This window comes from Marmota marmota, unplaced genomic scaffold (genome assembly GCF_001458135.2).
Source record: "Marmota marmota marmota unplaced genomic scaffold, marMar, whole genome shotgun sequence".
NCBI classification, from domain to species: domain Eukaryota; kingdom Metazoa; phylum Chordata; class Mammalia; order Rodentia; family Sciuridae; genus Marmota; species Marmota marmota.
Window position 1 is genome coordinate 2,322,892 of NW_025999960.1, and position 72,089 is coordinate 2,394,980.

The 72,089-nt window shown below is 37.8% G+C and overlaps 1 long non-coding RNA gene across 3 annotated transcripts; it reads left to right on the plus strand.

Annotated features, from left to right (window-relative positions):
* Positions 1–2,275: 2,275 nt before the first annotated feature.
* Positions 2,276–32,028, plus strand: LOC107148527. 3 transcript variants are annotated; one of them, XR_007347359.1, is made up of 5 exons: positions 2,276–3,071; positions 3,371–3,492; positions 19,437–19,506; positions 23,149–23,251; positions 28,812–32,028. It is a non-coding gene; the product is annotated as an uncharacterized LOC107148527 (long non-coding RNA). The 3 variants fall into 3 exon arrangements; XR_001504288.2 differs by lacking the exons at positions 2,276–3,071; positions 28,812–32,028 and adding an exon at positions 24,554–25,105 and having other exon boundaries at positions 3,109–3,492; XR_007347358.1 differs by lacking the exon at positions 2,276–3,071 and having other exon boundaries at positions 3,114–3,492.
* The last annotated feature ends 40,061 nt before the right edge of the window (positions 32,029–72,089 follow it).

Here is a 72,089-nt window from a genome sequence, read left to right on the forward strand (position 1 = left end):
CTGACTATGTGGTTCAGAAGCCTTTGGAAATGGTTTGTGAAGGAATGTTGAAAATTTTAGAGACACAAGATGGGAATGCTTCAGATGTTATAACTGGAGTTTAAGGGTCATTCTGGTGGGAGCTCAGAAAATCAGAATGCTGATAGTACTGTGGACAGTAAATATTGGGCTCATAAGGCTTCAGAGGGAAAGAAAGACTTTTTTTGAAACTGGACTGGAGGCCAGAGACTTTCTGTGAGGTTGAATTTAAAGGTTATGGACTAATTAATCTGGCAGAGGAAATTTCAAGGCAGCACAGCATTTAGATGGTGGCATGGATATCGCTGGAGGCTTTTAGCCAAGTTTATGTGACAATCAGGAGCAGGAAGCAGAGTAGAAAGATTTGAAAACTTGAATTTTTGCCAGAAAAGTGCAAATAAAACTGGAGGAAATGAAGGTATAGTTGTTAAAGAGATCACATCAACTAAAGAGATTCTAAGTACTTTACTCAGAAACAATAGGAAATATGGCTTTAGGGCATCTCAGAAATTAATAAGACCATGCTCATCTCAGACTCAAGGATATAAAATTCAGAATTCCTTTAAAGAAGAGGCCATGGGAGCACCCTGCTTGCACAGGGGGGCCTAGGAAGTTGTTTCACCATGCTCAGTGACCCAAGGACTCAGAGGCTCCTGAAGCCATGGTCCCAGGAGGCTGGTGCTGGTTCTACAGGAATTTAGGATATTGGAGTTAGGGGATTATGGAGGCTTCCACTGAGATTTCAGAGGAAAGGCATTTGAGGTCAGGCAAAGTGTAGCAGGGTTAGAATCCTGGTAGGCATCCTCTGAGAGGGTGATGTGAGAAGGAAACTGAAACTGCAGCGCAGACCTCTGTTATTAAAAGATGTCAGTAATATGGAACGTCTTCCAAAGAAAGCTGCAAAAACTGAACAGAAACAAGCCAAGAGAGAGGTCATATGAACACCAACCAGCAAGGCCACAGAGGTGGAGCTACATAAGCCCTTTGGAGAGAATATCATGATGCCATGTGCTCCTGATGCTGGACATGGAGCTACAGACCATGTTTGCCAAGATGGATTTCATTTCTGTTTGGGTTCCATCCCTTCTTTCTATGCTACTATTTCTCCTTTTAGAATGGAAATGTTCACTGTTTGCCATTATATATTGGATATATGTAACTTGCTTTTGATTTTGACAGGAGCCCACAGCTAATAATTTCCTTGAGTCTCAGAAGATATTTTAAACTTGGACTTTGGGGCAATGCTCGAACTATTTAAAATTATGAGAACTCTTTGAAATAGATTTAAATTTATTTTCCATTGTGAGATGGGCACAAGATTTCACGGGCCAAAGGTAGAATGTTATGGTTTGGATATGTGGTGTCCCACAAAAGCTCATGTGTGAAACAATGCAAGAGTGTTCAGAGGTACAAAGATTAGATTTTGAGAACTGTAACTTAATTTGTGAATTAATCCACTTAAATTGATTAACTGGGTGGTAACTAAGTGGCCAGAAGAAGTAGATCACTGGGGGCATGGCTTTGGTGCTAATATTTTTTCCCTGGTGAGCGAAGTTGAGCAAGTGCACTCGCTGGCTCTCCTGAGTGTCCTCTCCCCACCCCCTCACTCTCTCCTTCCTGGAAGTCATGTCCGGAGTTGTTTTCCTTCACCATTCCCTTCCACCATGATGTCCTGCTTCACCTTAGGCTCCAAGTAATGGATTCAGTCAACCATGGACTGAAACCTCTGAAAATGTGAGACAAAATCAACTTTTCCTTCTCTAAGTTGTTCTCATTAGTGGTGCAAAACTAACTGAAACAGGTTGGTTAGTAAGGTATGTTATGCAGGTAAGAGTCATGTAAGATGCCAAGAGTTCTATCTGAAGTGGTTCCCTTCCTGGGTCAGGAGGAGATATCTTTATAAATGGAAACGTATGCCTTAATTTTAGAAGATGAAGAGCTAATCACTTTCAGATCAAAATAATCCTGATGCCAAAGTGGCATATTTTCAGGTGGCGCAGCCTGGTTCCCTTCACATCTTTAGAGTCCAGTTTTTCCAGAGGGTAGAAATAATACAATGGCCTAAAATCCCCATCATAAATGTTATTGTTAGAATGTCCATTGGTCCAAATGCCCAGCAAACGACCTAAGAATTTTTCACTACACATGTAATGACCCCCCACTCCAATATTTATCACTGGCCAACCTTATTTCATCTGATAGTGTGTTGGAGGGAGGNGGGGGAGAGAGAGAGAGAGAGAGCGAGAGAGAGAGAGAGAGAGAGCATGCTTCACTCACCAGGGACAAAGTATAAACCCCAAAGGCACACCCCAGTGATCTGCTTCCTTCAGCTATACCTCACCTGCCTATTAGATTAAAACATCCAATGGATTGACTCAGTGATTAGGTCACAGATCCCGTACTTAAATCATTTCATCTCTGAACATTCTTTCAGGGCCTCACAGATGAACTTTTGAGGGACACCACATATCCAAAGTATAACACAACCCTTAATTATCATATATTTCCTTCCCTCATTCTCATAACTTAAACTCCTGCCCCCAAAGCAACTAATTCCTTTTCTTTTTTTCCAGTTTAAGAGGGTATATAAGTCCCAAATTTAACTTTGTCCTTGAGTCTCAATTCTTCCAGAGCTACCATGCATTTATATGTAATTAAGTCTTGTTTTTTCTCCTGTAAATCTGTCTTTCTTCAGTTTAATACACTGGGTGCCCAGCCTCTGAACCTAAGAGACCAAAGGAAAAGTTTTTTTCTCCTACAGGTATCAGCCTGACCCCTTGAGTGTTCTGAAGACCAAAGGTCATCTATGTAGGCAGTATATAATGGGCCCCCATAACATCTCTGAGTACCAAAGCCTTGAATGAGTTACCCCAGTTGGCATGGTCCCTGCATATTGTCACATATGAAGAGTGACATGGTATTGGAGACTAATATACCCCAACTCCATGGGAGAGGACAATAGGAAATCTGCCTAGTGCTTTTGGACTCTGCCCCATGCATCACTTCCCTTGGCTGATTTTCATCTGTGTCCATTCCCTGTAAATCCATAAACTGTGAGTATAAAAGATTTCAAATGAATTCTGTGAGCCCTTTTTGCAAATAATCAAAATTGAGGGTGGTTTCAGGAACCCCCCAAACTTGCAACTGTTGTCAGAAATGAAGGAAGTTTTGTGGGGACTCTGATGAAACCTCTTTTTAATGCTATTTTTCTACTTTAAAAATTTTCTAGACTACAAAGTTTGTTTGTTGTTTTAGTGGATAGCTGTTCTTCCCCCATCCCCCAAGAAGAATAGAAGCAACAATAGCTACTCCCAGAGTTGTAATGTTAAACCCTTTTCTTTTCTCCATTTAGAGTCTCCAGAAAAGGTTACCAAAACAAATGAACAAAACCAAAGACAAATAAATGAATAAGAAAACCAAAAAAATCTAGAATCACTGCATGAGAGCTGCTGGGGAGTTAACATGGGAACTCAGGTATGACTGTGAGTTTGTAGATGAAACTAAATACTTAAGGCTGTTTTAGGAAAGAGTGAACAAATTATGAGGAAAATCTAAAAGTCTGATCTGTCTACGTAAAATATTCATGACACTCATCAATTTTAAGTGTTTTATGTTCTCTGCTGTACAGAAACAATGTGTTTTAATGTGTTTAATTTAATATCGCACTATTTTACATTCTGTTGAATTATAAAAATGATCTTGTTAAGGAATTCACCATCTCACAAATGATCCTGAGGTCCACTCTGTCCCCTCCGTGCACCTTTCAGTTTGGCTGTATCATTTGTGAGGCCCAATGTTAAAATCAAATGAAGGAACTCTTGGTCCAAAGTTATTAAGAATTTCAAGACTGTGATGGAAGATCTTCAAACCAAGAGTGTGCTCACTCAAAAGCAGGGTCCTTCCAAATGTTGGGTCTATGTTAAGTACAGTCCCATCTGTGACTACACAAGTTGCACACCAACGAAGTCTGTCCGGCTTCTGAGGGATGACTCTGTTCATATAACTCTAGCTAGTTTTGACAACCAAGAATCTTGAACTAGATGTCTTAAACTTCTTGGCTTGGGACAGCCAAAATTAATGTGCACAGGGCACAAAGGCACTAATAAAATACCTGCCACCATGTCCATAATATGACTCTCCTCCAGTGTTATTACAAAAGTTGGAGAACCTATCATATTAGATTTTCTTTGCCAAGAAATAAAGATTATAACTGGAAATAAACAGTTTTCCTTGAGAAATAACAATCACCCATCTTTTCTCACTTTGTTACAAAGCCTTATTTCTTGGACTCTTTTTCCATATGCTACTTAATCTAAAGGGATACAAGTGAATCTTTTTAGACCCCACTGTAGCTTACAAAAAGATGAAAAATATCTTTTATTTTTCATTTTTAGGGCCAAGTTATTGTAAATAAGGCAGCCAGGTTTTTGTGGTAGTGATGTTGTTTTTAAATCATTGTAAGTCTTTTCACATCTTGGATAAGGGCAGAATAATGTACCCTTTCCAGTTGGTAGAAACAGTTTTGCTTCAAAGTCAGTTTCACATACTCTGTTCTTTCATTTCCTATTTGCTCAGTGATTTTTGCCTTTCCCTGTGATGTACTTTGACAACCTTTTTTCAAAGAATGAGTGTTATACTTATCTTCTAACAAACATCCATTGTAATGCTGCTATTGCTGACTCACTTGTATTTACGGAAATACCCAAATGTTATTTTTTTTCCACTTACACTTTGCCCAAAATTCGGATGTACACAGAAGTGTATTTATTAGAGGTGTGTAGAAGTAGTGCCAGAAATAACAGTGTTGACAAACCCCTGGAGTGTGCCATAAACCCTCTGGATTTCTGTGCCCATAAAAAACTGGACTAGCCAATTATGATAGTCTTTCTCCTTAACTCCAGAGGTAACCTTAGAATCCCTCTCTACCCGGCCATCTGGTCTGCCCTCTGTGGTCAGAGGTTGGCCTGTGAGTTGAAATCCCTTTACCAGATCTGGTAGAATATGGCTGAAAGGAGGCGTGGAACTAAAACATAATAATGCACCTACCATGTAAGTGAAAGTGAATACATCACAAAGTGTCTGCATATGATCAAAGCCCTGGTTCGATCTCTGACACCAAAAAAGAAAAAAAAGTGTTTTCATATCAATCTATATGCCTTTCCACTATGAACTATTTATCTTTCATTTTCTTAAGCTTTAGATGTATCACTTTCATTTGAATAAATGCACTTCTGATAATTTTTTAAGCAGAAATAAAAAGATTCTACCTTTTGTACTATGGAGTATTTTTAAAGGAAGTTTCGGTAAGAATTTTTACTGTTCTGCAAATATACTATCAGATAAGTGAAATTTGCCATACAATGATTAAATTATCATGTTAGAGTATTTCTATGAATAAAATGCCTAGGAAATGTGAAAAATCCATGAAGAAATACTATGAAGAGCCATTTTAAAAGAAGTTTAGGTACAAAGAAATGCCTATATAGCTAACAGTTTTAGCTACAATTTATTATCACTAAATCTATTCCTGGATTTTTGTGCCCCCAAATTAAAAATTATTTATTTATAGATAAAGGAGGATTCCATTCTGTTTCATTAGTAGTAGCCAATTTCAACTCTCCACCTTCCACCACCTGTTCCTGAACTCATAATTGCTTTCTTTTGCTTCAAATGGTTTCTAAGCAAGATGTACACAGAGAAACAGGCTTTTCACTACCAGATCAGCATCAGACTGTGTTCCAGTTTTCTAAAGTGTTAAAAACTCAGAGGGCAACGGTGAAGATTAAATAAGCAAAGGCAAGCGCTTTGAAGAATGCCTAACAGCTAACAGGGTTTGCTCAGTAAAAGCCAAGCTTTGATGAAAGATTGTGATGATGCTGCTGATGTTTTTCTGTCTTTTCTCTCAGTAATTTTCCTACTACTTCTCTTTCTCTCCATTGTAGAAGAATGGAAACCCTGCAAGTATTAGGTATCTGCTTTCTAATTCCTGATCATTTTATTTTATGCCATTATTTTATTTTATTTTTGATACTGGGAAGAAATCCAGAGCCTTACTCATGCTAGACAAGCACTCTACCACTGAGCTACATGCCCAGCCCTATATCCATTTATTTTGAATGAGAACATTTCATCTGTATTTACTCTGGACAACCATAATCCATTGTCCTCACATTGCCTCATCATAGTTGTGGAGCAGAGATTATAAACCTTCTCTATTACTGGTGCCAAAGAATGCCTCCCTTACCAATGAACTACCCAGCTTCTCTGTTTTTTCTAGTTTGAATTCTGGCATAAAATCATTTCTTGACAAAACATTCTTTCCAAAATGTTAACCTTTATCATCACGTAGCTTACATTTCAAATGATTACTTCAGAGACAGGTTTTCATGGTTCACCATGGTTACAAAGGAATCATATACTATACTGTACTTAACAAGCAAAGGTATTTGGCTATTTTATCCCTTATGTTTATTCCCTTTCCTCAATCTGCTTAATTTAAAAACAAATTTCTTTGTGAAGCTGGAGTGTTTGGTGAATATGAACTAGCAAAAAAAAATAGTAAGATGTAAGATGTAAAATGACATTTTTCCAAAGATATTCTTTTGTTGGGATTTTCAAGTAAATCTTGGGACTCTTTTTTGCTTTAAAATTGCAAGCCTTGGGCTGAATCTCCTTTGTTTTATCTGTAATATCTAAAAGGTTAGAGATAGTGAACTGGTTCCCTTGTAGAAACAGAAATGTCATGGGCTTAAGAAAAAGTGAGGAAGACTTTTGCTCCCTGTAACATAGGGCTAGATAATTCCAGTAAACTCCCCATCTTAAGATTTAAAAAAAAAAAGCCAGATTAAAAAACAATAATGACAACAACATTTGCCTCATAAAAGCAGATTACTAACAATAGAGAAATAAATATGTCTGGCCAGGAGACAATAAAGCCTAAGCCCAACATTTGGGGACTTTTGCCCCAAAGACAAGTGAGAGGCTGAGTAGAGCACTAACAGTTTCTAAGGACCGGAAGAGTAGGAGCCCAGGTCTACCAAAGATGCTGCCCTGGTAACTGACCATGTGCATAGCAGTATGTATTAGGTATCCATTTCTATATATTTTTTTAAAAAAAGATACCTGAGTGAGATAATCAATTATAAAGATCAACTTCTAAAGAGAAAAGGCTTGTTTTGGCTCACAGTTTTAGAGGTTTCAGTTCATGATTAGTTGGCCTATTACTTTAGATCTGTGGTGGCTCATCATTTGGGAATGCATGGTAGAGCCAAATTGCTTACTGTGACTGAGAAGCCAAGGAGAGAAAGAGGAAGAGGCCAGGCTCTCTCAACCTCCTTTGAGGGCATACCTCCAGTGACCTCTCACCAGGCCCCACCTCTTAAAATTTTCCTCAGCTCCCAATAATACCAAGCTAGGGATGGATCAAGTCTTTAACACATGGGCCTTTGGAGACATACCAGATCCAAACTATAGTAGAGCAGCACCCTAAAAATTAGCCCCCTGGACATGAAGAAAAATTAGAAGCTGGCCACCACTTTTACTGGTCCAGCCCAGTTTCCAGGAATTTAGACAATGTTGGTAAACAAAAAATAAAATGCACTAACAAAAGCAGAAAGAGTTTCTCACCGGAAAACCAATACTAAGTGGACTTCCAACAGAATGATTCCGGAAGAAACCATAGAGACAGAGGAAGTAGTAGAATGCACGTTAAGTGGTAGATATGATGATTTATGATGGAATGTAGTTAATTACCTTCTTACAAATCAGTAGAAACAGAAAGCAGATTGCCAGGGTCTGGGAAGAGGGAAAGGAAGTGACTGCTAATAAGCACAGGATTTCTTTCTACTGTGACAAAAATGTTCTAACATTAAATTATGGAAATGGTTGCCCAATTCTGTGAGTATACAAAAGTCCATTGAAATGTACACTTTGAAAATATGAATTTTATAGTATGAAAAATAACTCTTATAGCTTTTTGAGAAAGAGATAAACTTATAAAAATAGTAAAATAAGAGAGCATACATGGAGTTAAAGTTATTAAATAATAAAAATTATAGGAGGCCATATTTCTTAGCTAAGCTCTTACACAAGGCCCCAGTAGACAGACTAAAATTCAAAATGTAGTCACTCATACTCCAGTCACCAAACCCAAACTGTATTTAATTGAAAAAGAGAGGTAATAAACAAATTTCCCAAATACAACTGTTTTCAATTGGTATGATAATGATGTTCCCATCTTTTAAATCCTTACCAAAAAGATAACCTGAAGCAATCTGATGTTAACAAAGCAGTTAGTTTTCAACAGTTCTGTCTCCCATCCCTGCCTTCCAAGGAGAGTAACTTTCAAATAACCAATCTGCTTTCATCCTTTTGTTTCTTCTATTATCAGCCTTTCCCTGTCCATAAAATCAATCTCTTCTGCTCAGATCATTGGAAAATGTATTCTATTTTATGTAATGAAGTGTTGCTTTATTCTAGAATTATAAAATAAAGTCAGGATCTTTGAACTAAATGTGTTGTAATTTTGTTTTTTGACAAAGTGTTCTGGGGTCATTGAATTATTTGGGAAGAGAACAAATTAAGAATTAGTTGTTAGGCTATACAGTTATATCTTATGCACATTGTATAGGTATGTCATCTCTCACACATGCACACATTTTTGAAGAAGAATGAGAGGTAACCAAGTCAAAAGAGTTAATACCAAAAACACTCCCATTTTCCTAGCCAGTTCCTTCTTAAAGGCTCCTAACAAAATAGTGATGCAGTTTTCAAGTCGACAGAGAATGGAAAGATAAAACTCTTGTATCTTTTTCTTCAGGTGATATACATAAGGCAGTAATAAAATAAATCTGTATAAACTTAGTAAACACAATAAATAAAAATCACCTCAACTGATGAAAATATAAAGTTTTAAATAATACTACTAACATAGAGTAGTAACACTATGACTTTACAAATACTTTTCTGCTTTATAAATGCTAATTGTTGCAAACATTTTCTGTAGGCTTGAACTTCTAGGGCTATTGGGTATGCCCCACAGCAGATCAGATTTCTAGCACACTGTAATAAACAATATAACTGTTAACCATGGAGTGAATATATGTGTGAATGTATTCACAAGTGGATAGAAGACAGGATTTCTGAAGCTGAATGTTTAGGATCTCCTGGAGGCTGGATGGAAAATCTGCTTTTTTCCCCCTATTACAATGTATATTATAATTATCTTCCAAGCTTAAAACATATATTTATAGAATCTTATAACTTTTTGAGTGAAATTGAATAAGTTTATACCCAGGAAGCATGACCAGTTATCACTAGGCATAGGATTCCCTCACATGATTCATAGTTTTTCTATTGAGTGGTATGGACCCTGACTTCTGACAGAACCATTTCCACCTTCTTTCATTTTGGCAGCAATCTTGAAGGGTCAGTACTCTTATTCCGAATAGCCTTGTTTAAAAGTGCTAAGAAAATCTTCTAAAAGCTCCAAAGTGAGAGGTTTCTTTAAAGTTTCTCTTCCCTAAATTTTTCTTTTAACATTAATCTATGACTGTTATGGTTTAGATATGAAGTGTTCCCCAAAAGGCTCATGTGTGAGACAATGCAAGAAAGTTGAGAAGAGAAATGATTGGGTTATGAGAGCTATAAACCCACCAGTGAATTAATCTCCTGATGGGATTAACTGGGTGGGAACTGTAGGCGGGTAGGCTGGGGCTGGGGGGATGTGGGTCCCTGGGGGCCTGCCTTTGGTGTATATATTTTGTACCTGGTGATCGGGATCTCTCTCTGCTTCTTCATCATCACATAAAGCACTTTCTGCTTCCCTCCACCACACTTTTCTGCCATAATGTTCAGCCTTACCTCTAGGTAAGAGGAATGGAGGAATGGAGTCAGCTGCCTGTAGACTGAGACCTCTGAAACTGTGAGCCCCCAAATAAATTGTTCCTCCTCTATAGTTGTGGTTGGGTCTTTTAGTCGAGTAGCAAAAAACTGACTAACACAATAACCATAGTTTAAAATCAATTCTCTTTACTCATCAAGTGAATGGAGAACTAACAAATCATCCCCCTTCCCACCCTGCATTTCAACAGTAATCTTTTCCATATACTAGCATCACTTTAATTTGAAATGAACTTGGCCCTTTTAAAATTCAACCTACCCAGCTTTCATTTGAGGGGTTTAACTGAACTGGGTGGAGGTTTCACGGTATTTAAGTTGCATCTCAGAAGAAACTAGCATGGAAAATGTTGGTTCAGCCCCACAAGGTTTGGCAAAAACGGAGTACAGTTCTGACTGGGTCAGTGATGGGATCTCCCACTGTCTAAGGAGGGTCTGCAGCAGAGAGAGGAATAAGGAATTAAGACAGAGTTCACAGGAGAAAAATGCCAGTGGTCCTTCAAATACCAGAGCCACAAAATCAGAGTCTCGGAATAAAAGGGTCTTAAAACAGAAGGAGAATAGAATATGTGTACATCCAGATGGAAGCAGAAGGGGTTCCAAGATCACCACCAGGACAAAGCTCTCTTCCTGAACCCAGGGTGAAGTTGGCAGCTCTGCACAGGGAGCCTATGGTCCCAGCACATTTTGTTACCCAGCAGCTTCTGATAAGCAGTGAGACATAAATCAGAGATAGATGGGGAAATTGTTCTAAACAGGCAAGTCTGCACCAGAAATAGGAGTCCTAAGAGGGAGATTTCATCCCACTGAGGAATCAGAATCAGATGGTTTGGGCTTAAAAAAATTTTAAACAAAAATGCCAGATTTCATCACTCTTGAGAAGGGAATAGGAAAGCAACATCAGCATGATATCATCAATGTAAAATCAGCTTCAGTTAGTGATGAGAAAAGGGTTTAGAAAACCATAACAAGTGTTCATTAGAAGAGAATAATGTCCTATGTTTATTTTAGAAAAGCATTTTCTGTATTTTGATATAATTTTATTTATTATAATATGAAATGTGAATTAATGTTATTTTAAAATACTATTTTATAAACAAAACTGATACTGTATACACCTATAGCCAAGATCTAAATGGGTGAATTCTTTGGGTGATATTGAAAATTCTATATCCAGCAACTTGTATGGCATAGACATTGGCCAAATTAGACCAATCAGGAAAAACTTGGCCTTGTTTTTCCAGCTAGCTTCTGGAACCTCCCAGCTGTGTTGGGCATTAACCCTTTATTGCTAGGGAGTTGGGGAGGGCGGTGCAGGCTGAGGCACCAGAGAGGCACTTTCTGTCAGTACTTTACAGAAGTATTTCATTATGTTAACAACCTGTTTTACAGCTCACACTGATGAGTATCGGCTCTGGTTTCAACTTGTGCTAACTCTGACCAGAGGTCTGAAAGCACAGTGGTGAAAAGCATGGTTCTGCAGCCAGAATACTGGGAACTAAATCCTAGAATTGAGATTTACTAGCTATATGACCTTGGGAAAGTTTTTGTTATATGTAAACGCTTTGATGTGAGGATTACATGAGTTTGCTTCTGAGAAGTGCTTAGAAGAGAGTCCAAAACAGTGAACACTCAATTTTTAGCTGTTATTATCTATTGATAGTAATTCTTTGGAACACTGTGGCTAGGGAACTTGTAGTTGTAGTAACAAATGCTCTAGATTTACCAATTCTAGTCCAACCCTAGAACTTATTAGCAGCATCATGACATCAATGATAAACAAAAGGAAGAACTCTAACAAGCCCCTTTTGTTACTTTAGTCCTAAAATCAGAAATCTGAATGCCAGTCACTATTTTTTAATCCAAGTTCTGATGACAGACAAGTTTAAAATCTTAGGCCACTGTGTCTCAGAAAATAAACTTTGCCTTGGATGACCATCTGGAAGCATTTCAAGTTCTATTTTTTTCCCCTCTGCAGTCTTTGTGTTCCAGAGAGTTGGTACCAGATGCAAATCTCCCAGAAACCTCATCTACTGGAGGCTGACAATTGTTGTGTCTGTTGTTATTAATGATGATTGAATTCTGGTTGAGGTCTTAGGACAAGAGGTGAAAAACAACACATGTAACTGTGGTCCTATGCCATAGTAATGCCTCCCAGGTCAGACAGCTTCCTCTGATATGTATTCTTACTATAATCTAAATCCTTATGTTTACTGTTACAAAATGGCACAATTTCATTGAATATGGAATGTAAGTGACAACTTTGCTGAACTTTCAATATGATTGACATGGTTTATCTTAGAGATAACTTGGAGTGAAGAGGCAAGACAATTTCTAATATTAAATAGTTTGCTCTTAGAAAGAAGAAACTTCTAACCAAAATTCTGACATCAAAATAGTTTCATTTAAGTATTCTTTTTCCAAAGCTAGTGAAAAATGTGGAAAAACTTCAGGTCTTTTGATTCCACTAAGAACTTATTATTTCCTCTAACCCATCTTAATTCTTCTCTTTTAAATACATCCCACCCCATTAGCTGCCAATTTCTTCTGTTTCTTGTTCTCTCCAAAATCCTCTTTTCTTTCCCTCAAATCCCTCATTCTGACACATTCTCCTGCTTTGATTCCATCCTCAAAGTGGAAGTTTATTCTACAAAAGAGTCCACCAAGACAGAATGAGTTAGATCTTAACCAGCAAAAAATTCCCCCAAACCCTGAGAGAAAAGACAAACATTTGCCAGGAATTTGGAATACCACCAAGAATCTAGAATCACAGATTCTAAATCAACTTGACCATGTTAGTAGATTCTTCAGATGTTAAGATATGACTCTAAAATGTTGAGTAGAAGGATCAGAAAATAATCTAGCTATTTCTGGTTCCTTTGAACAGAATACACAACAAAACAAGATGTGGGACAGGCTAGTGTACTGGGGTCATATTTGTTGCATTTACATTAAAGACTGACTTGCTAACCAGTTGTTAAGCAGAGAAAGGGGAAACCCATAGGAGATTTTGAAAACCATCTTTTCAATTCATTCTGACAACATCCTGGGTAACCCCATAGGCAGTAATTTTTGCCGTATTATCCTCTTATTTGTATATAACTTTAAGAAAAAATAGGAGATTTGGTTTATAAGACAAGGCTAGAAATGGAGATAGCTTCCCTGGTACACTTACCCAATCTGGCAAATATTTTGAGATATTTTTAGAACAGAAGAAAAAAGGTAATAGTTTTATAAATTAAGTAAGGTAGCATTTAACTATTGTATTTTTTCACTTGTAAGAATTATCAGTGAATATTAAGAGAAAACTTACAGTTTTCTTATAGATATGAGTGCTACACTGTTAATAATAAACCTTACTATAATATTCATTCATTTACACAAAAGTAAATCAAAGATTCAAATAGTAGGCATCTATAACTGCCCTTAGAAACTTCTGTCTCCCATATCATTAAGTTTATCCTCCATTCATGTAAATTCTGAACAGTAAAATACTTTTGCAAAAATAAAAATGTATTATCTCTGAGGTCTGGGGATACCACATAAGTAGGAAGAAATATTGGAATTATACTTTCTATACTCATTCTCCTCCAAGAGTTTTTCAACTTTAGTAAGAACTCTGCCCACCTCAAGGGACAGACAACTGGGAAGCTTCTGTTAAGGATCTTCTAGCTGTGTCTATACCCTTTAGAGTTCTATCTGCAATGTGGACACCAGGTCTTTACATGTCAATTACACACAAATACGATTTATTACTATGGGATAATATTGGAAATTTTCATATATTCCAGATTCCTACATTTCCTTTGAACTATACCTCACTGAAGTATGTGTCTAGGAAGTATAAAATGAAGAATGAATTAGGCTCTGAAGATGTACCTTGTTTTTATGGACACCATTCTATAGTGGGAATGCTATATTTGAAAAGCCATCAGAAATAGATAACTTGACCAGAGTTATAAAAGATATTTCCACAGCAAAACAAGTGACATTAAACAATCAAATAGCTTTAGACTTCCCATTAGCCAACCAAGGCAGTGCTGGTGCCATTGCTAACCATTTGGGATACACTGGTCACATACAAAATTCCATCTCAAAACCAAAGGAGGTGGCATCTCCAGCTCCAAAGTGAGGCCCAAATGGACTTGGAGAGGTGTATTTTGAGAACCGTTTCACTGATTTGGGATTTTGTCTTGGAAGCATTCTACACAGGCTGCTCCTATACCTGATATTATTCTTGGTGTGTACTTATTCTTGTCAAGTACAGAACCCCCACGGTTTTAAGCGCTGCTATGCAGTCACTGTCATTTGACAAAAAGAGCAATGGGGTCAGATTTTGGTCTATGTTCAAACACTTATTTTGAGATGAAAAAGTCATCTAGACAGCATGACAGTGATCTGGAGCAAGATTGCTTTTGTAGCCAACTTCTACACTAGTCAAAGAATGGCCAGCAAGAGGGCTCTCAACTGCAGTATTATCCCCATCCTCCATTCAGTTGCAACCTTAGGATGACCTGCAACTCACATAGCCCTTCCTCTTCACTTAGAGCCTCATTTTGCCTGCTTTGAGATGCCACTCAAACTGATTCAACTTAATCTATTGAGTTTGAAGACTCGAACTCTTTCTGTCATCTTTTTGTTGTTGTCATTGTTTTTTTTTTGTTGTTTGTTTTTGTGTGTGTGTGTGTGTGTGTGCTAAGCAAGTGCTCTACCACTGGGGCATATCCCAGCCCTTTTTATTTTATTTTGAGACAGTGTTTCTCAAGTTGTCCCAGCTGGCCTTGAACTTCTGATTCTCCTGCCTCAACCACCCTAGTTACTGAGACTGCCCCTCAGTGCCCAGCTGTTTCTTCAACTTTCCTTAAGAATTTTCGGGGGGCTGGGGTTGTAGCTCAGTGGCAGAGTGCTTTCCTAGCATGTATGAGGCACTGGGTTCAATCCTTAGCACCACATAAAAAAATAAACAAATAAAATAAAGGCATTCTGTCCATGGACAACTATAAAAAAATTTTTTTTTTTAATTTTTTTGGCCAGTCTCAATGCAAATTAAGTCCTAGGTTGGTAGATAGAAGTGAAGAGCAGAAATCAATTAAGTAGATTGAAATAAATTTAATAGATTAACTTGAATCTATAATTTAAAACATTCCTACAAAGAAAACTCCAGGCTCAAAGGATTACATTAGTAAATTCAATAAAATATTTATGAAAGACATAATAGCAATACTAAAATAAATTTTAGAAAGCAGAAGAGGAAGGTATACTTCTTACCACTTCTCTCAGCCTAGAATTATATTATTACCAAAATCAAAGATCTTGCATATGAAAAAAGTTAAAACAGAAACAAAAAGCTAGAGACCCAAATCTCACACACAGATGCAAACGTTCCAAATGAAATACTTTAAAATCAATTGCATGTCTGTATGTAAATATATACATATATATACATGAAAGTAAAATATGATCATTTAATATTTATTCAAGAATTCAACATGAGTTTAGCATTAGAAATCAATCATTCAGTTAACATAGTTCACTCTATTACCATAAAAGAAGAAAAAACATTATCATCTCAAAGATGCAGAAAAAGTATTTGAAAAATTTAACAACCATTCAAGATATTAAAAATTCTCAATAAGTTAGGACTAGAGGGAAACTTCATTGAACCTGATAAAAAGTGCCTATGTAAAAATCACTATTAGCATACTATTAGCATAGTATTCAGTGGTTAATGATTATTTCCTAAGTTTGGGTACTTAGTAATTATTTGTGAATAATTACTATCTTACCATTATTGAATCTGCCAAGTCATGAACATAATATATATCTCCATTTTAAAGTTTATTATATATAGAAATAACATGTACATTTATCGGAAATGATGAAGTGAAAGTGTCTTTATTAGCATATTACCAGGTCTTATGTATAGAAAATCCTTAAACATGTTCAAAAAGCTACTAGAAAAGTACATGAATTAGCAAGGTAACATCCTACAGATGAATTTTAAAAAAACATTATTTCTAAATACTAGTAGCAAAAAAATTGGAAAAGTAAGAGAAAAGATAACAGTTCCAATGACATCAAATGATATGAAATAGTGATAAATTTAACATAATGCATTCTAGATCTATACCAAAACAAACAAACAAAAAACACCCAGAAAACATTGTGGAACAAACTAAAGACATAAATTGAGAAATGGAGATATATATTATGTTCATGAGTTGGCAGATTCAATAATGGTAAGATAGTAATTATTCACAAATTGACCACTAGTTCCCTCGACCCCCACATCCCCAATGCTGGGGCTCAAACTCAGGGCCTCACACATGCTAGGCAAGTACTTTACCATTGAACCACACACCCAGCCCTGACCAGTAGGTTTAACATGACTCTAATGAAACTACTAGAAGACCTTCCTTTTGAGATGAAAGGTAGAATTTGAAAAACTGATTTTAAAATTTACGCAGACATAAAAAAACAAGAAAAATCAAACAATTTTGAAAATAATGAACATAATAGCAGAAATTCTACTACTTGAATTCAGGACTTATCATAAAGCAATAGTTATTAACATACAATGTAGTATTGTCTTAAAGATAAACCTGTCGATCAATGAAGCAAAATAAAAGAGTCCAGAAATCCACACATATGGGCAATTGATCTTTGAAAACTGTGCCTAAATAATTTAATAGTAAAAGGTAGTCTTTTCAACAAATAGTGCTGGAATAACTTGATACACATATAGAAAAAAAATGATACTGTAAAAAAAAATAATTTCAAATTGATCATAGACTTAACCATAAAACTGAAACTATGAAAGTCTAGAAGAAAACAAGAGAGAACAGTTTTGTGACTTTGGCTGTGCAAAAATTCCTTATAACATGAAAAAAAATAAATTGTAAAATAAAAAGTTTAGTATATGGACTTTATCAAAATGAAGAACTGCTCTTTGGAAGGCATCATTTAAAAATGCAAATAACATTTATGGACTTGAATATATATGTTGATCCAGTGCTCCTTTATAAAATATATAATACTAATATTACTATTAATAATAATAATACAACTAATGCAATTAAAATTTGGAAATATATTTGAACATGTACTTCACCAAAGGTTTGAATGGCCTGTAAGATCATGGAAAAGTACTAAAATTATTGATTCATCAGAAAATGCAAGTTAGAACCATAATGACATACTACAATGCACACTCACTAGAAAAGCTAAAATTAAAGAGTGTTTTATCAAGTGTGGCAAGGGTAAAACATGTGAGAATCACATACATTGCTGATTGAAATGTGAAATGGTACAAAAAACTTGTAAAATAGTTTGTCAGTTAAATATGATCTAGCAATTCCACTCCTAGGTATTTACTCAAATGAAATCATATATTCACACAAAGATTTGTGCACAAATATTCATCTTTGAAACACACCCCAAGTGGAATCAATTCAAATATCTAATAGTTAGTGGGTAAACAAACTGTTATATATTCATACCACTCAGCAATAGAGAGAAAGGAAACACTGTTGAATGCAATAATGTGGATGAATACCAAGACATACTTGTCAGAGTGAAACATCAAAATATACATGTTGTTACTTAATTTTTATAAAATTCTAGAGATGACAAAGCTAGTGTATAGTGGTTAAAAAGTTAGTCAGTGGATGGTTTCTTAGGACAAGGGAATAGGAAGCAGAGATTGACTGGAAAGGGACATAAAGACATGTTTCAGAACTTGGAATGGAATCACCATTTGACCCACTTATCCCACTCCTGAGTATATACCCAAAGGACGTAAAATCAGCATAACTATAGTGACATGGCCTCATCAATGTTTATAACATATAGACATATATAACATATTTATAATATGAACCAACCAAGGTGCCCTTCAACACATGAATAGATAAAGAAAATGTATATATACACAATGAAATATTACTCATCCCTAAGAAAAATAAAATTATGGCATTTGCCAGTAAATAGATGGAATTGGAGACTATCGTGCTAAGTGAAATAAGTCAATTCCAAAAAACCAAAGTCTGCATATTCTCTCTGTTATCTGCTAACACACAATAAGCAGGGCCCCGGGTAAGGAAGAAAGTACTTTTTATTAGACAAATGGGAATGAAGGGAAGGGAGGAGTGGATGGGAATAGAAAAAAACAGTAGAATGAATTGGACATTACTTTCCTATGTTCAAATATGAATACATGACCAGTGTAAACTAAAAAATCTTGTAATGCATAATAGGAAGTTATATTCCATGTTGTATAATATGTCAAGATACATTCTATTGTCATGTATAACTAAAAAGAACAAATAAAAAAATTTTAAAAAGGAAATGTTTGAGGAGATGCAAATGCTTTCTGTCTTGTGGTAATTTCAGGAAGTGTAGACGGTCTTTGAACTGTACTCTTGAAATGGGTGCATTTTATCGTATGTAACTTATAGCTCAATAAAGTTAGTTTAAAAAATAATTAATTATTTGGCTGAGCCAGGGAAAACTGTAGATATTCAGCCAATTTTGACATATGAAAACATACATTTTACAGATAGTTTAATATTTTATAAATGAACAAAGCTATAACTTGTAATTAATTCAAATTGAATTTTGAAAATGCTTTTACCATGAATTATATTTGATTCATAATGAGTGCACCTTAAAAAAATGAAAAAAATATATACATCCCTCCTCCTTTATAAATCACTGATAGAGGACCACTGTTGTTGATGCATATTGGAACTGAGTAGAAAGAGAACATCATTGAGGGCTACTTTTATTGTAAATTATAGGATCTCCTATATCAAGTTGATTAACTCCAATTAAGAGTGCTGTAGCACTATCTACCTCAGATTTCACTCTGTGGAGCGTACTACTCTCAGGGAAATTTTGGAAATTAATTTTTAAAAGTGATAAAATTTTTCACAAGTCAAACATACATTTTTCTTTCCTTCTTAATAGGAAGCTTGAAATACTAATTTCTTAGAATGAAAGCAATCTTTAGAAAACTTAACAAGAGTGAAAAAATTTAAAAATCAAATTCAAGATGCTCACCTTAAGTGCAGCAATGTCACTTGCCTAATTCAAGAGCATATTTTTTTTAAAGCAACAAGTTTCCAGATAAAATTAGATTAACATAATCAATTAAATCCTCATTTTCCTTCTTCTGAGAATTTTATTTTATATGTTTTAATTGACACAGTCATTGTACATATTTATGGGGTACAGTGTGACTTTTCCAACACATGTACACAATGTGTAATGCTTAGATCAAGATCCTATACACCACTTCAGACATTTTTCATTTCTTTTTGTTTGAATCATTTAAAATCCTCTCCACCAACAATTAATATGCAATTAATTTGTGCCAGTCATAGTTATGATTCTGTGCTATAGAAGATTAACATTCATACCTCCAATCCAACTGTACCCCTGTACCCATTAACCAACTCTCTTTCCCTTCCCAGGCTTTAATATCACTGGTATTTTTTTAATGTGTTTTTTTTTTTTTTCAGGTGTGTTCATGTTTCTACTTCTGAATGATTAAGAAATTGGCTGTGGTAGACTTGGAAAAAATCTATTAAGGTATGTTACTGCAAAAACAGAATAAAGAACAATGAGTGGCAAATTGTGGCACTCTGGAGAGCGATCACAGCATAGTCAACCTTTGCTCTGCCTTAGTTTTTCTTAACGTGTACTTTGCTGATATCCAGATGGTTACAACTGTCTAATAGTAGTTGTTCTTCAAAGGGCAAGCCAGGTTGTTTTATAAGTACTGATGTGCCACATACATTGGAAACATTTTGGGTGAAATAGTTCTTTTGTGTGTTTGGGATGGGGTCTCCCTATGTTGCCCAGGCTGGCCCCAAACTCCAAGGCTCAAGCTGTCCTCTTACATCATCCTGCTGAGTGGTTGGATTACAGGGCACCCAGAGTGAAACGGGTCTTGTGGTAAGATTGCTAGATACAGTAAGGTATGGCTAGTTAAATTCAAATTTCTGATGATTTTTTTCACTTAAGTATGTTCCAGGTAATATTTGGTTTTTGTCTTAAAATCAAAATTAACTGGGCATCTGGAATTTTTATTTGCTAAATCTGTCAACCCTTTCTTGATCATGTAATGATTAATATAATTCAATGAAATAATAGCCCACAATTCATTATGTTTTATAAAATATGCTTGGAATATTCCAAAATTAAAAAGGGATTGGACTAACTGGAGGAGTCCTTTCTTATCTTTCATTTAAACCGCCGGTGCTGTTTTTGATAATGCTACACAAACGTATGGATAAAATAAATAATTAAGCAATCGATCCATATCTATATAAAGAAGTAGTCAATACTCTATTACTTCTGTAATACTTCTGGATTGTGTATTGTACAACTTCCAGAGAGAAAAGAATGGTCTCTCTGAGAAAGGTTGACAGGAACTACATTTTCATTTCCTCTGAAAAATTCCTCATGCACTTGGCTCTGATACCATCTTGTGTGTGTGTTTACTTGTACACACACACACATGTTCTGTTGATTTCTGTTGCAATCAAGTTCCATGCTATTTTTATCTGAAAGAAGAAATTGGAAGGTAATATCCAGGCATGAATATTTGGTGTTTATTTGGACCGTGTCATTAATGTTTCCAGTTTGCTGAATGGTTTCCATGTTTCCCAGAGGTTTTCACCCTGTAAAAGCTGATGGATGGGCTGACAGAGCTTCCAGGCCTGGGCTGGGGTAATGTGAGCTCAGTGCCTGGAAACAATAAAACAGCAATTTTCTGAGAGATTTACCTGCAGAAGAGCCAGGAACATAAAAGCCTTTTTCAGTTTCCCACCCCTAGCCTGTTCTTTTCTCCTATTCCCGGGAGGGGTTTGGGAGGACTGTATCCTGTCAGGTTAATTGAGGGTGACATTAAATGTAATCTCAGCAGCAGCCACTGTAATGGCTCCAAGGGAAAGACCAGTGGAGCAGGTGGAGGCTTCATGTCAGGAACAGCAGAGGTGAAGGCCACGGGGGTTAGGAGATGTCAGATCTTTTCACTTGAATGCTGGAGGCATCCAGTTGACATTTGACAAGCCATGGTTGAGGCTCCAGCAGTGGCTGTGGACCAAGGGAAGGCTTCTCCTCAGTGGAGTCCATCAGGGCTGGGCCAGGATGGTCTAAAATTCACATTGGGTGCAGCCCACCCCACTGCATCCTTAGCTGCACTTTGAAACTGGGTCTTCATGTCACACATGAGGATGGGATATATGTCCTAGAACAGGTATCGGCAAGAGAGCTTTGGAGTAAGGAGGCCTGGACTGAAGGACGTGAGAGGCTGCCAATGGGATCCTGGCTCTCCAATTCTGCTGTGGATCAGTGATCAACTGGCCTGGGCCTGAAGTGCTCATCTCAGCCCACAGTCTGCAGGACACATTGTTATTTACAATACACAGAACTGTATTGATTCTACCTACCATTGCCATTTCTTCTTTGGTAACCTAAGAATCATGTAACAACAATTCACTCTGAGGTTCACCCAGTAATCCATAACTCTCCTAAATGTTAAATCCCCATAAACTTAAAATAAGTTCTCTAGATGACTTAAGAAAATAATATTTGAAAGTTTCATTTATTGGACTTTTGGGTTCTCACAAGAAAACAATCTTTTTTTTAGCCCCTGAGTTTAGAAACCTAATGTGGCACTACCTTGTATGATGTGATGTGATAGAGAAATTAGCTGTGTCTTATTTACTTACACAGGATAGGAGCATCACTAAAGACGGAAAGAAGATTTTTAGTCCTGGAGGCCCCGAGCTCCCTTTCTCTTAGAGGAAGCTTAGGAGGCTTGGTTAAACTTACTGTCAAGATGGTAGCAGAGATCAGGGGTGAGAGGGAGGAGTTCAGTCAGACCTTGAGAGGCGAGTTAGGTTTTCCTGAGACTGGAGGAAACAGATGTTTGAAAGCAGGCCTTTCTAAGACACAAGTTTTCACTGGTGGACACTTTACATTCTTCAGTCCCACCCAGGTGCTTCAAAAGGACATGGACATTGAAAGGGTGGCACATGGATGCCAGGGAAAGGAACCCAAAATGCTGCTGCCTTGATAGCCTCAGCAAGCCCAGAGGCCAAGCCATGTGGTGAGAGGAGCAGCTGATGTCATGGCCAGCACAATGGTGAATAGAGCACATGCCTGTACTAGAATGGAGGTGTAGGCCATTGGGTCAGCTTCTGACCCAAGCCAGACCACTATCCAATCCTCAATAAGGATGTTGGAGCCACACTTCTGTCCTTGGCCTAGTTATTGGCCTCAAAGGAGCAGAGTGTTAAACACCATCAACTTTGCTTTGTTGAAACGCTAATGGGGGAGGCCATCTGGAGCCTTCTTCCCCAGCCAGAGCTAGAAGTGAGAGGACAGGCTGGCCACTAGGCAGAAGCAGAATGTATTTTAGGGACTCTGGCTGGGTGTCAGGAGCTGGGGGTTGCACATGAACACTGGCCAAATGTCCAGAGATCTTTCCAGAGAGAAGCTTCAATTGTTCTGGCTCAGCATCCCATCTCTGTCTGATCTTCTCTCCGGCACCACCTCCAGGTCTCTGCTGGCACTGGTACTTTCTGGACTGATTGGTCCCATTAAATTACTTTCAGATGGTGATTTCCTGTTTCAAGGATGAGTGAGCATTTCCACAAGTTGCATCTCATTTTACTAATATCACTAATTTCTTTGCTTTCTTGCATCTAATCAATCATTCCACTTCATCTGTGGATTTCATTAATGGGTCATTGATGCCCTCTTCCAGATCGTTAGTGAAGATGTCAAATTCTGACCAGACATTATACCAATTCCCATGGCTTGCTGCTGGCTGCCCTGACATCACCTGGAGGAGGCATTCATCATTCTCACACATATGCCTTCATTATTCCAAACCAATTTTAACCTATTTTTCCAGAAACACTTCCTAGGAAGCTAAAAAAAAATCAATGCTTTCCCCAGGAACTCCTAATTTTCACAGGACCAGAACAGATGGCCCCATGACACAGCACACTATAAGCGGCAGTGAAACCTCAGCCTCTGCTAACCAGACAGTTCAGGCTCATTCATTCCTTTTGTCAGTGGAAGAACCAAAAAAAGGATTATATCCTTCTGCTATAATCCTCACTGTTTATGCCTTTTCAGAATCTCACTTTTATGTTGATTCGCCTCTTTTATTTGACAGAAGATTTAATTTCAGTCCATTTTCTGGCTACTCTTCAGGTGCTCATGCAAATCAGCAGGTTACTGGATGGCTGGGAAGCTCACACAGGTGGCTAAAGTTTAAGTTCAGAGAAGATGATATTCTCAATGGACTGGAGAGCAGGTATTGTTTCCCTGACCCTCCTTTACCCATTTTCAGTACAAACCAGGTTCTAATTATATGAAGTTAATCAAAGAAAATCATCTAGTTGATCAAGACAGTTTGTTTTTATTTTTAACCTTAGGTGCCTGGTTACACAGAATATTCACATTTCAGGCATACCTGAATGCCAACTATTTTCCCTTTGCCCTGGAGTTTCTCTCTGAAATTCAAGAAAGGAAAGCCATTTTGTTCTTCTATGTATTAAAATGCCTTTTTTTAATGAGGAGAAAATGTAAAATTGTATCTCTACCATAATTACAAGTGCAAATAAAATACTGAGGCATACTGAAAAGAAAACTAAAAAACGAAGCCTTTGGATGGTTGGAATGGCAAAATTGAAGATAAATTTATCTGCATTTTATTATAATTTTGTTTTATATTTTTAACAATGTAATCTGTATTGTACTCTTACAAGAATTCTTATGAGTGTTGATTCAAAGCTGTGAAGAGGAGAAATGTTACAAACCTTGAGGAAAGCAGTTTCTCTCTGCTTGGAGTCCAAGATGAAAGTGGATCTCCCATTAACCAAGTGATGTGGCATTTGCTGAGCAATGGTTTTTATATATTTCCCAGGCAAAGGGATCTTTGGTATTACTATTACATGACTTCACGCCAAATGTCATGTGAGTTATAACATATAACTCAAAAAGTATTCTAAAAGTTACAATGCCAATGAGTCTTTGCATGCTCTTCCAAGTTTAGTCAGGATTTTCTGATTTTGTATGGTAATATGGCATAGCACAGCACTGTAGACAAACATATAGCACAGTAGTGAGAACACTGTGGAAACTGCACAGGTTCAAATCCTGACCCTGTCACATATTAACTGTATGATTGTGGTTTAATCTCTCTGAACTCTGGTTTCACCAGATTAAAAAATGTAATAATAACAACTATCAATTGTGAGGATTAAGTGTGAATGTTATTCAGGGTTCTCCAGAGAATTGTAGTTCTAGCCCAAAGTCAGCTTGCTGTCAGAATTCCTTCTTTCTTAAGAGATCAGTCTTTATTCTGTCAAAGACTCTCACCTTACAGAGAGTGATCTACTTTATTCAAAATCTACCCATTTAAACATTAGTCTCACCCAAAGATACCACCATAGAAATATCTAGAACACAGTTTGACCAATTATCTGGGGATGCTCTGGCCCAGTCATGTTGACATACAAAATTAACCAGCACAATGAGGTGAAGTGTGTAAAGAGGAAAAAGCTAAGAGCCGGAAGCATTCAATAAACACTTCTCATTCCATTATACATTCTAGAGGCATTGGAGATGAGGATGAAGTTGTTGGTTTCAAGTTGGTCTTTGTTGAAAGTTTCTGATGAGGATTAACTGAAATACAGCTAAGGAGTGGTGGATAATTATCAATTCTAGTTCAAGACAAGTGACCCTGCAAATTGGCTACTCTACCTCCCAAAAAAGAAGACCCTGGAAAAATGAAGCTATAAAGTCACATCACTGATATGAACCAGAAGATATTTTCAGGGTGATTAATAAATGATAAATAGCTGTACTCTCCTTGCTCTTGGGTAATGCAAGACCAACACTGTAGTGAGAAATAAGCACAAAGCCTTCATTTTTTTAGTTTTCTTTTCCAAAGCAAACCACTTGAAGAAATAGATGTTCTAAAAGATATGCCACCTATTTAGTTTGTTCAGGCTGTTACAACAAAATACCACACACTGATGTTTTAGTCAGCTTTTCACCACTATTTTAGAGGAAGAACAATTTTAGAGGAAGAAAATTTATTTGGCGCTCATGGTTTAGAGGCCTCAGTCCATAGATGGGTGGCTCCATTGCTCTGAGCCTAAGATGAGGCAGAATATCATGGCATAAAAGCACAGCAGAGGAAAGCAGCTTGGGACATGGGACCAGGAAGGAGGGAGAAAGAGAGAGTGTGTGTGTTCTGCTCACCAGGGACAAAATATAAACCCCAAAGCCATGCACCCAGTGACTCACTTCCTCTAGCCATACCATACGGTGCCTACAGTTACCACTCAGGTAATCCATATCAGTGAGTGAATGCACTGATTAGGTTAAGGTTTTTATAAAACAATCATTTCACTTCTAAACTTCCTTGTATTGTCTCACATGTGAGCTTTTGGGGAGACACCTCCTATCCAAACCATAACAGCTGGGTAATTCATAAAAACTTGAGAGTTGTTGACAGTTCTAGAGGCTGGAAAGTCCAAGATTAAGGTGCCAGCAGATCTGATATCTGAGGAGAGCTTGCTCTCTGCTTCGAAGACTGTGGCTTGTAGATGTGTTCTCTCATGAGGAAGGGTAAAATGGCTTCTTCAAGTCTCTTTTACAAGGACACTGGTCTGATTGATTCATGGGGCTGGAGTCCTCATGTCTAAGGCCCAGTGCAACGAATGAATTTTGGAGGGACACAAATATACAGACCATCGTACTCCACAAATAATTAGAGAAAGAATTAGAAGAAAACATAAATGTACCATTAATTACTGTGGGAAACAATTTTTTAAAGACATTAAAGTTTCCTACATGTATACTCAACACAAATTTTATTCTGACTTGATTAGTAATCATGACCTTGCCCGGATCTGATGTTTCAGACTTATAAGTTCTCAGCAAAGACAGCTCATCCTTACACTGTCCTCCTGGAAAATAAAACCATCTATAAAAATACAAATAGTGCTTCATAGTACACATGAAAGTGAAAGAGACTTCAGGTATTATTTGTGAAGAATCATAGGTTTTTTAAAATGAGCCTAAATGGAAAGTATACTGAAATGGTGACAGAATCATCCACTGGTCCATGTTCCCTTTGGAAATGTTTTCCTCCTTCTATTACAAAATGTTCTAAGCCAACTTCCTCTCTTGTAACACAGAAAAAGTAATATAATCTGTCTGCTTTTTAGAGGAGTTGCTTTTAGCACATACAGCCCAGATATGTGAAAACGCTTTGAAAAATGAAGTGATGTAAGTGGAGTCATTATTGTTAGTATTAAAAATAAGGGAAGAGTGACAGTGTGGGAAAACAGGAAGGGTAAGAGCTTTAGAATCAGCTAATGTGAAGGCCAAATAGCAATTCTGCCTCTCCTTTCTTTGTGTGATGGCAAGAAGTCCCCTTACCTTCCTTGAATAACAACAACAACAAAAATGTCAGGCTTTCTATACTGAAGTTTCCAGTGTCTGTACAATTGTGTGTGTGTGTGTGTGTGAATATGTGAATGTGTGTGCATCAATATGTAAGAGGAAGGCAGATGTGAAATTGCTGGACTTCATGGTACATTGAATAGAATCGTACTATTTGTTATGGTTTATATGTGAGGCGTTCCCCAAAGCTCATGTGTGAGACATTGTAGGAAAGTTTAGAGGTGGTAACTGTAGCAGGTAGGGTGTGGCTGAAGGAGGTAGGTCACTGGGGCTGTGCCTTTGGGGTTTTTATTTTATTCCTGGTAAGTAGAGAGCTCTCTCTCTCTGCTTCCGGGTACTATATCCTGACCTGGTTTCCTCTGAGGCCACACCCTTCCACCAAGATGTTCTGCCTTACCTTGGGCCTAGAACAATAGATTTTGTCATCTATGGATTGAGGCCTCTGAAATTGAGATCGCCAAATAAAGTTTTCCTCCCTAAATTGCTCTTGTCAGGTCTTTTGGTCACAATGATGACTAAAACACCATTTAACACAGAAGATGCTATAAAGAAAGTTTTCATTTCTTAGGGCCAAGAATAAAATACTTTTGTGGAAGAAAGTTACAATGAATCAGGGAAGTGGGAAAAAAGGGTAAAAGAAAATCTGGTATGGGCTGAGTTTGGATAGAAGTGAAACTGGAAAGAAGCTTCCAGAAGCCAGCTTGGATACCTAGAGTTGGGCTCCCAGTACCTCAGTTGGAGGTAGATCTCAGAGCATGACACTCTTTGCCAAACAAATCTCCAAACTAAGAGAAGAAAACAGGTAAAGTTCTAATGACTTCTAGGACTCACTCCAGCATCCAAGCAAAACCATGCCTGAGACTAATAAGTCCATAAAGTGTATTCCTGGAGTGTCTGTTATTAAGCTGCTGTCTCTTGGCTTGCAGAATCCCAAACCCAGCATCATAAGGATTCTGCAAACTGCATTCCTATTTTGCCACCTGACTGTAGTAGAATCTCTTTGCCAAAGGAGGACACTAGAAAGAAACTGGAAAATTGAGGAGGAATGAAAGATGGCTCCTTTGGCTTCCCATGGACTTTCTGTGTGTTGTCTTATTCCTGTGCTTCTCACCCTAGCAATGCTTCTTCACCATGGCAGTGATACTTCTTTCTTGTAACATTAGTTAAATGAAATGTGGGTTGAGATTTCTCTAAGACTTGCAGATCCAAGTTTAGGAGACACCTGCACCAGCTAGCTAATACCCCATCCTCCTTGAGCTCAAGGGCCCAGAAACAGCCACGTGGTGTGCCCTCCTTAAAGGATGCTTCCACCACTTCTCTTCAACACCATACTACAGATCTTTGCCATTGTGATAATGCAAAAATAAAAAAGGAAATTTAAAAACATCAGGTAGGAAGAAGTACAATGTTTTCTCTTTGCAGATAACATGATTATTTACATAGAAATTTCTAAGGATTTTATAAAGAAAATGCTAGAACTAATAAATGAAATTATCAATGTCACAGGATCGAGCTTAGTACAGGTTGAGTGTCCCTAATTAAAAATCTTACATCTGAAATGCTCCAAACCCAAGCCTTTGTAAGAGCCAACATATCACAAGTGGAAAATTCCACACCTGATCTCATGTGATGGGTTTCAGTCAAAATGTAGATGTGTTGAAAATACTACATAAACAAATACTCAGGCTATGTGCATAAGGTATAAATGAAACATATGAATCTTGTGTTTAAACCCAGATCCTATCCCCAAGTTATCTCATTATTTATGTGAAAATATTCCAAAAACAAAACAAAACAAAAACACTCTGGTTCCAAGCATTTTCAATAAGGAATACAGGAAATACGGAAATAAGCTACAAATTATATTCCACAGCATACAACATGAAAAAGAAAATTTTGAACTTCCGTATATAAAAGCATAAAAAATATTAAACCCTGAGAAGATAAGGTTCTGTCGTCCAGGGTTTAGTATACCATTTCAGTCAGAGAACAATGTACGCCATTGTCTCTTCTGCAGCCAGAATACATGGGTCTGAGAAAGCACAGGTGGCACTGAGTGTAGCTCCTCTCATAATCACACCCAATAATCCACCCACAGAGGTTTTGAATCTATCTCTGATGCATTTAGTTCTAATGTTTGGAGGACTTTGTTCACAAGAGAAAAGTCCTTACAACAATTGTTACATGGGACTGGTGTTTGAGACTGCTACCAGGTCATTCTAAGTTCTTCATACCACTAACACAGAGGTAAGAAGGAGGCCTACTCTGCCGACTGAGTAGTGGATTCTGTTTCCTAGAGGAAATGAGATCAATGCCAGAAAATATAGGCGGGAAGGACTGTTTCTGGGTCCCAAGGGATTCTCTGAGACGATTCTTACTACCTCCTTTTCTAACAGTAAAAATTTACTGAAAATGGCAGAAACTCATAAAGGGAAGAACCACTGAAGATTTAGACTTTTCACATAAAGAACTCTGGCTGGCTAAAGGTTTGGCTGATGGAAGAGGACACATGGAATGTGTAATGGAAGGAGGAAGTTTTAAATACCAGCCGCTGTTCTGTGACAGGTTGCAGAAATATGTCCTGCCACAGCTCCACGTAGTTACTAGTTGGCAGCTGCTGTTATTCATCTGTGTATATATGTGTGTATGTATATAAATGATCTATTTTATTATTCTTAATCTCTTTCCCTTATTATTTAACATGTTTTATTGAAGGTTAATTCTATATTTTAGTACTTAAGAAACATAATATTCAGATGGGATTGGATTTGAAAGTGAGGTATAATTAACAGTCCAGGGATCTCTAGAAATATTTTATGGTGTGGGTTTTATCAACCTCATTTTGGGAAGGAAGAAACCATGAGATATCTATTTATGTGTTTTTTCTTATCTTTTAAATGTCTATTTTGCAAGTGCATTTTATACTGGTAAAACACACACATAATTTATGCATAGATAAATAAACATACATCAGGAGGACATGCTAAACATCATGATGGGGATACATGACCAAAAAACATTTGAAGACAAAGAGGTTAGAGCATAACCATAGAGACCAGAGATACAGTTTTGCTACCTATGTGGGCTATTTTAGTTTTGTTAAGAGGATACTGTATTCCAAAGTCACAGGCAACCTTCCCTCATGCATTCAGTACCATCTTGCATATGGCACCAGGTCAGAAGTTGTGGTGCGTAAGTAGACTACACCTTCTTTCTGCTTAAATGGTGAGTGCCCACCATGGGCATCATATCTGGAAGCCAGTTCTTACATGTTCTATTCAGCTCACCCAGTTTAGTCAGTAGACTCCTAGGGCAGTGATCTAGTAAGCATATAGCTCACTTTAATTCCCATGTTCTGTCTAGTGGAAATCTCTACAAACAATGCATCAGAGATCCCCTAGAATAACGAAAACTGATGTTCACACAAATCCTGAAGGATTATATGAGTATAGTATACTCCCCAATCAACCTAGAATACTATAATTTATGCTCAGTTTTGTGTATTCTTGGAACAATGTAGCACTCCATTAGAAAAAAAAAAACATTTTATTGAGTTCAGTATTTCCTTTAGCTAGGCCTGACAACAAATATTTACTGTATTTCTTTCATTTAATCAACCATCTGATTCCTCCATCTATGTCCTATTTCACTGCCCATGTATTTACTGAATACCTATAAAGTGAACAGACTCAGAAAAGAGATAGATGAAGAAAATGTCAAAGTCCTCACCTTTCTTATCTATAAAATGATGAAATTGAACTATAATGACCTCTAAAATCCCTTTAATAGAATTAGTCTATATTAAATAATGGACCCTAAGCATCCAGAGTTGCTTTTCTAACATTGATCCTAATCCCTCAAATATAAAAATCTAAAGCCCCCTTCCTCTCCACCCATTCCTTTATTACTGCTCAAGTCTCCTTTCAAAAAAATGTTACTGGCTCCAGATCCTGAAGAGTTCAATTGATTATTACCTATTGTGTAAGCTAGCTGTTCCTTACTTTAATAAATACCTGAGATACCCAACTTATAAACAGGAAAGCTTCATCTCAGCTCACACAGTTTTGGAGGTTTCAGTCCATGGTAATTTGGCCTGGTTGCTTTGGGACCTGAGACAAGGAGGTATATCATGGTGAGGAATGCATAGCAGAGTAGAGCCATTCACTTACATGGACACAGCATAAAAGAGAAGAAAGAGACCTGGGTACCACAATCACCTTCAAGAGCACATCTCCAATGACTGAAGACCTCCCCCTAGGCCTGCCTACTAAGATTCCATCAATTTCTGGTAAGAGCATTCTGGGGAGCAAACCTTTAACACACAGACCTTTGGGGACACTCCAGATACAAATGTTAGCACCTATGAACAGCCAAGAAACCAAAGCAATGTGACAGAGAATCTGCTTTGTGCCCAGAGCTGACCACCAGCTGTCTGGCACAGAGTGTCTGGAAATGAGAGATAGCCATTATTTTTATGGACAATGTTTTTCTCTCTTAAAAATAATTGCTAACCATTGTTGACAGACTGCAACTTGTAAAGCTCTACTTAGTGGAAAAGCAATTAGGGACAAACAGCACTTCATTTCTAGTTCATTTGGATACTAGCAACCAGAAAATTTTCAGAAAACCAAAGAGTGTTATGAGTGAATCTGAATGAGAGAGGAGCTTTCCTTGTTAATAAGAAGAGGCACGTTCACGTAACTGGCTGCCAGCACACAAACACATCCACACAGTTATATGTTCTAAAATTTATTTTACTAATTAGACAGCAGCCTCCCTTCCAAAATATCACTCAGAACTGGGCATTTCCCAAGTCTTTTAAATACATCCCATTTGTAAAACCTCTGTTTCACATTTCTGAAATAAAGTTACTTGTCATGTGCTGATTGTTTTAATTAATTTCCAGTCTTCTAGTTCACCAGTTCTTGTAGACTTTGTGATCTGTAAGTCAGACATAAAACCTCTTAACCTATTGAGGTAATATTCACACTGGAACTGGCAGTTCACTGCTTCACTATCCTCATGGGTAAGCCAGTACTTCCCTAGATCTCCACTCTCTGAAATTCTATCACCTACAAGTTTCTTATATATCAGAGCATCTGTGGAAAGGAGTTAGTTTCTTCATCTGAACCATGAACCATAAAATAAAGATTAAATCTTTATTTAATTTTTAATTATTTAAAGGGCCATGGGGTATCAATCAAAGCCATTCAACTGTTACACTTGTAATAGAATAAATTTCATAGTTACTTAAAAGAGAAGAGTTGTTTTCTTTTACATTTGAAAAGACAAGGAGAATATGGATGAAATAAGATTTCAGTGGATATTTATGGTTCATAATTAAAAGGGACTACGTCCTACTAAGACCCCTTATAACTTCTAAACCTGCAATGTGAGGACATCATTTTTTTGAATATGTTCTTTATTTATTGGTGATTAGGATTGCACATAATTGTGGGATTCACTGTAATATATTCATAGATGTGTCTAACATTATTTGATCAATTTCATTTCCCAGTGCCTCCTCCTCCCTTCCTCCCTCCCTCCCTCCCTCTGCTCCCCTTCCTCTATTCCACTGGTCTCCCTTCTACTTTCATGTGGTCCCTTTCCCCATTTTTTCCTCTCTAGCTTCCACATATGAAAGAAAACATCTGACCCTTGACTTTCTGAGTCTGGTTTATTTCACTTACCACAGTGCTCTCCAGTTCCATCCATTTTTCTGCAAATGGCATAATTTCAATCTTCTTTATAGCTGAAAAAAATCTTCATTGTGTATATATACCACATTTTTTTCCATTTATCTGTTGATTGACACATATGCCGATTCCATAACGTGACTATTCCATAATACTGACTTTAATTCTTTAGGATAAATACTGAGGAGTGGTCTACCTGGGTCATATGATGGTTCCAATGCTTGACTTTTGAGGAAACTCCATACTGCTTTCCATATTGGTTGTACTAATATGATATATCAAGAACTATGTAATGTTTTGAACAACCAACAATAAAAATTTAAAAAAAAGAAACACTTGTATGCTATTGGTGAGGACATCATTTTCAACAGGATGAAAAGTAAACAATATGGGAGAACTGCCATCTGCATTAGCTCAGGTAGCAACTTCCAAACTCCCCTTTGCCTCCTCTGAATGAGAGTTTAAATGCATTCAGATAGCTCTGAGTAAGTGCTGTGGGAGTTCCAAGGATTTCAGCAACTCATCCTCTCAGTCAGCAGGAAATTTCTGCTGAAGACCTCCAATTACTTTAGCACTTAGCAAACAGTGGTGAATGAAAAACATCAGCACTGCCCACAGGCAAGCTGCTTGCAGAAAACCTCCCCAGCCAGCACCGGGCTCCTTCCTCTGTAGAGTATGGTCTTGATGGCTCTGTAATGGGCCAAGGTTGGTTCCTGTAGGTGAGCAAGGGAAATAGAACTAGAGTAGTTTTGAATTCAGTTCATGACCCAGAGTTCAGAGGTCAGTTACAGAGATGTCACTTGAAGTAGAAAGGAGCCAAATGGCTTAAAAGAGAGACTTTGGCTACTAGAAATCTCTAAAAGCAACTGTAAAACTAAATCTGTTCCCAGAACAATGCACTGAAATCCAGAGGGGATGGCCTAAGGGGTATAAAATATAAAAAAATTAATTGTGCATATAATTTGATTAAACAATTTATCTTTTGGGAATTTGTCTTAAGAGTATAATCAAAACAGTATGCAGACACAGAAGTGTTGGTTTTAGTACTGTCACTAGAAGCAAACTGAATGTTCATATTAGATACTTTACTAAATAAATTATGGCACATAATAAAAAGAGACTATTTAGTCACTACAAATGGATGAGACACTCACATAACTATTAAGATGTTTATGATACATTTTTTGGTGATAAAGGCAGATTATACAATGAGTGTGAGTCCATTTTGGTTGGGTGAATGGATACATAATTGAATGTACTCTTCTTGGCTTCCTCACTCCTGGTACCAAATTTTGTATGGCTCAACATGAGAAGTAGGAACTGGTTAGTGACATTACACACACACACACACACACACACACACACACACACCACAGTATGTACATGAAGCTATTTGTTACAGGGGATTGGTTTATGCAGTTAAAAGGATGGGGTAAGCAAGTGTTTGTAGGCTATGTATCTGTGTCGGATGCTGGATCTTAATATTCACAGAGCAGACAGGAAGGAAAACTCATACAAACAGGTTGGAATCCCACTAGAAAGGACTGCAGCCTCTGACTGATCTTGGTGATGAGGGTATCCTGCAGAAGCTGGGTCCTTTGTCACAGAGCTGAATGCATGTGTCTTCAGAAAAACTAAAGGACAATTCAGGGGTAGCAGAGGAACTGCAAGCCTAGCTGCTGCCTCAGAATAACAAGGTGAGTCAGCAACAGTGTGTGTCAACTGCCCAAAGGTTGCCATCTCCCTCTGCCTTCCCAATCTTATAAGAATCCCCCTTGAGACCCACCCTAACCAGAAGGATACAAGAATTCTTGGAAATGAAATTCAGACTAGCAAGGTGACACATTGCAAAGCTGTCACAGAGGTCACGTTGGAATCTAGCACAGGGTGAGACCCCAGTGGTCTACCTGCTCGTGGAACTTCTGAGTTAAGCAGACTTGCTCACCCAGCTCTGGATGGAAATAATTGCTCACATGGTTTAAATAATTTTATCTTTCTTCATGGCAAGCACAGTGTTCAGAAATTAAAGCATCTATGATATGTGAGAAGATACTGCTTTTGAAAATGACAATATAAATCACAATAAAATAGTTTCTAATTGTCCCAAATGACTTACATGTACTTTTTCATTTAATTGTCACATCACATTTATAGTAAACATGAAGAAACTGTAATATGAAGGGGTTAAGTAACCAGTCCCAGAGCACACAGCCCACAGAGAGCAAAGGCCAGGATTTTAACCCAAGCATTTGGTTCTAAACTCCTGTTTTTAACCCTATGTTACTGCTTCTCCTAGATAGTTAGATAGCTGTAAATTGCTGTGCATCATAAAAACCCTAAAACACTGAAAAGTTCTTGAAATCTTATAAAGTATACTAAATTCTATTTAATAAAGGTAAAACAGCAATTAATAATGTTTAAACAGATTTTCTAGAACAAAGTTGTATTAAAGCATATTTTTCAAAATGGCAAAATTGGTAATTCCCCCACAAACACAAAATGAATGCCTGTCAAAAATTTTAATTCATTGATTAATGAGGACATCAATAAGACATTAATATTGATGCAAATGGGAAGAAAACTTATAGATGTTTACATTTACATTTTCATTTGCTATCATCATGAATGGGAATAATTTGCTTTGCTGTGGACAAGAAACAGTTGCATTATCATCAGTTTTCTACAAGAGTAAAACTCCAGGGGTTGTAGGGGAAGGGAGGGGGCATGGGGTTATTAATGATTGTGGAATGTGTTGATCATTATTGTCCAAAGTACAGGTATGAAGACACAAATAGGTGTGAATATACTGCGTATACAACCAGAGATATGAAAAATTGTGCTCTATGTGTGTAATAAGAATTGTAATACATTCCGCTGTCATATATAAACAAAAAATAAATAAATAATTAAAAAGAATAAAAATAAAAAAGAGTAAAACTCCATCACTACAGATTTATAAATGGGCTTCTCAAAGACAAACAAGAGTGTACAATCCATAGAACCAGATGATTCCCCAAGATTCTGCTAGAAAATTCCAGCATTGATTTATGAACACTTGATGATCTTTCTTGTTAATCTCCAGGACTTTGACAACTTTTTCCAACAAACAAAATAAAATTTCTTATTAAGGTAAAATAAACTATTCATAAAAAATCTTAGTTACTTAAAACTTTACAGTGTCAAACTTTCTAAGGATACTTCCTGTTCTAAATTTTTATGATTCTAAAAATAAATTAGGGTATTCTATGAGTAAGATTTTATAAGAATAAGATGATAGTAACTTTATTTTCCTATTTTAGTTGATATTACAATTTTGGGGTTCGAGGGGGAAATTTTTAACAAAACAGCTTTATTAGGAGAGGTCCAGTACAGCAGTGCACACCTATACTCCCAAATATTGGGAGTATGAGGCAGGAGAATCGCAAGTTAGAGTTCAGCTTGGGAGACTTGCAGAGACCCTATCTCAAAACAAAAATTTAAAAGGGCCAGGATAGTAGCTCAGTGGTAGAACACTTGCCTAGAATGTGCAAGGACCTGGGTTCAGCCCCCAGTACTGCAGGAAAATAAATAAGTAAACATTTTATCAGGGGAAATTGTTAAAAACAGTGAGAAAAAGAAATAAATGAAGAATTAAATTAAAACTGGAGAATATGTAAAGGAGAAAGACAGATATCAATGGTCTAAGAACAGACATTTGGGTAATACTTTAAAAACTCAAACAGTGTGCTGTGGTCTCAAGTGTTCCAAGTAGACAACATGAATATGTTTATTTCCTTACTGAGAATCTCAACACTATCAACTCCGTGTTGCAGCATCCTAAGTTACAGCCAGCTAAGTTTCACCTTTGGGGTTAGTGGGAAAGTAAATTTTTCAAGATGCCAATGGGATCACTTGAGAAGTATATTTGCTTCTTAAAATTTTTAAATTTTAGTTTTTTAAAATTTCCCAGTCTTATTAAGGTGTGATTGACAAACGAAATTGTATAAATTCAAGGAGTCCAATGTAATGGTTGGGTATATGTATAGAATGTGTAATGATTGCCACAATCATGTTAGCTAGTGCACTTCCTTTTAAAGCATCACCTCAAATGCCTTTGTTTTTGGTGAGGACATTTGAGATGTATTCCCTGAGCATAGCTCGAGTATACAGTGCAGCATTATTAGTGATAGTCACCATGCTGTACATTAGATCCCACAACTTATCTTACAACTGAAACTTTACTCTGCAACCAATATCCTTAACTCATCCCCCCAGCCCCTGGCAACCTCCATCCTACTCTGTTTCTATTTCAACTTTTTTAGATCCCACATGTTAGATCTTACAGTATTTGTCTTTCTCCAATTTATTTTACTAGGCACAGTATTCTAGAGGTCATCCGTGTTGTTGCAAAGAACAAAATTTTCTTCTTTTCAAGTTTGGGAACATCCAATTGTGTATATATACTCCACCACACATACCTCTTTTTTTAACTGTTCATCTGTTGTTGGATACTTAATTTGATTCCATATCTCTGCAATTGTGCATAATGCTGCAATGAACATGGTAATGCAGCTGCCTTCAAGATATTGATTTTGTTCCCTTCCAATATAGAAGGATGCTTCATTTTATGAGATCAGAAAAAAAGGCAATGAAGCAAAGATTATGTAAGACTGTAAAAGTTAAAAAGAGTTCCAAAAGGAAGAGTAAATAGAGCTGAAGGCATAAAAACAGTGTTCAGAACTGCAGATGAATCAGGAAAGACCCAGTCATAGAATCTGCAGTAACAGCAGTGCGGTGATGAACATTTATCATGCCCTTACTGGGACCAAGCATTGCACTCAAAACTTTAAAGCATATCTCATTTAAGCCTTAAAACAATCCTATCAAACAAATCATATCAGTAGGCTCACTTCACAGAAGAAAACTAAGGTTGGGATGCTTACGTCCTGTCCACACATTACAGAGATAGGGTAGTGGGTTCAATATCTAGTAGAGGTGTTTTCTTTTAATTTTAAATGTCTTTATTTATTCTAATTTGTTATACATGACAGAATAATAATGCATTTCAATTCATAGTACACAATTTTCCATGTCTCTGATTGTACACAAAGTAGAGTCACACCATTCGTGTCTTCATACATATACCTTGGGTAATAATATCCATCTCATTCCACCATCTTTCCTACCCCTATTCCCCCTCCCTTCCCCTCCCTCCCCTTTGCCCTTAGTAGAGGTGTTCTCTAAGCACTTGGAGGTAAATATTTTAGAAGGCAATTATTGAAAATCTGGAAAAGGTTGGAATGAAGGATGCACAACCCCCCAACCCCCTTGGACTGCAAGGCCATTTATTTCCCTCCATCTCCACTGCCATCATCCTTTTTCAGGCCATAATCTCCTGCCAGGGTTGCTTCCCTAGCCCTAAAAGAACCTGGGGGGAGAGGGGGTCTCTTTCCATACCCAACAGATACATTGATTACACTGTGGCTTTCCATGTGGTCTTTCAAAAAGCCATGCAATTTTTGCCAATTCTTTGATAAATATTTGATAAATTTAAACAGAAATGACACAATGGAATCCATTTATGTTGGAGGATTGATTGTTGGTAAAGGTAGTAGGGGAAGAAGAGAGACTGTGGGAGAGACAGGGAGAAGGGGGTTGAAGATAGGGAATGAGAACAGTGGAGGAAATAGCATTATTTATAGACCTCTGAGTCTCCGAAGAAGCTGTGCACACAGAGCATGGAGAGCAGAAGTGGGGAGCTCACCTGTAGTGGGGGGCTGATGCGAGCAGGTCAGGAACCCCAGCCAGGCAGAGGACTAATGCGGGGAAACATTCCTAGGGAAAAGATCCAGGGATTGGGAGGGGGTAAATGGAGGGAGGGGAGTAGAAAGATTAACCACAAGTTCATGAATCTTAGGAACCATCACAGATGGGAGAAGAAAGTAAAAGGGTCTTGGTGCATTATTCCTTCAACAGTGTTAACTCTTAGGAACTGCAAATGAAATCTGTCTTGGGCAGGCCTCTATTTTATCAAGCTCTTCTACATTTATGATTTTTCTAACATAAAAGTATTCAACTAAATTTTTTTCTAGGAAACAAAAGAAAATTTCTAGAGCTTATTAGTGGTAAAAAAATCTTTGAAAAATCCATTTATCACATGCTTATTACTAAAATAACCTGAGGTTATATCCATCATTTTATTTTATTTCTACATATCCTCAGGATATAAATCATTGCCTTTACTCCTCAAAATATAGTATTTAACTATGCCTATATGAACAATCACTTCACTTTACATTCCTGGATTATGTAAGAATTTTTGAAAAAGTGCTTCTAATACATAAAGCATGTTCTTTTAATTTACAATTTATTTGTCTCAGAGGGGATGTATAATGTTTTGTTCAATACAACTATTTATTTTAGGTCAAGAAACAGCTCAGAAAAACAAATATCTCTTCAATCTCACATCTGACTAGGCAAATCTATACTTTCCAATATGGATTATTTTTGGTCCACTGAGTTTTGTTTCAATTCTTTTTCTGCTGTGTCTAGTTCCACAATATGATTAATGACTGAACTTTCCTTGTCTTCCCCACAGTTGCCTTGAGAACTTAAAATATTAGATTTATTCACTTACAATCAAGGCAAACAAAGATGCAATCTCGAATGTGAATATTGCTCTTTATTTAAAATGCACAGATATTCATCATTAACTGTGTCTTAATCTTTTTTGATGATAATGCATAGAACAAATATACATGGTACATATGCTTTGTAACTATACATTTGTGGTAAAAAATACTCTTTGTGAAAAATATCATATTAATATTACAAATTGATAACAAATTAAAATTATGCTTGTATTTATAGGGAAGGGAGCTTTGGGAATTTATTTCAGAGGAGTGTAATCTAATGGGTGAATGTCTTTCTGAAGTAAGTGACCATTAGATTGTTTAATCTCTAAATTAAAGATGCCAGAATGACTGAATATGATCTTTTTACTTATATGCACTCACAGTTCTTAGGCTACTTCTGAACATGAGAACAAAATTTCACAGAAACATAAAAATACAAACTAGAACTTTAATCTTCAATTGTTTATATGACAAACATTGACAGCAAGTTGTTACAAATAATCAACCTGAGAAACCACTGGACAATTTCCCTCTGGATTCCATTATAACCCACTGGAATTTGCCTCTCTGAATCTTAGTGCATAGTTGCTGATGGAAAGTCTTAGCTCTTCAGAATTAGTAATATGCAAAAACTGATTCTTACCCTTCAAAACTTGTGGGACTACTCTGTCATCCTGTCATTTTGAAATGAGAAATTCAGTCTTTCTGGCACTTGAAACACCTAAAAACCAGTCTGGATTTTTTTTTTTTTTTTTTTTTTTTTTACAAGTTTCAACAGGCTTTGGAGAGCGGTGTCAAGAGCAGGCATTGGCATCCATCAGGCCTAAATTCTAATCCTGGCTCAGTAACTTGTTAGCTCAGCTGGCCCACTCTTTCCTCCAATACCACGATCCAAATTCAAAGAACTCTTCCCATTTTCCTGCTCCCTTCCAGGCTTGCAGGCCTGTGTCTTGCCTAGAACACTGTCCCCTTTGAGCTGAGGTAGTACTGCTTGTCCTTCCAGTTTTAAAGGTCATTTGCTTCTTTGGTGAGGCTTCCTGTACCTACTAAGATTAGACTCCTCTGATATGTATTCCCATAGTTCCCTGTCCTACAAAAACAAGCATAATATTTTGTTGTAATTAATTTCTTTAAGGTCTTTACCTATCAGGTTATAAGCTCTGTGTGGGCCTTGGACCTTTGATCTCTAAGGTGTAATACAATACCTGGAATGGAGTATCTGCTGAATGAATGAGTGAATGAATGCAAGGCTCTCTGTGTTATCTAAGTCTAGTACCTTATAACTCTGAGACTTGCTTCATGCAGGCTGTTCTATGAGTCAAGAGATGATGTACATAGAATGTTTAATTCTAAAACTTATGATCTTCATGGATGGAAGCTATCTTTATCAGAGAAATACATATACTTTGGGCCATGATATGAAAAATAATAGCAAATCTAAGAAGCTGTTGAGCCAAACAGAGGCCACTTCAAAATGCCAAGCTCACAGAAGCTTGAGTACACACTTATCCGGGATATGCCAAGCTCAATTGGCATGATGAACAAAGAAAACAAATGCTGCTGCCCCAGAGTTACTTTGGTTTTATGTTTGTTTGTTTGTTTGGTACTGGAGACTGAACCTATGTATGCATACATCTGAGCTACATCCACAGTCCTTTTTATTTTTTATTTTGAGACAGGGTCTCGCTAAGATTTTGAGAGTCTTATTAAATTGCTGTGGCTTGCCTCAGACTTGTGATTCTTCTGCCTCAGCTTCATGAGTTGCTGGTATTACAAGCATGTGCCATCACTCCCAGCTACCCCATAATTTTAAAGAACACTTTCTAATGTCATCTTTAGTGTAAGATTCCACTTTTTGGTTTGAAAAAGTTAAAGTGATGCAAGTTGTAGACTGACTGCTACTATAGTCATGCCTTTTCTTGTTACATCCCACAACTAAAAGGAAGTGGCTAAAAGGCAGGGATTACATCCTTTGTATTGACAAATCCAGACCTTCCATTTAGTGAAGACTCAACACATCTTTTTAAAATAAAAAAGAATCAACACAGTTGAGATTTTTACCTAAAATTCAGAGTGGTACTTCTAGTTGTCTACTTATCAACTCCACTTAGATATCCTACCATCTCCAAGAAAACATGCCAACATGAATTTTTTGTCTCTCACAAGCCCAAATCCATCTGGCTGCATTCCCTACCATCCAATATATTCCAGGTATATCACCATTATTATGAAAACCTCAATGTTACTTTAAAAATTTCTCTTTGCTGAAATAATTGTGTTTCTATATCTAATCTACCACAAAACCAGTAATTTCTGTCTAATCTACTTTTTCAGGACCTCATTTTGTGTCCCCATTGCCAACTTCCCAGATAAAGTTCCCACAATTTGTTCTTTCACCTCTGCAACTGATAATCTTCTTAAACTCACTTTCCTGTCCTTCCCCAGCTCAAGAACCTGTGATGTCTCTCTGTTCACCATTGCACTAAGAACAGATGCCTCTCTCTGTTTTCTAGGGTTCTCAGAGTCTGCCTCCAACAATTCCCTCTTATTCTTTATCCACAATTTCTCACTGGTCCAGTAAGGCCCATTTTCACCAGTTGCTCCCCCGCCATCTCACACAAATACACAAGTTGTGCTGTTTCTGAAATGCCTTCTCTCCTCTTCCACCCCCAATCAGATCTTTCTTAAATCATCTTTGAGACTCAATTAAAATCCTTTTTCTTCTACTACCTCTGTAAGTCTCACACTGTTCTTCCTTTTTCTGCACTTGCATGGAGTTACAGCTGTTAAAAGGAAAACTGTAGGCAAATTAAATTTAAAAGAGTTTATCTGAGGAAAGAACAATTTATGAATTGGGCAGCACTTGGAACCAGAAGAGGTTCAGAGAGGTCCATTTTGTACTGGCTTTTGTAGGCTGGACATGGAAGCAAATAAAGGAACTATAGAATGGCTATAGTTAGGTGTTTGCCTTATTTGGGTACAATCTGGTGGATTGTAGCTAGAAATTTGTTGGCAGTTCTGAGTGGTGAAGCTTATGTTTCATTTTATTGTTTACATTGAGAGTCATTTTGCTTATGAAGGAATTCAAGAAACTAAGGCCAACTCAAGACTAATGTTTCCCAGGTCACTTGTTTTTTGTTTTTTTTTTTGATGGTGCTAGGGATTGAACCCAGGGCCCTGTGCATGCGAGGCAAGCACTCTACCAACTGAGCTATATCCCCAGTGCCCCCAGTTCACTTTTAAAAAAAATAATTCCCTAATTTTGGTTATCATTTTATTTATCAGAAAATTGACCAAAATTTAGGTATACATACCAATCCTGGTCACTATTGTTCATGGTTTGTCTTTGTCTCAGCATGGGATTCATAATTTAGGAAGCTGAGCTCATTGAAGAACTACTCTCTTTGTTGTTCACCTTGTTTTTGTCACCTAATCCTAGGGAGACACTCTAGCACTCCATGCATTCAAAACCATGGAGATAAACAGAACATTCAGGAAGGTGACAATTATGACTGCTAGGAGACTAACACAGAAAACTGGAGAATGTTCCTTAGTCAAGGCCCCACAAAGCAAGCCAACTAGGATAAACAAAAGGGAAATAAAGGTCAATGGCTAGAACAAGCTAGAAGCTCCGTTTCCAAGTCCACAGGGCAATTAGTAAGATTTCTCAATTTGAGGTTGGAGCATATTTTCCTGACCTGCAGTCAGGGCTCTGGCCTGTGCATTTTGGTGAACTTACTGAGTGATCCAGAGGCATCAGTGCTGTTCTCTGAGGCTCATATCAAGTTATCCAGCTCTAGTTTTAGAGCCTCAGGACACAATAGTTTGTAGATTACAAAATCTCAATGACAACTACAATACTAGAATCTGATAATGACTGTACTATAGTTTTCTATTGAAACACGATTTTTCTCTCTAGGGATTATCTCCAAAGGTAATCACATTAAGACCTGTTTTTTTTTTTGGGGGGGGGGGGTATTAAAATATGTCTAGTCTCCCTAGACTTTTTCAGATTATTTACATAAATGTAGTGAGGATATGAATTAACTGTATATGCTCTTTTAAGTCTGCTTTGTTGGAACTTTTAGTGAGGAATCCCAGAATGGACTTTTTAAAGTTTTTCAATATAGAAAGTCAAATAAAAAAAAGAAACTTGATAACAAACTTCACCTTCAATACCTATAGATTAGGGCAAATTTCTCTCTTTTTGAGGTCATCAAATATTATTAGAGTTCCCCAGCTTTTCTTTTTCAATCTGCAAGGTCAAGAGAGCCAAATATCAGGCCAGAGTTTTTCAAGGGCCTTTATTGGCTCCATAAAGTCAACCTTGGTTTTTGAAAAATGTCTGGTCATATCTGAACATATGGCATTCTTGTCCATGCCTTGGCAGTATAACCAGTATGTCAGAATTTTTTCTGTAATCTGGTGTACAGCCCAGATTCAAGTTGGGACATCACAGTAAGAAAACTTAAGTCCTACAGTTAATTGTAACAGGGTGCATACCTCACTCAAGTTTGATCAGTCAGGGTCCTTCTTGGATGTTCAGAGTCTCACCTTAGAGAACAAGTTTCAGTTAATTTGGTAGAAACATTGTGTATGTAAGGCCCTCCATAAAGAGCCTTCAGCAGCCACATTTCTCAGTGATGAAGAATGCAGGCTGACCAAGATGGCTATTTTCATCCCCAGGATCAATTGTAGTTCCTGGCAGATCATAGACAAAATATTTGTTGACTAGAAGGCGCCTGATATTTACTTAATGTCCAGTGCATGCCGTAATGGCAGGCTTTATGAGAAAGCAACATGGGGATGAGAATTCCATATAGTAACACATTTGATAATCAGGTAATAGCTACTTTCTGTATCTTCTGATGAAGAAGCAAAGGTTCAGATGGTTCAGGAAGAGTTCACATGGGTGGTCAATGGGTGAGCATGGAGCATGGTCTCATGCTCAGGTCTTATCTGGCTCCTAAGTCCATGCTTCTTCCACCAATCCATGGCTCTGTCTTCTCAAAGGTTACAAAGTTTTTGGGAGGATGAAACCTACAGACATTAATTAACTAAAGAGTTGGGTATGCCCTCTGGATATTCACTGATCAAACGGATACCATTTGAGCTTAGGGCAAAGCTTGGATGGAAAGTCAGCATGTTCTGGGACCTACCACCAATTGTAGACTGCAACTTGATCAGATTTGGGGTTAGATGATTGGTTTTGGCAGTGCTAATTAATACAGTCTGCCAAAAAAATATAATTGTAAACAGAAACAATGTCCAACTACAATACAAAAAGAAAGTAATATAATATACCCCAGCATTTGCTCAGAGTTTGACTGTTTCTGTGATGGCCAGAAAAATGACAATGAAGAGGAGTTCATTAGAGCCGGGCTTTCTGGCAAATCTGTCACCACATTTCTTTCTGGAACATATTATGTTTTTTTTGTTTTTTGTTTTTTGTTTTTGATTCATGAGATCTAATCTTACTTTGTTACCAAGCTTTGTAGATAGCATGTGTATGTCTAATTTTGTCTCATTACAAATTCATCTCAATTTACATCCAAATAATTTTCAAATTTTCCTCTTTCTGCTGTGGCATTAGCATTGACATGTGAGAGAAGAGGGTAAAGAGGACTTAAAGCAATTCAGCATCAGAGGAGAAGCAGCTGCTTTAATCCTGACACCACAGGAAAAAAACAGAGCTGCTTAGGAGTTCCCTAGGCTTCCTTAGGAAATGAAGGATTGTTGTTGGGGGGATGGATAAGGAGCATGTCCACTTCTTGGACAGGTGTGTTTGCCATCAGATTTGTTTAGTTGCAAGCAACAGAACCAACTCTGACTATCATGCAGAAATCATGCACAAGTATATAGTTAAGACAGTGGGAAGCTCCTGAAATAAATAGAGAACTAAAGAAGGAGCCCAAAGAAGGGACAGGAGCAAAGATGACTTTGGGTCCAGCACAGCAATAATTGAACTGTAGCTGCATTTTGCTTTTCTGTCTTTAAAATAGTGAGTGTCAAGATTTTAAATCCTAGGACAAAGTCATATTGTTCTATTTGAGTCAATCTTGCACCCTTTGCTATGTGAGAAAAGGGTATTTTTATTTAAAAGACAATCATGGGCTGGGGTATGACTCACAAGTAGAGCCCTTGCTTAGCATGCATGAGGCGCTCTCCTGATGGCTCAATCTGGAGTTGCTATTCCCAGAGGCAGCTTCCAGAGCCCAGAGCCCATGAGGTTGGATCTTCAAGTAGGGGCTCCTGCTCCGACTTTTCCTGTGTATGTAAATCTGAGGTTTCCTGAGGACCCCTTTGTATCTCTTTCAATCCAATGACTGACCTGGTTCTGTGAAATAAGGAATAAAAGTTTGAATTGTTTTTTTTTCTCCTGCAAACAATGGAAACTACTCATTCTGTCAGTTGTTGGTAGCTAGCACAAATAATTATTTCTAACTTTTTAGTTCATTTTCTTGCTATAAGAGGTGTGCATGTGACCCTCTGGCTTAGGTCAATGCAGCTGTTTAACAAGGACAAATCCACTCCACAAGAAAAAGGTGGCAGCTTTGAATTGGTATTCAGATGTACAGCAGTTGTGCCCTAATGGACTGAAAATAGGGATTAAAAGATTCTCTCTGAGGTTATCAGAGACACTCCGCCAAACACAGTCTTGTTTTCTTGGGGCTCACATTCTGTGACCTCTGCAACATTTGGCATTATTGCCAGTTTTTCTATTTGAAACTGTTTTTTTCCTTCTTAGTCCTAACATACACTTCTTCCCCTACCTTTCAGATTGGGTCTTCTCTGGATTTTCCATTTATTCATGCACTTCGCATGTTCTAAATAAAAGAGAAAAATAGTGTGTGATTATGGTTTTAAATATGATTTTTTAATTTTAGAAACAGCTTTAATTTCTTTTTTTCCCCTTGATTAATTCTTACATTTATTTCATTTTTCTGCCAAGTCAGATTATCCCAAGTTACCAAAATCAAGTTTCTGATGTTAGTACATTGTATCTTCTTTCTAATAGAAAGCTCATACTTTAATGTCAGCATAATTTCATATAGGCCTACTTTTAAAGACAAACAATTGTATTGGTTTCTGTATTTTTCAGGAAATATTTTCTTTTTTTTCAGTTTTTTTTTAAACACTCAACAGCAGAATGCTTTACAATTCTTATTACACATATAGAGCACAGTTTTTCATATCTTGTATGTAGAGAATGTTCATGCCAATTCATGCCTTTATACATGTACTTTGTTTTTTTGCATTAAAATTCTTATTACACATATATACCACAATTTTTCATATCTATTTATATATAAAGTATGTTGACACCCAATTCGAGTTTTTATACATGTACTTTGGATAATGATGTCCATCACATTCCATCACCCTTGCTAATCCCCTGCCCTTCCCTTTCCCTCTCTTAAATATGATTCTTTTTTTTAAAGAGAGAGAGAGAGACAATTTTTTAATATTTACTTTTTTAGTTTTTGGCGGACACAACATCTTTGTTTGTATGTGGTGCTAAGGATCAAACCCGGGCCGCACGCATGCCAGGCGAGCGTGCTACCCCTTGAGCCACATCCCCAGCCCCTTAAATATGATTCTTAGTAGAAATAGTGAATATACCAATAGCAAGGCAGAATATCGTCATGGAGCTGTAGGGCTAGCTATTGTTCAGAGGTCTTGGCAAGCAAGCATTGGCATCTCCTGGCTTACTACTGAGGACTAGGTTTCTTTCACTGGAAAAGCAGCAGTGAAAAAGGTCTAATAGCCTAGAAAGGTCAGAGTGAGACCCAGAAGCAGGATAAGACTGGGGCTCTAGCAGGACTCCTGGAATAGGACTTACACTAAGGTAGTAAATCAAGTATCTTCTGGTGTCTGGAGCACACTGGGTTTTACAGGAGGTGGGCACCAGAATGGGCAAGAGGGACTTGCCAGACACATTCAGAACAGCTTAGGCACCTTTGGACTTAGAACCCCAGGTAAAAGACAGTGGGCCATAAGGAGAAGGTTGGAGATATGTGGATGAAGATAACTGAAAAATTTTTATAAAATCTGAAGCTAATATAAAGCTGTAAAGAACCAAGACAGATATAAAGCTCAAGTACCTGAGTTTGGCAATTTTGGTCCAAGTGCCAGTTGTCCCCTTTATATAATGTAGCTTGATGTAACAAGAGCCCTCATGATAAAGACTATTGAGATTCCACCAATGATAGGTTCACCATAAATCAATACTATATTTTGACTTTCCCAAACTGTTAATTCAACCATAGTTTATATCAATGAAAGCAGAATATCTTAAAGAGCAGAGGTGATAATTCTGCTCAAAGTCTACTCCAAGTATTGTATTCAGTTCTGATTTAGGAGAAATATGAAAAAAAAAAACAACGCTGAGATATAGAAAGGAGCTTACCAAGATTTCTTAGTGAGATTAAGAATAGTGAGATTTCTTAAAACAGCATGGCATGAGAAATAAAAAGTTTGTGATTTTTAAGAAAACAGAAGATATGAGGGAAATAACAGCTGCCTTCAAATATTTGAGGAGGGGTTATTGGTAGAATTAAATTTCTTCATGTTGCATATATTAGAGCTAATAAATATATGGAATTTTCAGGGGGGTAGAATTTATGGAATTTTCTGTTTGATATCACAAAGAATTTTCAAAGATGCATGAATATCCAAACACAAAATGACTTATCCAGGAAGATAGAAGCTTATGTCACTAGTTCTATTCCATAACTATTTGAAGATTTTGGGGGGTATATTGGGACTCTTGTGGTTGTAACAACAATAAAAAAATTCATGCTAACTCAAGCAAAAAAGGAAAATTAAAAATATATTAATTGTCACAAACATTTCTGGAGATCCTATCATGTAGTATCCTTGATACTGAGGATACAACATTTCAAAAAAAAAACAGAAAAAAAAATCTATGGCTTTATAGAGTCATTCTGGTAGAGTAATACAGGGCTACCAGATGCATGGATTACAGTCTGTGCAAAGCACAATAGCAAGTATCCAGATAAGAGGGTCAGGAGGAGCTGAAATCAGATCTGAACTCCACAGCCAAGACTCAAGTCCCATTGGGCAGCATTGATAGCCTGGAGAGAAGGAGGGCACTGATTTGTAACTTGTGGTAAGGCACCAAATATGGTTACAGGCAGCCCAAAGAGCATTGTTTTAGTCAACTTTTTCACTGCTGCAACTGAAAGACCTGACCAGAACAATTGTAGAGGAGGAAAGGTTTATTTAAGGGCTTATGGTTTCAGTAGTCTCAGTCCATAAGTGGTTGGCTCAATTCCTCAGGGCTCAGAGTGAGGCAGGAGGACATCATGGTGGAAGAGTGTGGCAAAGGGAAGCAGCTCACGTGATGATCAGGCAGCAGAGAGAGAGACTCTACTCACCAGATACGAAATATATACCCCAAAGCCACACTCCCAATGTCCTACCTCTTCTAGCCACACCCTATCCCCCTTCAGTTACAACTCAGTTAATCCCTATCAGGGGATTAGTTCACTGATTGGATTAAGGCTTTTACAACCCAATGTGTTCTCCTCTGAAGCTTCTTGCATTGTCTCACACATGAGCTTTTGGGGGACACCTCACATCCAAACAACAACAACCATAAAACAAAATACAGAGTGTGTTAGACTATGTTAGGGCTGGGAGGAAAGTCCCAGCAGGATGCAGAATGGAAAAACCAGGGAAGGTCTCCCTGAGCAGATGATGACTGAATGAAGATGTGGAGGATGTGAAGTCCAGGTGGTAAGAGGCAGGGAGGGTCAGTGACATGTGCCCCATGGAACACTACAAAGAGTTTGGTTTTATTCTGAGTAAAATGGTGAGATCAAGGAGGGGCAATGTGATCAGAGACTCATTTGGAGAGTATCATCTGTCTGCTGGGCTGAGAGTAGAGTGAAGAGAGGCAATGGCGGAAGCAGAGGCCCAGGTAATAGGCTGCTGCAGGCACCAGGGAGACCACACTGGACTCCATCAGGGAATGGTATTATAGCTCCTTAGCTCACTCCACAGCCAGGCCAGTGGCTATTGTTGGACAGTTAGATCTGCCATTGCAACCCAACAAGTACAATTGAGGTCTGGTGGTTTACACATGCATGAAACTGCTTGGCTCTCTTTTCTGTCTTCTTTTCATCTATTCCTGCCATAAATACTCATTAGCTGAGATCGACTAACCATGTCTCTCTTCTCAGCAATCTGGAAAAATCTAACACAATGGTAAAGCATAAGATGAGAGACACCTAGGTCTGCCAAAGAACAGAACAGATTATTCCCCTAAAAGTGCTTTACTACCTCCCCAGTTAACTCTTCTCAGAGCAGCCTGACTAGGACCTCAAAGAAAATTCTTAAATGACCACAATGTAGCATAGCACCAGGGCTGCTTATGACTTTGAACTTTTTAGGGTAAAAACTGCCACACAGTAAACAGAATTAGAACAGATGAGAAGCCAATGGAATATGGTATTTTTTTTATATGAAGAAAAGACGGAGAAAGGGGGGGGAGGAAGGGAGGAACATTTAGAACTAAAGTTAACTTATACTTTGTGTATGTGTGTCCTTACATCGATTTTTGTAGATTTTTTGTTGTTGTTGTTGGTGGTGGTGTTAGAATCTGAAGGTCTGTTGTCATCAGCAGAGGCCAGAGAAGTAAGATGATCAGTCTGGAGTGAGGCCAAGAGAATTTGTAACCCCATCCTCTCAAGTGGAAATAATACTGACAGGCATAAAATTGCTATTTATGAGGTTCTAAGACCTAAAAGAGTCTTTTATATATACAAAGAAAAATGCCACCCACAAAACTAATTCTTTTCCATGTCTGAATTTAGGCTGAGAAGCTCTAGGGCAAGAAAGACAATCTTGTTGGTTTTCAAAATGTATTTAACATTTGGCCAGAGTTGGATAACCACCCTTTTTATGCAGTGGTTCTTAATCTTTTTAGAGTCATAGACCCTGTAGAATATTTTATGAAAACTACTGACCTTCTCCTCTAAAAAATGAATGTATATACACAATTTTGCATAAAACTTCAAGGAGATTATCAGTTCTCTGATCTTTCATGGACCCAAATTAACAAAACAAAACAAAATGAAAACTCTAGGGTCTGAGATGCAAAAGCAGATGCCGTGGGTTATTCAACAGACCCGCTAATTCCACTGATACCATTTTCCATGACTTTTTAATTTTTTTTTTAATTTCTAAAGCTACTTCTAAGCATCTACAGATCTTTCCAAATTTGTACATTTTAGAGAGGGTTTCTGGAAGTTGAAAGAATGTTTCTTAACAGGATGAGAGAAGAAATGTTAATTAGGAATTGAATCTGTTGTACTTTCTGTTTTCCTCTTTGTCATCTCAGTGTGCAGGTTGCCTCAATCCAGTTTATCATCTTTAATTGATTTTAATAAAAAACTGGAGTAGATACTTGAGATTATTATAATACTTCTCAAAATTTTGTGCAATGGAATCACTTAAAAGACTTGTTTAAATGCAAACTGTTTAGGTCTATCCCCAGAATACCTGATTTAGTAGGTCTGGAGTAAGGCCCAAGAATTTTCATTCTAACAAGTTCATAAGGGATCCTGATGCTGCAAATCATTTTCATTTGAAAGTACTTCATTTGAAAGACACTAATTTCATCTATTTTAAAGACAAGGGACTGAGACCTGCTCAGATATCTGCTGCGTTTCCTCATTTCTATCCTGAACAAGTGCAGATTCACTTAACTTTTTGTGTCTACCACAGAAAACTATTAGTAGCATTGAATGAGATGAGGTTGGCAAATGCACCAAGCTCATTCTTATCTCAAGGACCTTGTATTCCTTGCTCCTTTACCCAAAAATACTGTTTTTAGAGTCCTACAACTTTCTCCCATACTACGTTTATATCACTGCTCAAATTCTCCCTACTTTGTCTTTCCTGTTCTCCCTGTATAAAATAGAGCCCATCACTCTCCATCTTCCCACATCACATTGATTTTACTTTCAACCTTTATCTTAACCTGAATCGTTGTGTTCATTGGTTAATTGTCTGTGGATATAGTCCATGAAGACAGGGATTACTCCTGTTTACCGTGGTGACTCCACCTCTTAGAACTGTGTGTGGAACTTGATGGATTCTCAGAAAATTAAAATAAATAAATAAAAAGAATGAATAGGATTGTTTTTTAAATAGCATAAATCTCATTAGCTTTATGTCCTTATGGACTTCCTTGAATTTTTAACTGTTTATACAAAGTCGGTGAAAGTTTTCCAGCTTTCTATTTCAGTAGTTATTATTATAATGATAAAATTCAACAAAAATGTTTAGATACAGGCAGAGAAAGTATTTATTTTAATGTAGTGCAAACTCAGTTTATTAGTCAATGTGATTTGGAGACTACTGTAGCCACCAGAGAAGGCCATAAATAAAAGGGAGTGTCTCTTTAGAGAACTAGAGGAAATTGATATCTCATCAATTGATTGCTTTCATTCATTAGTGCAATAAATATATTATGGAAGACCTGCTATATGCCAAGCACTGGTCTAGGCTGGAGATACAGAAAATAATAAAATGGGGGGAAAAAGTCAATAAGTCAATATCCTCAGAAAGATTTCACAGTGTTAGAGGGAAGGTAGAGAAAAAATAAACAATATAAATATATTATAGTACACTAGAAGGTAATAATGGTTTTGGGTTAGGATTAGCATGGAAGGAGGCATAAAGACTTTGTGTGTATGCACAATTTTAAATGGAATAGTCAAGAAAGACCTCACTGAGAGGGTGAGGTTGAGAGAAGACTTGAATGACAGCAGGGAAAGAGCCATAGAGCTGTTAGAGGAGAGTACTCCAGACAGTAGAATGTGAAAGGACCCTGAAGCAGAGCCATGCTTACCATATTGAGGGAATCTCAAGGAGGCAGAGGGGACTGGGGAAGACAGAGTGTGACCGTAGGAGGTGAGGTTGGAGGTTGGGTCTGCATCGTGCAGGGCCTGTAGGAACTGTAAGAATGTGGAGCCACTGGCTGGCTCTCAGGTGAAAACTTAATCATGATCTGCTTTATATTTTTAACAGGTTTGTACTACTGCTATGTTGGGAAGTGTACTGGACTCATATCCAGACTCTGGACTCTCCAAAAAACAAACAAACTAACAACAACAAATATATATTTTTTTCTTCCATTTTTCCCAGCACCATTTGTTGAAGAGGCACCTTGGTCTAATATAAAGTAACTGTGTTTATGTGGGTTTGTCTCTGTGTCCTCTATTCTGTACCATTGATCTACAAGTCTATTTTGGTGCCAATACCATGCTGTTTGGGGGACAAATGCATGGAGTACTGCTTTGGTGGCATACATTAACGGCGACTGAGTGGCAGGCCACTCCCCCTGTGCTAGGCCCGTGATTGGCAGGCTGCTCACAGGCTGCGCCTGAGCGTGAGGCCAACTCTTGTGGTCCCAGTATTTGCTCCATGACCAATCCTCAGTTGATTGTCTCAAGGACAATTGGCCAGAAATTGTATTGGTGGCTGCTTATAATCTGCTTAGCTACTGCCCGAGTATATATACATGGTAACGATGCAATAAAATCAGACCTGCTTCCAGCTGGAACGCCAAAGGTCTTGATTCATGACTCTGCAGCCATGCTCTCCTCTACCCTGTTACATGGACCTCCTCGCAGGACAAGAGAGAGCCCATGCATGCCATTTTTATTACTATTGCTCTGTAGTATGGTTTAAGGTCTCGTAGTGATGCTACCTGCTTCACTCTTCTTGTTAAGGATTGCTTTGGCTATTCTGGGTCTCTTATTTTTCCAGATGAATTTCATGACTGCTTTTTCTATTTCTATGAGGAATGCCATTGGGATTTTGATTGGAATTGCATTAAATCTGTATAGTGCTTTTGGTAGTAGGGTCATTGACGATATTAATTCTACCTACCCAAGAACAAGGCAGATATTTCCATCTTCTAAGGTCTTTTTAAATTTCTTTCTTTAGTGTTCTGTAGTTTTCATTGTAGAGGTCTTTCACCTCATTCATTGATTCCTAAGTACCTTATTTTTTTTTGGGGGGGGGTATTTTAATTTGTGTAGTTTTACTCGTTTCCCTTTCAAAGGATTTGTCACTGATATACAGAAATGCCTTTGATTTATGGGTGTTGATTTCATATCTTGCTACCTTGCCAAATTCTTCCACTAGTTCTAGAAGTTTTCTGGTAGAATTTTTTGGGTCTTCTATGTATAGAATCGTATCGTCGGCAAACAGTGCTAATTTGAGCTCTTCTTTTCCTGTCTGTATCCCTTTAATTTCTTTCATCAGTGTAATTGCTCTGCTAGTGTTTCAAGAACTATGTTAATTGGAAATGGTGAAAGAGAAATGTTTCTTAACCAAATTGTTTCATATCTTCCTTGAATAATTTCTGCCACAAAATATCTTTTATTTAACAATATTTATTGACTATCTACTAAACACCAGATATTGCTAGGCACAGTAGAGCATGCCTGAAATCCTGGTGACTTGGGAGACTGAGTGAAGTAGGGGGCTGCAAGTTCATGGCCAACCTCAGCTATTCAGCAAGGCCCTAAGCAACTTAGCAAGACCCTGTCTCAAAAAATAAAAAGGTCTGGGATGTAGCTCAGTGGTAAAGTGTCCTAGGCTTAATCCCCAATACAAACAAACAAAAAACAAGGAGATATTGTAGGTAACTGCCTTTTCTCTGCTACCCCTGGCACCCCCACCCCCAGTACTGGGAATTGAATCCACAGGCAACTGCTTTTCGATGTAGAAAGAGGAAGAAGTGAAAATCACTACTCACTGAGAGCCTTTGGTGTGCACACCATGCAGGGGGGGCCAGGCACTGTCCCTCTTGTCTCTCCAGAATTTTTGCCCTCCTAGAGCTCAGGATTGGCAGGGTATAAGCAGGGTGCACCCATAACAGTGAGGAAACCACAAAATGGACTTGTGACAAAACACTACTGACTTTGTGAAGCAGAACAAGTCACTTGTGACTGTGTCCTCCATCAACTCTTCATGGAATGGCCAATACAGGAGCAGAGGTGAGGCTGTGGTGAGTCCCAGAGACCAGCAGGAAGCAGGTGGGAAAAGAACAGAGGCAGATATGGACACATGGAGGAGGAGGTGGGGAAGCTAGGAAGCCAAGGGGAGATGGCTGGTTCTAGATCCCAGAAGCCTTAGGAGAGGACAAAAGGAGCCACTGAAGAAACCCAAGAAGGGGACACTATGGCACAACTATGAATTTGTGCAGAGGGGGAAGTAAGATGCTCTTAAATGGAGAAAAACAGAAGGAGAAGGAAGGAGGTGGTGTCCACGGTCCACGGAGAATCCTAGTCTGAAATGAATTTGTATTGATACAAAGCATTTCTTGCTAACTTTAAAGCAATTTTAATGTTAATGTCTAAGTTTTGTCTGCATATTCCAACTTCTGCTTAGGGAGGAATAGCCAAGTGGGAATTTTTACTTTGGCATTAAGGCTATGATTAGGGGAAAATTCCTTAGGGCAGACAATTACATCAGCATATTTTTTTAATTTATATTTTAAATAGTTCAAGTATTCCCAGAGGCCTGGTGACAGACACAACTTCTATAAATATATTAAACTCAAATAATCTGCACACAACTGCCAGCCTGCTAAAAACTCCCACCCCCTTCCAGACTTAACCAATTTTTAAAGGCAATTATGGTTGGAAATTTTAAACCTGGAGCTAATCAATCTAAAGGAAAACAGAGTTTACTTCAATAGCATTGCAAAATAGCACTCCCCAATCCTTGTTTCTTTAGAATTAGAGACTGGAGACCTGTTTACATTACAACTATGTGGAGAAAAGCAAAGTATGGTAAGGTGTAGGTAGACGGAGCAGAGTGCTAGAATAGAGGAGATAATGTGAAGACAGAGAGACCCACATACAAATCCCAGTGCTGTCCTTTCCCAGCAGTATGACTTTGGCCAAGTTATTTAGCCTCAGCTGTAAGAGGAGCAGAGTGGTACTTCAGGTCATGGCCTCTGCACCTAGACAACTATATCTTCCTTTGCTGCCTCCTTGCGTTATGACCTTGAGAAAGTTACTTAACCTCCCCGTGCTTCAGCTTCCTTCACTGTAAAGTAACCACAGAACTTAGTTCATTAGGGCTGTTAGAAGATGAAATGATTCAAACTCTGTTCAGTGTTTAAAATACTGCCTGGAAAGTCAAAAGCACCATTTAAGTGTTTGCTCTTTTATTGTCATTAAATAAAAATGATATAATAACCCACAGGACATTTATAATCATTAAGTGATTTAGTGGGAAAGCTAGTATATCATACAGTTAAGAACACAGACACTTAGAAACTTGTGGCCAGATCACATGTGTTCAGATTTCTGCTCTGCTGCTAAGCTGTATGACCACAGGCCAATTACTAGATTTTCCAAAACATAACTTTCCTATCTGTTACATAGAGATTAGGATATTTATCCAAAATATTTTTATGAGAATTTAGAATACAGGTTAAGCATTCTTAATCTGAAATCCAAAATGCCCTGAAATCCAAAACTTTTTGAGTCACAACATGATGCTACAAATGGAAAATTCCACACCTGACCTCACATGTTTTTTCTCAGTCAAAATGCAGTTATGCTAAAAATATTATATTAAATTACCTTCAGGCTATGTATATGCTTATGAAATGTAAATGCATTTTGTGTTTACACTTAGGCCCCATCCCCAAGATATCTCATTATGTATACATGAATATTCCAAAATTTGAGAAACTTCTGGTCACAAGCATTTTAAATAAGGCATACTCAATGAGTACTAAAACTATGATAATTAATGAGCACAGTACCTGCCCTAGAGTAAGTGGGCACTAAATGTTGGCTATTATATGTTCCTACATATAAGATACTCCTTCACATATGGTACCTGAGCAATAAACTTTATTTTCTCCTTTGTCAATCATATTATTCATATGGCAAAATTGTTTTCCTTTTTACAAGCTAAAAACTTTCGGATCCATAAGAGTTGTTTGCAATGCAGTTACCAGATGGTGCCATGAATCTATTTGCATGCATTTCTAAAGGAAAGGATGGTCCTTTTTTTTTTGATGTCCAGGGTGGCCATGTTGATTCATCAGCAATTGTTGATGATCACTACCACAGAAGGGCACTGTGACAGTACCAAAGACACCATGGAGCGCTGTGTCACACATCCTTAGGTAGATAACAATACAGTGGGAGATCCTGAAGATCTGTAATTAAGTAAAAATTATAAGTAATTGTGTTGAATGGGATAATAAAGCCACTGCAAAGAAGTACCACAAAGGAAAGATTAAGGCAGTTCAAGGGTTGATCTTCTATAGATGAGAAATGGCTGGGATAGGTATTTAAAGTTAGGAGTTTGCCATATGGGAAAGAAGAGGAGAGAAATACTCTAAGCAGAGGGAAAAGCATGCACAAGTGACTTGACACACTGAGGAAATGAAAAGTAGCTTGGTTAGTTAAGTAGGTAGCATTCTTCCAACCCTGGAGGAGGAACACTAGGGAACTCCCTCACTAAATATCTGAAAGTGGAAAATATAAGAAATGATTTTTCCCAAACTGTGGGGCCACAGGAAGTACAGGACGGTGTTCTTGAAGGAAGGGAAACAAGCAAGGTGAGCCTCATTGTCACTAAAGCTTCCTACATGGAGGCCATTTCTGAAACCCAGAACAGGCACATCATAGTGGTTTTGTTAAATTGAGGGGAGACAGCAGTCAGGGTTGGGAATCTGCAGCAGCTGGAATTTGAAGGGAAGAATATAGGCAAAGAAGCAGCAATGGAAAGAAAGAATTCCTAAAACCTGCATGGTAGTCCCACTGAATCTTACATTCAAACTAATCTTCGCATGTGTGAACAGAGGCTGTGTGAAGTGTCTGTATTAAAGATCCTGTGGACTCTTCCACCTTGGCTGACTAGAATGTTGTGATTGTGCAGAGATGGAAGTTGTAGGTTGAGAACTGACATTGTCTTGGACTATCTTGGTCCCTTGAAGAGCCATTTACTTTTAACATGTGTATCTGACATAACATTTCATGATGTATTGGTTAAAACTCTTAAGAATGCTTCAATATGCTGAGCATACCTCCAGCCTCCTCCAACCCTAAAGCTAAGAATGCTAGACAGTAGATCTGAAACCTACACAAGAAATGTCCCTGCTTTGCTGTAGCTTTCCTACCCAATGTCCCACTAATGTATTTGGAGAATGTTTTGATTGATGGATTCCTTTTGTTCTATGACCATACAAGTTCATGTAACATCTTCCATGGTGGAATATACCATTTAAGGTAAATTGACTCCATGTTCCTGAGCCATTGTTACTCATATTTGGCTCAGAATAAGCTAATTTTTTATTGTCTTTAAAGCAGAATTGTTATCTTACATCAACACATGAATAGGGTGAGAATCCATGAGACTGAGGGCTGAATACATGTACTGGAGGCTAAAAACTGAACAAATCCCAATGCTCCCACAAGACTGCTAAACATTCAAATGCTGTTCATCACTGAAAGCTTGGGCAATCAGTTCAACAGCCATTCACTCCATCAAATAGATAGATAGATAGATAGATAGATAGATAGATTGATTGATAAAAATAAAGGTTGTGCTAGTCCTAGAGTAGAGAGTACCCTTGACTGGTCCCAATAAAATGAAAAACACAAGCCTCAAAAAGATTGAGCTTACCCATAAGTGACTATTGGCAAACCTGAATTTGCCAAAACCAATTCAGAATGTTTTGAAGAAGAAAAATAAAATTCAACACACACAAACATATGTGAACATATAGATACACACACACACACACACAGCTTAACATACACAGTTCACAGAATACAATAAAAGATTATTAGAGAGAGAAAAGCAGCAAATTGTGACCTATAACCAATAAGAAAACCACAAGTCAATAGAAATAGATCCCCAAATAACACAGATTTTAGGATTGGTGGAGTTTGAAATAGTGTTTATAAATACCATCAAATGTTTAAAGAAAGGCATAAGCATAATTTAAAAAGAAATGAAATATATTAAAACAATGTGCAACAGAAGACAATGGAAAAACATCTGTAAAGTCCTGAAAGAAAAAAAGCTATCCTGAAGCTCTGTATACAAAGGAAACATCTTTCAAAAATGAGTGAAATAAAGTCTTTTTTCAGACAATCTGAAGCTGGGAGGATTTGTTCCCAAATGAACAACTGGTCAATGAGATATCACTTGTGAGATGTTTATGTGGCAGGAATCTAGAGCAATAAATTTAAACACAACTTGGAAAGGATTTTACGACTCACGAGTAATATGACTGTAGAAAAGATAGTGAACAAAATACTATGCTGTGTGGAAAGAGCAGTGACTTGGGGTGGGTAAAAACTCTTTCCAACTCTGCTATTTGCTCTGGCCCTGAGAACACGAGGAAGTCCTCTCTGAGGCCCCATCTTAAAAGAGGAATGAAGCTATACACCTAAGCACGGAATTTCAGCAAGGATATAATGCAATAATATATGTGAAAATGCTTGACAAATTGAAAAAGGCTATTTAAAGGTAGGGTTTTCATTAATATTATTAAAGATAATTTCATACCATTATTAACCTCATGGGGCGTGATGTAGATGCTTTTAAACACATTGGAGCTCTTGGAATAACTGATGGTTGGGAAATATTTATCACATCTCAAGAGCAATTTTCTAAATGAGAGATACTTTCTTTCTTCCCTGGTAACTGGCTATGATATGTCTACAGAAAACTCAATTCCAAATGCACAGCTGACGTGAATAGTACCTAAGAAAACGAACACATCTTAGGGAAAAAATTACTGCCACATTCAAGACCAAAATGAAATGCAGAAAAAAAAATCAGAATAGCTGTCTGATATTTCTGCCTGTGAATCTGTAGCAAACACATGCATAAGCTCATAAGGTTTATTTGCAAGTCTCTCAAGAGCCTGACAACACTTTGTGTTATACACAGGGGTTCGCAATTACTATTGTGCCTGGGATTGAGAGGTGCAATGTTGAGATACAAAGAGGTTGTTGAGCTTAGCATTGCTGAATCTGTTTTACTGATAGTTCAGGAGAGCAATTCTGTTCCTGTCAGATGCCATTAAGGTACAAAAGGGACACACTAATATTTAGAACTAGAATTTCAAATTACATATTTCAATTAGAGAAAACACAGAGATAAAGACAGCTCTTCTGCACAAGTTTCTCCCAGGGAGCTTAGAGGGAGAAGAGATAAAAGAGTAAAATGCAAGATGGATAGATGCTGTGGCCCCAGAGACAAGCAACACCAGGAGTTCAAGAACAAAATGTCACAGAGCAGAGACTACAAGGCCAGTCATTCCCCCTGGACATGACTGGACCCTTTTTACAACACTTTGTGTAATTTTTACTTTGCAGTCATGGAAAAAGTTTGGAAAGATGATTATAGGTTTGGGAATTAAAATTATGACAAATAGATTAAAAAGAGTACAGGGACTTGGTCTGAACTAGAGAGCAACGGGAGATGATGGAAAGTTAATACTCTTCACATGAATAAAGAGCTCTTGTCCTGAGAACAGTGCCTGGGGGTTTTCATGGGAAAGTCCTGAAAGGAAATTATTTTAAATTAAAAAAAATGAAAATCAATGACAGAGGTAATAAGGAAGAACGTAAATCAGACATAGTAAATAATAAACATTCATCAAGTACCCAAAATGTGACCTTGCCTCTGACTCCTTCTTTAAGATGCTCATGGTCTCTCCAGGGAGGGGAGCTAAAGAATGGGGGGGGGGAACAAACATTGTACTGTGGAAAGAAAAGACAAACACATCTAACCCAAGAAAGGGGCTTCCTTAAGTTTAAAGGAAGTATGAACCAGGGAAGAGCATTTTCAGTAGAGGGAACAGCATGAAGCTTGAGATGACAGAACTGAAAAATAACTCAAAATGCAGGCATATAGAATATGAGAACAGATAAAGTTAGAATAGCCTCATTTATTGAATTTGGATTTATATGACTTGGGCTATTTGATTTTGTATGTAATCTTTGGTTAATACTGTAATAACCTAGGTAGGATAGTTTTGTTAATCAAGATCTTTAATGTGGAGTTAATACATAGACCCTGAGTTTTTAGTTGCTTATCCCAATAAAGATATCATTTCTATCTCATAATATCTGGTAAGAGTCAGGAAGCCTATATCCAGTATCCAGGACTCCTGGAAAATGTGTCCCCCATGCACTTCTGGTCTATGGACCTGAACTTGTCACATGTTCCAACTTCATTGCAAGCAGGCATGTGTAGTGAGCAGTACCAATCTCTGTTCTGAATAGGTACTTGCACTAGTTATTTATTACTGCATAACAATATTATCACAAGCTTAGTACCTTAAAACAACACACATTTATCATCTCACTTTCTGTGGGTCAGGAGTCAGGCACAGCTGACTTGGATCCTATTTCAGAGTGTGGGAAATCTACAGTCAAGGACTCGGCTGAGGTTGTGATCTCATTTGAGTTTCCATCGAAGTAAGACCTGTTTCCAAGCTCAGCTGTTGCTGGCAGCATTTTGTTACTCGTGAGCTGTTAGACTGAGGTCCTCAATTTCTTGATGACTGTTCACCAGAGGTCACCATTAGCGTCTTCCTACATGAGCTTTTCCAAAATGGTAGCTTCCTTTCCTTTTCAAGTTAAGCTAAGGATAGTCTTCAAACAAGACCAATGTTGCAATCTTATGTAATGTAATTGTGGTGGTGATCATCTTTGCCATATTCTATTGATTAGAAGTAAATTACAGGTCTTGCCACCTTCAAGGGAAGGGCATAATGTAAGGTTGGTAGTATCAGAAGGTAAGGACAGTTGAGAGTAATCTTAGAATCTGTTCACCGCAGTACTATTATTACATTTCTATTTATCAAAAAATTGGGGAAGAAGGCGATGAATGATTTGTCTAAGACCTTACAACAAATAAGAATTATAACTGGAATTCTGGTTCGTTTTATTTTAAAACCTATATTTTAAACCATTAAACTGTACTACCAGACTACAGAGATCTTTCTGTTGCGATAAGAAGGTCAGATTTTATATCTTGTAGATGATGGGAAGTAACAGAGTTACATTTTCTTTTTTGATAGATCAACTGAACATTGGAATTGGATTTTGAAAGGTAAGAAGTAATTTAGAAGACTATTTTTTTCAGTACTAAAGATTGAACCCACTGAGCTCTGCCACTGAGCTACATTCCAGCCCTCTTTAAAAATTACAAATTTTAAACCAGGCACTGTGGTGCATGCTTGTAATGCTAGCAACTTAAAAGGCTGAGGCAGGAGGACCAGAAGTCTGAGTCCAATCTCAGCAACTTAGTGAGACCTTCAGCAGCTTAGCAAGACCCTGTCTCAAGGTAAAAACCAAAAATAAGAAAAGGACTAGGGATGTAGCTCAGCAGTAAAGTGTCCCTGGCTTCAACCCCCAGTACCAAATACATAAACAAATGAGTAAAAAATTAAAGCTTAAAGTTTTGATATTTGCTCTTGATAAGTTGCCCAGGCTGGCTTCAAAGTTGTGATTCTTATGCCTCAACCTCCCTAGTAGCTGGGATTGTAAGCATCAATATGCCCAGCTAGGGGTGTCCAGATGAGATATGAAGAGACACTGAAGTAGCACAATGAGGTAAAGGCTGGAGTGAGTGGAGGGGACATAGAGGAAATACTGGATATATGGGTAAAATTGGCGGAACTTGTTGATTCATTGCTGGTGGTAGGAAAGACAGACTAGCCAAAGGTGGATTCCCAAGACTGACAGGCTGGGTTCCTCTTGCACCCACCTCCTCCTCATCTGCTCCACTCCAATCATCTTCCCTTATATCTATGTCTGGGACACACCAAGCTTATTCCACTTCATAGCTTTCACTTGCTGCTCTCACTTCCTAGAATCCTCTTCCCAACCTCATGGCTAACTGCTGATCCTCTCTTAGGCCTTGCTGTTCTCCACCATACCACATACCATACATCACTACCTAGATTTATCTGGATATTGTGTTACTGGTTTATTTGTGTTTTTTTTTCCTTGTTAGTAATTTAAACTCTTTGAGTCCAGAGCCCTTATTTGTGTTGTCCATCTCTGTATTTCCGTAACCCAGGACCAAGGACAATGATTTGTAGTAAGAATCCAATGCATTTGGTCTAATGATTGACTAGAACAACAAGGAACAAGATAGTGAGGCATCTCAGTGGTCAAATGGCAAGTGAAGTGGAATGAGCATGTAAAATGGGAGAGTAACATGCTGTAGACGAAGGGGCACTGTAGGAATTTAGAGCTGCAGAGGAAAGGATTTGGGAAATAAAAATGTGCAAGTTGTGACTAAGGAATGGATGGCTGACATGAAGCAAAGTGTCTAGAGTGGAAGAGACCAAGGGACCATGAGGCCAGGTTGCTGGCTCCAAGCTCTGGATGAAAGGCCAAGTATGATGGCAGGAAAGGGGACAAGATAGGACTATGAACTCTAGCCCTATCAAGTCTTTGATGATTGAAGGGTAGGTAAGTGGACCTGAGAGACAGGGAAAAGAAAACAACATGATTGGGTGGAACTGCAATTTCTCCAAATGGGAGAGGATTTTTGATGATGCTGGAAATTCCAAATGCTTTTAATGACAGTCCTATGAGGTGAGCTCTGTTATTATCCCTATTTTGGGGTGGGGAAAATGCAGGATGGATGAAGAGATAAAGTAATTTGCCCCAGATCATAAAACTGGCGAGTATTGGGTCCTACATTCAGGCCAGACAACTTGAGTTTGAGGCCCTCCTTTTGACAACTTGGCCTCAGAACCTCATCATGGCTCAGAACTAATTTCCTTGACTCCTGTCTCCCAGGTTCATTTTGAAAAGTAAATAATAACAACAGTAATACATCACAATAATTATTATTTTAAAGCTTAGCAACAAAGCTGACCTACATCTATAGCTTGTTCATTTATTCATGCATCCCCAAATATTCACTGAGCTCCTACTCTGGCACCATCAGGCACTGTGTTTATCATTTTGCATTCATTATCCTTTTTAAGCTTCTCATCACCTTACTATGGCATAATTATACCCAATTAATAAGAAAAACAGTTTTTCAGTATCTCCCATAATGCTGAGGATGAAGTGAAACTTCCATGAATTCGAGTGGCATTTACTTGATTTGAGCATGTTACCAGAATGATTGGCTTGAAGGAAGATTCCAGCACAAATACCCAGCCCATGGCCTTTGTTCACTTAGCACTTTCTTCTTTAATTCTGAAAGTTTTCTCTTTGAACACTACCTATGAGGAAATCCAAAATTGATTTAAATAGAACAGAAGAAAATGATAAGTCAGCAGGTTTTAGTCCAAAAAATTTACATTTCTCCACCCATCAAAATATAGAGGGCCAGATGCCAACCTTTTATAGATTTTTTTTGTTCCATCAAATTAGTTTCTCTTCTCTTGATTGCCAAACATGAGACAGATTCTCTTCACCCCAATGTAAACTTTATTGTTACAAGCATCGTCAACTCCCTAAAGACACCGTGAAATCATTGTGAACTCAGCAATTCCTGTCCCCGGCCTATACTTCCCAGATTGATCTTGCAAAAGCACCTCATTATCATGACTCCTTTGAGCATCTACAACACTTTCTGGGCTATGTATGAGGCACTATGCAGATCACTGAAGTTCAAAGATTTCAAAGACAGGGACAATGTAGCTCAATTCTGTCAGCATTACTAGAACCTTGCTCCTAGTAGGAACACAATACATACCTGTGACTTGCCTATTCTTCATCCCATCAGTTTATGAGGGGCAGGATAAAAATGACAAACATAGGTGTGTTCCTAGATTTTCTTTCTACCAATAAATTAAGTGCTGTTTTTTACCCCTGTTCATTTCTTTCCCTTCCCCCTCATCCTCAGAAGAATTCATTCATTGGTGCTATGAGTTGCAGTGAGCCAGAATCAGGAAAATGTGCCGAGGAGTAAAGGTCCCATTCCTACAAACAGTAGTGAAGAGTAGTGTGGAACTTTCTCTCCTAGTGGCTTTTGGGGAAGGAGCTGGCCTGGGGAGGGTGTGGAGAGTTATGGTGGTGATGAAGGGCTTCCAGGAGGGGTTGGGAAGGGAGAAAAGGAAGGGTGGCAGGGAAAGGTCAGGGTTGAAGGAAAGGAGATGAGTGGTAAGCCCTGAGAGATGTGGGGTGTCGAGTAAGTAATATGAGAGGGTAGGAATTTTAGCGAGTGTTGACTTTAAGTTTTACCTTTTTTAAGAAACATGAGTGAAGGTCTGAATTCCCATTGGACTCTCCTCATTTGAATGTGGTACATTCCCAAATGATCTGTGTGGGTCATAGTTTTAATGTAGTCACATATGCAACAAGCATTCATCTAACTTGCCTGGTGGTTCCAAACCTCATCATGCAACTCAGGTGATAAAACTAAGTGACAGGGCTGGGGTTGTAATTCAGTGGTAGAGTGCATGCCTAGCATGTGTGAGGCCCAGGGTTCAATCCTCAGCAACACATAAAAATAAATAAATAAAATAAAGAGCTTATATCCATCTATACCTTAAAAATATTTTAAAAACATAAATGACAGCATTGGGGACACTTGTAGTCTAGCTAAGGGACAAAAAGGTAATACTGCAACATTGCTCATTATATTAAACAATTTGGAAGGGGAACTAAATAACACTGGTTAAAAATAGGTTATCCCCACCTTAGAAATAAGGAACTCAGAGAAGATTTGAAAGTGGCTGTCATCTAGAAAGTAGCAGAGTTAGTTGAGCCCATGTCTGGGGAGATCATTGCTTCTTTTTTCCTCCTGCAATGCTGGGCATTGAACCCATGGCCTTGTGCCTTCTAGGCAAGGGATCTATGACCAAGCTACTTCCTGAACCCTTAACCCTTGTCCTCTTTCTACTTTCTCATGTTATCTATGGCCCGAGAGGCAAAACAGAAGATTAGACCAAGATCCTGCTGCAGAAATTCATATTCTGATGTATAAAATGGGATTTTTGAGATTAAAAGAAGGAGATGTGCCTCGGTTACCTAAAGATTCATGATTCAGGACCAGGCTCGGTCACAGAGTTTATCATCTGTTTCTTGGGTATATAGTCACTCTTGGAGGCACACACCTCATCACTGGGCTAGAAAGCAAGCCTAAAGGAGAACAGTATCTCTACCAACTATGGATTATAATTTGCATCCCTGTGCAGTTGGGCACACCTTTATAAGCAAGAGGATCTGACAGAGCCAGGCTGTTGCAATTCTGAGTGTGGAGAGCTGTCCTTGGGCAGTGTGCGGACTGTGTTGCACATCATAGTCTAGTGAATAGGATAGTCTGGTGTCTGGGAACTTTCAGTGGACATTTCCTCTAGTTGACTGCCCAGAAACATTTTGAATTTCTGACTTTTTGTCTTTTGTTCTTTACTAATTATTCTAGACTTTAATTTCTCCATCTCCACCATAGGGCAAAGTTTGGCTAAAGCCCAGTGGAGAGTTTCGGTCCCTCTTCCATGTGTCCAACCGTCCCATAGTGGAAGCTGGTTCAGGCAACAGTCCCTGGTCAGTCAGTGGTGATTTCACTCCCTGAATGTAGCTCAAGAAGTAATAACTTGGTACATGAAGAATTCCTAGACCTCTTTACTTCAGAAGAGAGCTTGGCACGTGCCATGTAGGTGGCCTCATGGAAAATTCTCTAAGGGCTGGACTAGTGAGGTGAAGAGAAGGAAACACAGTGACTCAGAGGTGGAGGGGCAGCCCAGGGCCCGCCATCCTGCTATGCTTTAAGAAATAATAAATGCATTAACCTGAGTGTTTTCCTAGTTGCAATAGAAGCTCACTACCTCATGTTCTCTTATATTTTTTGCTTTCCAAGCAGCACTTAGGTTTAGTCATTATTTCCATTTTTGTGTCCATCTGCTTTGTTTACAATGTATTGCTGCAAATTCCACTTACTAATGGAAGAACAATATGCTCTTTAATTTTAAATTATTATGGACACAACTAAAAAAGCAGTACACATACAAATGTATCACTATTTAGGAGTAACAAATGTCCCTGAAAGAAAAACGCTAGAAACTGCCACCACCATGTTACTTGATTTTCTATATTTTAAGTTCATATGAGAAAACACAAACCAGTATGGTCTATGCCTCAAAGTTTGAGTGCTTTCAAAATTAAAGAAAAAAAAATTCTAAAATTGATATAGTACAAGCGAATGAACAGTTACTACTACATTCACAGTAATTTAATACAATTCTATTCAATTAAATATTGCTGCAGTAAAGAGGGATTAAAGGCTCTACAGCTGCACTCTAAGTATAGCAATTAATGTGGTTTGAATCTAGGAATCCAAAAACTACTCCATTACATTTCACTAAGTCAAAGGATGTAAAGAGCAGTTTTTGCATCATTATCGGATTAATAGAGGATTGTTGGTGTTACATCATTTAAACCATAGGTCTTAATCCCTATAATAAAGTCAAGTATCCCTGTGTTTGCAAAGCAGAACAGGATCTCAGGACTGGGGAGTTCCAGTTCCCTGGCACTCTTTTGTAGAGTTGACAGCACTCATGTACTCTGTAGAATGTGTTATTAACACTTCCGGCCAAGTATGTCAAGGTCAGTGGGGGCCATACTTACTGCCACACAGCAAGTGGACAATCACCTAACCATGGTGGGATTTGAGGGATTCTGGAAAGATCTTGAGTCTGTTCTCTGTCAGGATGTCTGTAATCTAGCCACCATGGCTATAGACCTTAAGGTTTTCCCAGACTTCCTGACCTGTCTGTTGCCAAAGAGACATGTCGATTCTTTTCAAGGCATTAGAGTTGCAGTTCTGGATATTGTCACTAGATATTTGGAGACTCAGGTAAACAAGGATACCCCAGAGATGTAATGACAGTAACAATCCCAGCAGTTAACCCTTTTCCATAGTCATATTAAAAAAAATACTTTCTAGCTGAATGCAAGAGCTACACATTTAGCAAGATATAAATGAATGGCAGGATAATTCTTTACAGTACGATTTCTTATCAATTGCAGTTTTATTCAGGATTGGCTCCCAAAATTATAGTGAAAATTTTCTTCATATTGCACCACTCTGAGGCTGTATTTCTGAACCAACTTTTATGCAATTGCTTTTCTTGGCAGAGGGAGATTTTTTTTTTTTTAATTTCTGGCTCCACTTAGGCTTAGAACTCAGTCTTCCTTGGCACCTTCTATTCATTTTCACAGGCTTAATGGCCAAGTTACAGTGTCCTTTCTTCTCTTTCTCTGCCCCTTTGACTTTTCTTGCCCTAAATAATGAAGAAATCACCAAGAAATAAAGATCATTATGTACCACATTTAGTCCTGTGAAACCTTGTGCCCATTCATCCTCAATGTCCAACTTGCCATGTGCGTTCCATTCACGCTACACTCTGGTCCTTCCCAAACCCTCGAGAAAACAGTCGGCTGAGATGAGACCACTCCATCAAAACATCTGTCTCAAATCTCAGGCCAACTTCATTTCTCACCTCTTTCCTTTGAAAGACTGAAAAGAGATTTTGAAGAGAATACAATGGAAGATTTTTTTTTCTTTTTATTTAAACACACTTGTAGGACTTGTAGTAGGGATTTGATGCCAGCGTAATTCTGAAACTTGCCTCGACTCCTCTTGGAAAGCACACAGAGAAACACAGAAAATTTTTTAAGGAGCACCTAAATTGTTTACAGTGAAACCAGGAAACAGAAAACCTAACTTCATTTACCTGTAGGATTTTTTTAAAGTAGCCAAGGAGTTGCATCTCTGAAATCTCCAGAGAATGACTCCCTCAGAAGGGGAATGTTCTACCTCACATTGAACTACTGCAAGCAAGGGTCAGATCAAAGAAGTTAGAAGGATCGGAAAGACTGAAAGTGGGGCAAGATGCCAGAGGATCTGGAATGGCACAGCCTGGAAAGCACCAACAAAAACTGCCAGAAAAAGCTATTGTCCCCTATGGCTCACAGGACAAAGAAAACTAGGGGACAAACTTAGAAACAGGATTCTGTGGAGCCTCTGAGGAGGAGGCACACCCAGTTGGTGCTGGTGTCTCTGAGTCCAGAGGAGGAGACTCGAGACCAGAGGCTGTAACCTGGCCTCTGAGGAGTGGGTGGTTATCTCTGGGGAGGGGTTTTACCAAATTGGTCTGCAAGGGATGGGGAAATGATAAGCTGCCTTTAGCTAGTGCTATAGAAATGAGATGCCAAACTGCTGTTGTAGAGAAAGGCCGCTGGGGGTGGGACCTCAGAGAACAGCCAGGCAGCCAATAGGAGGAGCCAGTCCTACTTCCTCTTGCACTGCAGCCTCCTCTGGGGCCCCCTGTTGACAAACTTTCCATGGGGCCAACTGGCAAATCCCACGTATGATTTGTAGTCTCCCTCCCTCTATCACAAAGAGAGGGTGAATTTGGAACAGAGAGGCAATACCTTAATAGCTGGCATAACCACTAATAAAAGAGTTTGGATAAGGAAGCTGAGATTTCTGAGATGTTACGTGGAAAACTTCATTTTAGAACAGAGAAAATATGGTACATTGCTGATAGGTTCATGTTGTTGGATTTAGCTGTAAAACATTCATTTTGATTGCTATATAAAATTCCTCAATTTATCTATTCTTTTGTTGAAAAGCTTTTTGGTTATTTCTAGTTTTTGTTACTATACCAATGCTATTATGGATATTCTTGTTCATGTCCTCTGATATATTTGTTAAGATTTTCTCTTGAATATAAATGTAGGTGTGAAATTGCTGGCTCACAGAGTTTATAAATGTTGAGCTTTAAAATATATTACAAAACTATTTTTCCATGTACCAACTTACATAGCAACCTAAAATTGATAGAGTCTGTTGAAGGCTTTCTTCCCAGGGCCTGGTATTGTTAGATCACTGTGGACATGCAAGAACATAGGGAACATTGTTCATGAACATGGAACCCAATGGAAAGTTTCTCCTTTGAGGAAACTACAAAAGAAAACCACACTCCAGTGCTGCAGTCCGGCTGCAGCAGAATAATCAGGGGGGTGACGAATAACTTCTGTAGCTTGATACAGCAGGAGTAGGAGCCATTTATTGCAGGACAGGAGCAGTATTTATACATTCCACACAGCTTATCTGATTAGCATAAACTAGATACATCAGTCAACCAATAAGGAATCTCCACACTTAATGGCTCGCTTTTGTTACTTCTCAAACCACTCCCTCTGGCATTTTGCCAGGCACCATCCAGACTTGTTTACGAACTTTAACATTCCCCTGGCAAAATGCCAGGTGTTATTTTGACTTGTTTACAGACTCTAACACTCCAGCAAATTGCTGGGGCAGTTTTGGCAAAGGACTGGCTGCCAGAACTCCAGCTTCATGTGTCTGATTGTCTCCATGGTATGTCTCTCTAGATGTGTTTCAGACATTTCAACCTTAACTAATTTGAAAATGAATTCCTGATAATCCTGCTAAATCTGTCCCCTGGTTCTTTCCCATTTCAGTTAATGCCAATTTCATCTCCTGAGTAGCTAAGATGAAAAAGATGGGAATCCCCTGGAGCATCCTTTGAGAGTCATAATCCAATCCAATGAGTCACAATCCAGTTACTTTTCATGAACTTTCCAACACAATAGTTCAATTCACCATCATTTTCCACCTGGATTTTGATGACAACCTCCTAATCATACTCCATGATTCTGACTTTGTCGCTCATCAGTCTTTTTTTCTATCTAGTAACTAAAGCCATCCTTTAAAAATGTAAGCCATACCTTAAACAAGGGGTTGATGTCGATAACATATATGGAACTCAAAAAACTCAACAGCAATTTTAGATTTATCTCAACAGCAAATTACAGACCAAACAAAGAGTCAATTTAAAAAATGGCTAAAGATACATGAAAAAATTTTCAGCATCATTAATCATCAGGGAAATGCAGATCAAAACCACAATGAAGTATTACCTCACCTCATTAAGAATGGTTAATATCAAAGAGACTAAAGATAACAAGTGCTGCTGAGGATGTGGAGAAAAGGAACACTTGTACACTGTTGGTGGACATGTAAATTACACAGCCATGAAGAAAAATGGTATGGAAGTTCCTTAGAAAACTAATAGAACTGCCATATGATCAAAAAACCCACTACTGTATACACACACACACACACACACACACACACAAAGGTCGTGAAATCCGTATGTCAAGGAAACATCTGCACACCCATGTTTATTGCAGTACTCTTTACAACAGCCTAGAAATGGAAACAGCTGAGTGTCCATGAATGAGTAAAGAAAAAGTGGTTCATATACACAATGGAATACTAGTCAGCCATTAAAGAGAAGGAAAAACTGTCATTTGCAGAAACATGAATGAAACTAGAGATCATTATATTAAGTGAAAAATATATCTCAACTCCTCTTTTAAGTGAAATAAACCAGGTTCAGAAAAACAAGTACACTCTGCCTAGAATCCTCTTCTCAACTGTCAGCATACTCCATCTCTCTTCAGGTCTTAAAGTGAATGTCACATTCTCAGCGGACTTCCCTGCCTACCCTGATTTAAATTGGAAGCCTTATTCACCCTTCTATGTCTTATTCAGTGTCATTCTTTATTCACACTTCAGTGCTTCAGTGTTCTCTAAAGTACTTATTCCATCTAATATTCAAGTATCATATTTTATCAAACCTAAGAAACCATCAATTATAGAAAACACTATAATTTTATATACTACTAAGAAATCAATTAAAAATTGATGCCAATAAGACTGACATGTTGCTTTCTTATCACTTTGAAATTATTTTATACTAATTGAAAGAGCTATTTTAGATTTATCTCAACATTGATTTTTATTTTATGTCACTATTTTGCAAACCCAAGAGGAAAATATCAGCAAAATAAATTGCTTAAGATATTACTAAAAATTCATCATGTTTGGAGTTCACTGTTCTAAAGCATGAGGCTTGGATTAGTTGATTTGGGTGCTTCTCCATCTGCCACCAAGCATGGTGTCATCAGGAGCTGAGTTCTTAAGATGTGCAAAAATGTATACCTCAGAATGAATGGATTAGGGAATTTGGTTACTTGTTTATTGCTTGTCTCCCTATATGAAAAGGTAAACTTAAAAAGGGCAGGATTTTTGTTTGTTTTGATCACTGTTATAGCCCCAGTACCTAGTACAATCCTTGGCACGTACTTGTTCATTTATTCTGCTGTGCTAAGAATCCTTGAGTTAGAATAATGAATCATCTTTCTGTTAGTTCCTCATAACTTCTGTGAAATTATGTTGAATGAATAAACGAATCCTCCCTGCCCTGAGTTCCTTTTTTCTTTTTAAAATTTGCAAAAACATAGGATTCTTTCTTTGGTCCCCTATGGGATATGATTCTGAATTAGATAGTTTCCATTCATGTGTTTTAAAATTGATAATAGGTGTCGGAAAAATTGTAGTAGTTCTAATGGGTAGATGAAAGTACTATTCTGTGAAATTGTACATCTTTGATAACATTCTATCTGAGAACACACTATTGCTTAAGCAAGGAGATCAAAACCAGTTATAAATAGAAACTGTCAATCATCAGAGCTGTGAAGAAAGGAGAAATATTGCTCAGATGAATCACTGGAAATTCTTCTTATGTCAGAAGACAGTAAATGAAACTGACTTGGTGTGATGTCTTCTGACTTGATTTTATTGTCAAACTATCACCTACTCAAAATTGCACTTATCCTACAAAGATTAGGGGGCAATTTTTAGCCTGATTCTTTTAAATGCTGCTTTTGATATCATGCTTTTGGTAGATTCAATTAGTGTTTATGAAGACCCCACAGGTAGATACATAAGAAATTATAGAACAAAGAAAATAAAACAAGACCAACATGCTTAGAGGGAAGATTATTTCAAATTCATTATTCAAGTTTCCATCTACTGGGACCAGCTCTTTCTATAAAAGGTACATGGGACCTAATCTAGGACATAAGAAAATTTAATTCTGAACTTAAAATGCAAACACTTTCATTTTGTAGTGTGATTACACAAAGTTAATAGTGACTTTTCATTTGTATTTTTCTAATAAATGAACTTTAACGAAATTTAATTTTTGGCAATTGTATCATTGGTTATAGCTGAATTTTCAGTATCCACCTGAAGTTTGGAGTCACATGTATTTTGTTGATTCGTGATGAGAAGGGTTGAGATGAGACGAGGTTGACTTCTAAAGGAATACGAGAAGTTTGACTGATTACCCTTTACATTCTGTCACCTTCGATGTTTTTGTCATCTGAAATATTTAAATTAATAATAATAAAAAAGAAAACCTGTAGCATTTCTAGCATACTCACCATTTACAAAACTCTTCCATTCCCTCTGGTTTATT